At 36.1% G+C, this 70,535-nt stretch overlaps 7 protein-coding genes, 1 long non-coding RNA gene and 4 pseudogenes across 16 annotated transcripts; 2 read left to right on the forward strand and 10 right to left on the reverse strand.

Annotated features, from left to right (window-relative positions):
* Positions 1-323: 323 nt before the first annotated feature.
* Positions 324-930, reverse strand: LOC148770266 (uncharacterized). Its single transcript, XR_016031575.1, has 2 exons — positions 781-930; positions 324-684 (listed from the first exon to the last, which is right to left on the reverse strand). It is a non-coding gene; the product is annotated as an uncharacterized LOC148770266 (long non-coding RNA).
* A 1,874-nt stretch (positions 931-2,804) lies between these two features.
* On the reverse strand, positions 2,805-5,604 carry LOC148770267 (putative pentatricopeptide repeat-containing protein At5g37570 pseudogene; annotated as a pseudogene). Its single transcript, XR_016031617.1, has 2 exons — positions 5,571-5,604; positions 2,805-4,971 (listed from the first exon to the last, which is right to left on the reverse strand). The product of XR_016031617.1 is annotated as a putative pentatricopeptide repeat-containing protein At5g37570 pseudogene (transcript).
* A 108-nt stretch (positions 5,605-5,712) lies between these two features.
* On the reverse strand, positions 5,713-7,425 carry LOC148770268 (putative pentatricopeptide repeat-containing protein At5g37570 pseudogene; annotated as a pseudogene).
* Positions 7,426-8,201: 776 nt separating this feature from the next.
* On the reverse strand, positions 8,202-10,002 carry LOC148770269 (putative pentatricopeptide repeat-containing protein At5g37570 pseudogene; annotated as a pseudogene).
* Positions 10,003-10,680: 678 nt separating this feature from the next.
* LOC148770270 (putative pentatricopeptide repeat-containing protein At5g37570 pseudogene) lies at positions 10,681-12,360 on the reverse strand (annotated as a pseudogene).
* Positions 12,361-16,211: 3,851 nt separating this feature from the next.
* On the reverse strand, positions 16,212-19,168 carry LOC105958294 (FAD-linked sulfhydryl oxidase ERV1). Of its 6 annotated transcripts, none has more exons than XM_012982302.2 (7): positions 19,025-19,168; positions 17,926-18,341; positions 17,281-17,358; positions 17,126-17,173; positions 16,871-16,935; positions 16,549-16,626; positions 16,212-16,437 (listed from the first exon to the last, which is right to left on the reverse strand). In XM_012982302.2, the coding sequence occupies exons 2-7, from the start codon at positions 18,130-18,132 to the stop codon at positions 16,317-16,319; spliced, it is 597 nt and encodes a 198-aa protein (XP_012837756.2). In that variant the 5' UTR covers positions 18,133-18,341; positions 19,025-19,168; the 3' UTR covers positions 16,212-16,316. The 6 variants fall into 6 exon arrangements, with proteins under 6 accessions (XP_012837756.2, XP_088676057.1, XP_088676058.1 ...); XM_088819931.1 differs by having other exon boundaries at positions 17,926-18,186; positions 19,067-19,165; XM_088819932.1 differs by having other exon boundaries at positions 17,281-17,352; positions 17,926-18,335; positions 19,025-19,163.
* Positions 19,169-19,793: 625 nt separating this feature from the next.
* On the reverse strand, positions 19,794-20,760 carry LOC105958260 (FAD-linked sulfhydryl oxidase ERV1). Its single transcript, XM_012982266.2, has 4 exons — positions 20,688-20,760; positions 20,431-20,495; positions 20,122-20,199; positions 19,794-20,015 (listed from the first exon to the last, which is right to left on the reverse strand). The coding sequence occupies exons 2-4, from the start codon at positions 20,493-20,495 to the stop codon at positions 19,895-19,897; spliced, it is 264 nt and encodes an 87-aa protein (XP_012837720.2). The 5' UTR covers positions 20,688-20,760; the 3' UTR covers positions 19,794-19,894.
* A 742-nt stretch (positions 20,761-21,502) lies between these two features.
* LOC105958293 (small ribosomal subunit protein eS17) lies at positions 21,503-22,884 on the forward strand. The gene is made up of 2 exons (XM_012982301.2): positions 21,503-21,697; positions 22,216-22,884. The coding sequence occupies exon 2, from the start codon at positions 22,247-22,249 to the stop codon at positions 22,688-22,690; it is 444 nt and encodes a 147-aa protein (XP_012837755.1). The 5' UTR covers positions 21,503-21,697; positions 22,216-22,246; the 3' UTR covers positions 22,691-22,884.
* Positions 22,885-23,639: 755 nt separating this feature from the next.
* On the reverse strand, positions 23,640-25,871 carry LOC105958292 (Pentatricopeptide repeat (PPR) superfamily protein). 2 transcript variants are annotated; one of them, XR_016031876.1, is made up of 2 exons: positions 23,805-25,871; positions 23,640-23,705 (listed from the first exon to the last, which is right to left on the reverse strand). XR_016031876.1 is itself a non-coding variant. In XM_012982300.2 (1 exon), the coding sequence occupies exon 1, from the start codon at positions 25,749-25,751 to the stop codon at positions 23,883-23,885; it is 1,869 nt and encodes a 622-aa protein (XP_012837754.2). In that variant the 5' UTR covers positions 25,752-25,868; the 3' UTR covers positions 23,799-23,882. The 2 variants fall into 2 exon arrangements, 1 of the variants encoding a protein (XP_012837754.2); XM_012982300.2 differs by lacking the exon at positions 23,640-23,705 and having other exon boundaries at positions 23,799-25,868.
* A 965-nt stretch (positions 25,872-26,836) lies between these two features.
* Positions 26,837-31,216, forward strand: LOC105958290 (Polynucleotidyl transferase, ribonuclease H-like superfamily protein). Of its 2 annotated transcripts, none has more exons than XM_012982297.2 (9): positions 26,837-27,039; positions 27,142-27,213; positions 27,935-28,058; positions 28,154-28,241; positions 29,022-29,159; positions 29,252-29,339; positions 29,428-29,548; positions 29,768-29,944; positions 31,072-31,216. In XM_012982297.2, the coding sequence occupies exons 1-8, from the start codon at positions 26,856-26,858 to the stop codon at positions 29,940-29,942; spliced, it is 990 nt and encodes a 329-aa protein (XP_012837751.2). In that variant the 5' UTR covers positions 26,837-26,855; the 3' UTR covers positions 29,943-29,944; positions 31,072-31,216. The 2 variants fall into 2 exon arrangements, with proteins under 2 accessions (XP_012837751.2, XP_012837750.2); XM_012982296.2 differs by lacking the exon at positions 31,072-31,216 and adding an exon at positions 30,013-30,186 and having other exon boundaries at positions 29,768-29,945.
* A 9,278-nt stretch (positions 31,217-40,494) lies between these two features.
* Positions 40,495-41,057, reverse strand: LOC105958259 (SKP1-like protein 11). The gene is made up of 2 exons (XM_088819078.1): positions 40,623-41,057; positions 40,495-40,572 (listed from the first exon to the last, which is right to left on the reverse strand). Exons 1-2 carry the CDS (start codon positions 41,055-41,057, stop codon positions 40,495-40,497), a joined length of 513 nt encoding a protein of 170 aa, XP_088675204.1.
* Positions 41,058-46,873: 5,816 nt separating this feature from the next.
* LOC105958277 (SKP1-like protein 5) lies at positions 46,874-47,257 on the reverse strand. Its single transcript, XM_012982283.2, has one exon. It carries the CDS (start codon positions 47,255-47,257, stop codon positions 46,874-46,876), a length of 384 nt encoding a protein of 127 aa, XP_012837737.2.
* Positions 47,258-70,535: the final 23,278 nt, after the last annotated feature.

Raw genomic sequence — 70,535 nt, forward strand, 5'->3', positions numbered from 1 at the left:
TACAATTTTTATTTTTTATTTTTTATTTTTTATTTTTTATTTTTTTATTATTTTTTTTAATATTTTCTTACAAAAATGTTAAATAAAAAATTGAATTTTTCCCCAGACAAGTTTATTACGTTGAATATGACTATAGTTGAATATGACTATAATCTAATATGACTGTATGTGACTATATCAATTGTAGTCATATTCTTTCTTTATTTTGTCGGTTTTTGCATTTTCAACTTTAAATACCTGATTATATAGTGTATTACAGTCATGTTTACCAAATTAAAAAAACTTTAGTCTGTTTTTCGACAATTAATTCGAGAAAAAAAATATGAATTAACCATGACTGTAGTCATATTAAGTATGTATTTATTCAATAACAGTGAGTCCAATGTGACTCCAACGTGACTACAATGTGACTACAATGTGACTACAATGTGACTACACTCCTAATTGCGCTACGGGTTCCTCAAATCTCGTCGGCGTTGTTTTATTTGCATCAAACTGGTATGGGTTAGTTGTAAAGTGGCGGAGGCAAGAGTGTTTGGGGTATTTATGGGGTTGGGAGGAGGAAACGCGTAACCCTAAATGGCGGCTCTGGCCAGTGGCTTGCATCTAGAACAAATAAAATGCAATTAAGAAGAACAATGAATTACATTTGGCAATATTGTCGGGCTCTCTTGAGTACTTCACCTGAGAAACATAAACAAAGTATGAATCTTAAATCATGAGAATATATATTAAAACCAAAGGCATCAAACAAGAAATTAAAAACGACGAACAACTTACAGTTAGCGCATTTGAAGAATTTTATCAAAGGTTCTCAAATTACATGCCGCTGTTGTAACTGAATCAAAGACTAACAATTCTTCCAACAATCTTCAAAGATTCAAGAGAACACATACAATTACAAAAGAATTTTAAATTACAGAGATGAATTGTGTTTATATATATATATATATATATATATATATATATATATATATATATATATAGAGAGAGAGAGAGAGAGAGAGAGAGAGAGAGAGAGAGAGAGAGAGAGAGAGAGAGAGAGAGAGAGAGAGAGAGAGAGAGAGAGAGAGAGAGAGAGAGAGAGAGAGAGAGAGAGGAAGGAGCGTGAAAAAAAATTGTGAGAGAATAAGATGAGAGAACGAAAATTTTGTGAGAGAACGAGAGGAGAGAGATAACGAAAGAGAGAAATATGGAGATTTAAAGAGAGAATTAATGTAATCCTATAATCACGTGAGAGGTTATGGAAAATAAATATTGCAATTATTTAAAAAAAAAACCTACCTATAAGGGTAGTTTCGGCTTATCACATTTGTTGAGGGGGTTTCACTAATTAAGATTGGATTTTGGGTTTGTGCAAAAGTCTTAAAAGTCAAATGGGTTTTACTCATAATATTTTCCATTTGAGGGGGGTATTGCATATTTCCCCTAAATTTAAAGTATTTTCACCAGAATTTTTACTGCAGTAATCAATTGGAGATTGATTAGTGACATCAATTTCGATTAAATAGACGATGAACAGACGTTTAAAAGGTTAAAGCCTCGGAAGAAAACCTGAGCAGCTCGTGTGAAGAGAAGTCGATCGTAGCTCGTCGAAGATCTTGTTTTCTTGTTGGATTGACTTGCCATGTAATAATAATAATTATAGAAAAAAAAAGCAACAGAATAAATTATCAGATCCATTAATTTGATGAATCAATCTGCAATTCAACAAAATCAAATATATTCCTGTACAACTTAGTGAAGAGGGTTTTTTGCAAGGACCACCCTTGTGTAATCCTGAATTGCAGAAAAACCACCTGTGTTAAAAAAATTAGCACAAACCCCCCTATGAAAATTAATCAATTGCAATAAAGTCCCTGCGAGTCCGGCGTGGGATACAATCGCGGTTTGTGCGACTAGGCGTGTGTTTTTGGACTTGAAAAGACCCAAGTACCCTTTAAATTAGAAATTTCGGAATTCACAAATTCACCCTAAAATTTTCATATGCCCTGAATGAAGTTTTCAATTTTTTTCAATTCAGTCCCTAGTACTTTCAGAAATGCCCTCTTCAAACTCAAGATTCACCCTTTTCTTTCCGGACCCAAAACAATCGTCTTCGCCACACCATTTCAGAAGATTTGGACCGCATCTGCAGCTATACAAATATCCATATTATCAGGAATCACAATACACCGCACTAAATCTTCTCCCTCGACATTCTGTTAAATCGAGATCTCAAACGATTTTTTTTAATTAGTTTTCAAAATGAAGAAGTTTGTTTGGGGAGAGGGAAAGAGTTCGTCAAGTAAAACGAGGAAGAGGCAGCGGACGGTTGCGTGGTCGTAGGAGGGGTGGAAAGAGAAGCGATGGGAAGAGCGGTGGACGACGGCAAGGATGCGGTGGAGGCGGGCGAGGGAGCTGCGCAGCCGGCGCAGATATTTGATAAATTAAGAAACCTAGGAATGAGAAATTAAAGTGAAAGTGGGTGAATTTGTGTGTGTTAAATCGGATGAGCAGCTGGTGCGGCGGCAGAGGTCTGTGGAGGGGGGTTGCGGTGGATGGGTGGAGAAGATTGTGTGTGTTGATTTTTTTTTTATTTAGTATATTTCTGTTTGCATTTTGTTTATTTAAAATACAAATATTATTAAAAAATATTAAGGGTAGTTCGGTCATTTCATGCAAGTCAACGACCAATTTCGGAAAAAGGGACAGTGTGCTTTGTAAATCACAACACAGGGGGTTCTTTGCTAATTTTTTTAACACGAGTGTTTTTTCAGCAATTCAAAATTACACAGGGGGTTATGTGCAATTAACTCTAGTGAAGAACACGCCTTCCCGAAGCTACAAATAAGTATAAACAACAGTTCGTAAATCTATTACCACTACCTACATTTAAAAAACTTAAATGCTACAACACTTCACCGTTAATAAAACACTACGATCACAATCCCTGAGGTCAACAAAATATAGCAAACTTTTCGAGAGAAAAAAACGAAATTAGGTATTATTCACATTAGTTCCGATAATTCCACTCCACCGTAGAACGCTGCATAACCAGGATTTTGCCTTCATCTGGCTAAAATATACACAAAAAGTTCACTTGAGGTGGGGGGGGGGGGGGGGGTGGCCCCCCATTACCCTTAGCTCCACCACTGAGAGGGGAAAATGGCATTGGTTATATACTGATGTACTCTGCTCAAAATGTAGCGTTGCGGCTTCAAAAGTGGGCCCCACTAACGAAGAAGCATCGACTTTAGAACTGCATGGAACACCTTCTTTGCATATGAAGCACATGTTCGACTGTGGGGGCAAACTTCAAGAATCAGGTGGCCATAGTTGACTCTACATAAGTGCAGCCGGGTACTTTTCTAACTCCGCTCTTACTCATTTTATCCCTCACGTTAAACACGTTACTCCATCTATCAGCTTCCGCGTAAATATTCGATAACAGTACATAAATACCGGCATTATGAGGCTCGAGCTCGAAGAGTCTACTCGCCACCACCTCACCCAAGTCAACATCATAGTTGACCCTACAAGCCTCGAGTAGAGCACCCCACGCACCAGCATGTGATTCCAATGGCATTGACCGTATAAGTTCGTAAGCATATTCAAGCTTTTCCGATTTTCCAAGAAGGTTGACCATACACGCATAATGATCTGAAGTTGGATTGATCGAGTGGCTATTAATCATCAATTCGAAAAAACGGCACCCATCTTCAACGAGTCCAGCGTGAGTGCATGCTGACAAGAAAACGGTGAATGCCATGTCATCAGGCTTTATCCCTTCATTTATCATCCTATCGAAGAGGTGAACCACTTGGGAACCGAACCCGTGAATGCATAAGCCCTGGATTGTGGAGCAATACGAAATCAAATCTCGTTAAGGCATTTCTTCGAACAGTGAAGATGCACGATCCATGTTGCCACACTTTGCGTTCATGTCAACGAGAGCTGCAGCCACGTGGGCGCGCCTTAGGTCAAAGGATCCGTTTTACATGTAGGAATCGATCCATTTTGCTAGCTCGGAACACCCTAATTGAGAACAGGCAGACATCAAATTCACCATTATGAATTCATCTTGCTTCAAATTTGAATCCTGCATTTCGGAAAAAGCTTTGACTGCCTCACATGGCTTCCCGTTTTGTACATACCCCGACATTAAAGCAGACCATGAAAACAAATCCTTGTGAGTCAACTGATCGAACAAGGATCTCGCAGCTGCCATGTCACCTCCCTTGGCATACCCGTCGATTAGGGTGGTAAACGAAACCTCGTTTCTTACAGGCATTTCGTCGAACAGGTTCCTTGCGCAATTCAAATCGCCCGACCTCACCAACCCCTTGATCATCGGATTCCACGTCGCCGTATTCCTCTTAGGCATTTCATCAAACAAGGATTTCGCAGCAGCCATATCCCCAAAGCTCAGGTACCCCACCATCATGGCTGTCCTAGAAACCTCATTCCTCACAGACATTCCATCGAACACCTTACGCGCGCAGCCGATCTGCCCACACTTGCCATAAAAGTCGACCAAACTAGACCCCACGAACACATCCCCATCAGTGCCACACCTCACCGTCACCCCGTGAAGAACCCTGCCTTCCTCCAAAGCCGAAACGTTAGAACAGGCTTTAATCACGGAAGGGAAGGTGTACTTATCAGGAACCACATCTAACCCCCTCTTCATCCTTCTGAAAAACGAGAAGCATTCGTTCAGAGAAGAGTTCTGGCAGTATGATTTCATCAAAACGTTCCATACATAAATATTTGGGCGGGTAACGCAGTCGAAAACGGCGGTGGGGTATGAGAGATTGGAGGGAAGAACGGTGGCACAGATGGAAATGAAGTGGGTAATCAAGAAATGGTCTTGCTCACAACCTCCGCGAATGATTTGGGTGTGGACTTGGTTGAAATCCCGGATAGTTTTGCAACCTCTCAAGAGGGATACGAATGCTCCAATTCTGAAGAGAAGCGCATTAGAGCTTTCTGTAATTTAAATAAACCCTAACTCCAAATTGCAGCCATCTCCGGCGGACGTTACGACGGTGGGAAAACTCCGACACTCCCACTAACGGGGGAAACTGGAAGATTTATTGAGAGATTGTGTTCAAGCAGCAATTTTTCTAGGCATTTTATACTAAACCTTTTTTTTAAAAAATTATTGTTGCTATTTTTCTATAAAAATAATAATAAATGTTAAAATATTGACATTAGGTTGGATTGTAGCTCAAGCAATGGAATTTGATTTTGACTCAATGCTACTTTGCCAAAACCATGCACTAAATTTAGATAGATATATGAGGGGATGGTTTAAACGTGCACATACATACAAAATTTGTAGAGCATAAATATTTTCTAGGACACAACTTCTCTCTCAATTTGAAGAAAATCTATAAATTTAATCTTCGGAAATTTTTAATTTTATTTTAATCCGACAAAAATGGTAGACGATGCAGTGATCAATTCGCAGTATTCTCTAATCATAGTGCCTTCACTTTTCTAATCGTAAAATGTTTGGTCACATTTTAACCGACCAAACTCGAACACTTCGATTGGAGATTTTTAAATGTTTGGCCCCTCATTACCCTTAGCTCCACCACTGAGAGGGGAAAAAGGCATTGGTTATATACTGATATACTCTGCTCAAAACGTAGTGTTGCGGCTTCAAAAGTGGGCCCCACTAACGAAGAAGCATTGACTTTAGAACTCCATCGAACACCTTCTTTGCCTATGAAGCACATGTTCGACTGTGGGGGCAAACTTCAAGAATCAGGCGGCCATAGTTGACTCTACATAAGTGCAGTCGGGTACTTTTCTAACTCCGCTCTTACTCATTTTATCCCTCACGTTAAACACGTTACTCCATCTATCAGCTTCCGCGTAAATATTCGATAACAGTACATAATTACCGGCATTATGAGGCTCGAGCTCGAAGAGTCTACTCGCCACCACCTCACCCAAGTCAACATCACAGTTGACCCTACAAGCCTCGAGAAGAGCACCCCACGCACCAGCATGTGATTCTACAGGCATTGACCGTATAAGCTCGTAAGCAGATTCAAGCTTTCCCGATTTTCCAAGAAGGTTGACCATACACGCATAATGATCTGGAGTTGGATTGATCGAGTAGCTATTAATCATCAATTCGAAAAAACGGCACCCATCATCAACGAGTCCAGCGCGAGTGCATGCTGACAAGATAACAGTGAATGCCACGTCATCATGCCTTATCCCTTCATTTATCATCCTATCGAAGAGGTGAACCGCTTGGGAACCGAACCCGTGAATGCATAAGCCCTGGATTGTGGAGCAATACGAAATCAAATCTCGTTCAGGCATTTCTTCGAACAGTGAAGATGCACGATCTATGTTGCCACACTTTGCGTTCATGTCAACGAGAGCAGCAGCCACGTGGGCGCGCCTTAGGTCAAAGGATCCGTTTTTCATGTAGGAATCGATCCATTTTGCTAGCTCGGAACACCCTAATTGAGAACAGGCAGACATCAAATTCACCATTATGAATTCATCTTGCTTCAAATTTGAATCCTGCATTTCGGAAAAAGCTTTGACTGCCTCACATGGCTTCCCGTTTTGTACATACCCCGACATTAAAGCAGACCATGAAAACAAATCCTTGTGAGTCAACTGATCGAACAAGGATCTCGCAGCTGCCATATCACCTCACTTGGCATACCCGTCGATCAGGGTGGTAAACGAAACCTCATTTCTTACAGGCATTTCGTCGAACAGGTTCCTTGCGCAATTCAAATCGCCCGACCTCACCAACCCCTTGATCATCACATTCCACGTCGCCGTATTCCTCTTAGGCATTTCATCAAAGAAGCATTTCGCAGCAGCCATATCCCCAAAGCTCAGGTACCCCACCATCATGGCTGTCCAAGAAACCTCATTCCTCACAGACATTCCATCGAACACCTTACGCGCGCAGCCGATCTGCCCACACTTGTCATAAAATTCGACCAAACTAAACCCCACGAACACATCCCCATCAGTGCCACACCTCACCGTCACCCCGTGAAGAACCCTGCATTCCTCCAGAGCCGAAACGTTAGAACAGGCTTTAATCACAGAAGGGAAGGTGTACTTATCAGGAACCACATCCAACCCCCTCTTCATCCTTCTGAAAAACGAGAAGCATTCGTTCAGAGAAGAGTTCTGGCAGTATGATTTCATCAAAACGTTCCATAGATAAATATTTGGGCGGGTAACGCAGTCGAAAACGGCGGTGGGGTATGAGAGATTGGAGGGCAGAACGGCGGCACAGATGGAAATGAAGTGGGTAATCAAGAAATGGTCTTGCTCACAGCCTCCGCGAATGATTTAGGTGTGGACTTGGTTGAAATCCCGGATAGTTTTGCAACCTCTCAAGAGGGATAATATAGCTGAAGAAGAATGCTCCAATTCTGAAGAGAAGCGCATTAGAGCTTTTTGTAATTTAAATAGACCCTAACTCCAAATTGCGGCCATCTCCGGCGGACGTTGCGACGGTGGGAAAACTCCAACGCTCCCACTAACGGGGGAAACTGGAAGATTTATTGAGAGATTCTGTTCAATCAGCAATTTTTCTGGGCATTTTATACTAAACCCTTTTTTTTTTTTAAATTATTGTTGCTATTTTTCTATAAAAATAATAATAAATGTTAAAATATTGACATTAGGTTGGATTGTAGCTCAAGCAATGGAATTTGATTTTGACTCAATGCTACTTTGCCAAAATATATCATGCACTAAATTTAGATAGATATATGAGGGGATGGTTTAAACGTGCACATACATACAAAATTTATAGGGCATAAATATTTTCTAGGACACAACTTTTCTCTCAATTTCAAGAAAATCTATAAATTTAATCTTGGGAAATTTTTAATTTTATTTTAATCCGACAAAAGTCATAGACGATGCAGTGATCAATTCGCAGTATTCTCTAATCATAGTGCCTTCACTTCTCTAATCGTAAAATGTTTGGTCACATTTTAACCGACCAAATTCGAACACTTCGATTGGAGATTTTTAAATGTTTGGCCCCTCATTACCCTTAGCTCCACCACTGAGAGGGGAAAGTGGCATTGGTTATATACTGATGTACTCTGCTCAAAATATAGCGTTGTGGCTTCAAAAGTGGGCCCCACTAACGAAGAAGCATCGACTTTAGAACTGCATCGGACACCTTCTTTGCTTATGAAGCACATGTTCGACTGTGGGGGCAAACTTCAAGAATCAGGCGGCCATAGTTGACTCTACATAAGTGCAGCCGGGTACTATTCTAACTCCGCTCTTGCTCATTTTATCCCTCACGTTAAACACGTTACTCCATCTATCAGCTTCCGCGTAAATATTCGATAACAGTACATAATTGCCGGCATTATGAGGCTCGAGCTCGAAGAGTCTACTCGCCACCACCTCACCCAAGTCAACATCACAATTGACCCTACAAGCCTCAAGAAGAGCACCCCATGCACGAGCATGTGATTCCACAGGCATTGACCGTATAAGCTCGTAAGCAGATTCAAGCTTTCTCGATTTTCCAAGAAGGTTGACCATACACGCATAATGATCTGGAGTTGGATTGATCGAGTAGCTCATAATCATCAATTCGAACAAACGGCACACATCATCAACGAGTCCAGCGCGAGTGCATGCTGACAAGATAACGGTGAATGCCACGTCATCAGGCCTTATCCCTTCATTTATCATCCTATTGAAGAGGTGAACCGCTTGGGAACCGAACCCGTGAATGCATAAGCCCTGGATTGTGGAGCAATACGAAATCAAATATCGTTCAGGCATTTCTTCGAACAGTGAAGATGCACGATCCATGTTGCCACACTTTGCGTTAATGTCAACGAGAGCAGCAGCCACGTGGGCGCGCCTTAGGTCAAAGGATCCATTTTTCATGTACGAATCGATCCATTTTGCTAGCTCGGAACACCCTAATTGAGAACAGGCAGACATCAAATTCACCATTATGAATTCATCTTGCTTCAAATTTTAATCCTGCATTTCGGAAAAAGCTTTGACTGCCTCACATGGCTTCCCGTTTTGTACATACCCCGACATTAAAGCAGACCATGAAAACAAATCCTTGTGAGTCAACTGATCGAACAAGGATCTCGCAGCTTCCATGTCACCTCCCTTGGCATACCCGTCGATCAGGGTGGTAAACGAAACCTCGTTTCTTACAGGCATTTCGTCGAACAGGTTCCTTGCGCAATTCAAATCGCCCGACCTCACCAACCCCTTGATCATCGCATTCCACGTCGCCGTATTCCTCTTAGGCATTTCATCAAACAAGGATTTCGCAGCAGCCATATCCCCAAAGCTCAGGTACCCCACCATCATGGTTGTCCAAGAAACCTCATTCCTCACAGACATTCCATCGAACACCTTACGCGCGCAGCCGATCTGCCCACACTTGCCATAAAAGTCGACCAAACTAGACCCCACGAACACATCCCCATCAGTGCCACACCTCACCGTCACCCCGTGAAGAACCCTGCCTTCCTCCAGAGACGAAACGTTAGAACAGGCTTTCATCACAGAAGGGAAGGTATACTTATCAGGAACCACATCCAACCCCCTCTTCATCCTTCTGAAAAACGAGAAGCATTCGTTCAGAGAAGAGTTCTGGCAGTATGATTTCATCAAAAAGTTCCATAGATAAATATTTGGGCGGGTAACGCAGTCGAAAACGGCGGTGGGGTATGAGAGATTGGAGGGATGAACGGCGGCACAGATGGAAATGAAGTGAGTAGTCAAGAAATGGTCTTGCTCACAGCCTCCGCGAATGATTTTGGTGTTGACTTGGTTGAAATCCCGGATAGTTTTGCAACCTCTCAAGAGGGATAATATAGCTGAAGACGAATGCTCCAATTCTGAAGAGAAGCGCATTAGAGCTTTCTGTAATTTAAATAAACCCTAACTCCAAATTGCGGCCATCTCCGGCGGACGTTGCGACGGTGGGAAAACTCCGACGCTCCCACTAACGGGGGAAACTGGAAGATTTATTGAGAGATTCTGTTCAAGCAGCAATTTTTCTGGGCATTTTATACTAAACCTTTTTTTAAAAAAATTATTGTTGCTATTTTTCTATAAAAATAATAATAAATGTTAAAATATTGACATTAGGTTGGATTGTAGCTCAAGCAATGGAATTTGATTTTGACTCAATGCTACTTTGCCAAAATATATCATGCACTAAATTTAGATAGATATATGAGGGGATGGTTTAAACGTGCACATACATACAAAATTTATAGGGCATAAATATTTTCTAGGACACAACTTTTCTCTCAATTTCAAGAAAATCTATAAATTTAATCTTGGGAAATTTTTAATTTTATTTTAATCCGACAAAAATCATAGACGATGCAGTGATCAATTCGCAGTATTCTCTAATCATAGTGCCTTCACTTCTCTAATCGTAAAATGTTTGGTCACATTTTAACCGACCAAACTCGAACACTTCGATTGGAGATTTTTAAATGTTTGGCCCCTCATTACCCTTAGCTCCACCACTGAGAGGGGAAAGTGGCATTGGTTATATACTGATGTACTCTGCTCAAAATGTAGCGTTGCGGCTTCAAAAGTGGGCCCCACTAACGAAGAAGCATCGACTTTAGAACTGCATCGGACACCTTCTTTGCTTATGAAGCACATGTTCGACTGTAGGGGCAAACTTCAAGAATCAGGCGGCCATAGTTGACTCTACATAAGTGCAGCCGGGTACTTTCCTAACTCTGCTCTTACTCATTTTATCCCTCACGTTAAACACATTACTCCATCTATCAGCTTCTGCGTAAATATTCGATAACAGTACATAATTACCGGCATTATGAGGCTCGAGCTCGAAGAGTCTACTCGCCACCACCTCACCCAAGTCAACATCACAGTTGACCCTACAAGCCTCGAGAAGAGCACCCCACGCACCAGCATGTGATTCTACAGGCATTGACCGTATAAGCTCGTAAGCAGATTCAAGCTTTCCCGATTTTCCAAGAAGGTTGACCATACACGCATAATAATCTGGAGTTGGATTGATCGAGTAGCTATTAATCATCAATTCGAAAAAACGGCACCCATCATCAACGAGTCCAGCGTGAGTGCATGGTGACAAGATACGGTGAATGCCACGTCATCAGGCCTTATCCCTTCATTTATCATCCTTTCGAAGAGGTGAACCGCTTGGGAACCGAACCCGTGAATGCATAAGCCCTGGATTGTGGAGCAATACGAAAGCAAATCTCGTTCAGGCATTTCTTCGAACAGTGAAGATGCACGATCCATGTTGCCACACTTTGCGTTCATGTCAACGAGAGCAGCAGCCACGTGGGCGCGCCTTAGGTCAAAGGATCCGTTTTTCATGTAGGAATCGATCCATTTTGCTAGCTCGGAACACCCTAATTGAGAACAGGCAGACATCAAATTCACCATTATGAATTCATCTGGCTTCAAATTTGAATCCTGCATTTCGGAAAAAGCTTTGACTGCCTCACATGGCTTCCCGTTTTGTACATACCCCGACATTAAAGCAGACCATGAAAACAAATCCTTGTGAGTCAACTGATCGAACAAGGATCTCGTAGCTGCCATGTCACCTCCCTTGGCATACGTGTCGATCAGGGTGGTAAACGAAACCTCGTTTCTTACAGGCATTTCGTCGAACAGGTTCCTTGCGCAATTCAAATCGCCCGACCTCACCAACCCCTTGATCATCGCATTCCACGTCGCCGTATTCCTCTTAGGCATTTCATCAAACAAGGATTTCGCAGCAGCCATATCCCCAAAGCTCAAGTACCCCACCATCATGGCTGTCCAAGAAACCTCATTCCTCACAGACATTCCATCGAACACCTTACGCGCGCAGCTGATCTGCCCACACTTGCCATAAAAGTCGACCAAACTAGACCCCACGAACACATCCCCATCAGTGCCACACCTCACCGTCACCCCGTGAAGAACCCTGCCTTCTTCTAGAGCCGAAACGTTAGAACAGGCTTTAATCACAGAAGGGAAGGTGTACTTATCAGGAACCACATCCAAGCCCCTCTTCATCCTTCTGAAAAACGAGAAGCATTCGTTCAGAGAAGAGTTATGGCAGTATGATTTCATCAAAACGTTCCATAGATAAATATTTGGGCGGGTAACGCAGTCGAAAACGGCGGTGGGGTATGAGAGATTGGAGGGAAGAACGGCGGCACAGATGGAAATGAAGTGGGTAATCAAGAAATGGTCTTGCTCACAGCCTCCGCGAATGATTTGGGTGTGGACTTGGTTGAAATCCAGGATAGTTTTGCAACCTCTCAAGAGGGATAATATAGCTGAAGACGAATGCTCCAATTCTAAAGAGAAGCGCATTAGAGCTTTCTGTAATTTAAATAAACCCTAACTCCAAATTGCGGCCATCTCCGGCGGACGTTGCGACGGTGAGAAAACTCCGACACTCCCACTAACGGGGGAAACTGGAAGATTTATTGAGAGATTCTGTTCAAGCAGCAATTTTTCTGGGCATTTTATACTAAACATTTTTTTAAAAAATTATTGTTGCTATTTTTCTATAAAAATAATAATAAATGTTAAAATATTGACATTAGGTTGGATTGTAGCTCAAGCAATGGAATTTGAATTTTTTTTTTTTTTGATAAGTAGTGGAATTTGATTTTGACTCAATGCTACTTTGCCAAAATCATGCACTAAATTTAGATAGATATACGAGGGGATTGTTTAAACGTGCACATACATACAAAATTTATAGAGCATAAATATTTTCTAGGACACAACTTCTCTCTCAATTTGAAGAAAATCTATAAATTTAATCTTGGGAAATTTTTAATTTTATTTTAATCCGACAAAAATCGTAGACGATGCAGTGATCAATTCGCAGTATTCTCTAATCATAGTGCATTCACTTCTCTAATCGTAAAATGTTTGGTCACATTTTAACCAACCAAACTCGAACACTTCGATTGGAGATTTTTAAATGATAATTTCTTACACAGATTATGTTTCAATTTCAAAATCGATTGACATTAGAAATTCATCACATCGTATAATAATTTCTTCCCTTGTCAAGAAAACTTGAGAACGACCAAACAACCCGATTGCGATCAAAACGAGTTATCAGTTGTCGCCGATGAACTCCTCTAATCGCTAGGGTTTCAGCGAGTACTCTTTTTCGACTGTATTTATATGTAGGAGACCCAAAACCCTAAGGTTGATTTGAAATAACGAATGCTGCTTGAGGGTGTTTTGGTCTTTTCCGCTTCTGCTGCTTAATAAACAGTTCTCGTTGAATATTAGGGTATATTAAAGCCACCTCCCTGAAGTAATTTAGTATAATTACGAAACAACCCCTTATCTTTGATAAATTACATCCAACCCCTTTAGTTTATAAATTTCTTACATCCACCCCTACAAAAAGAGTGTTAATGTAATAAATCTACAAATTGGACGGGTTGGATGTAATTATGAAAAAATTAGGATTTTTTTTGTAAATAGACCTTACCACAGGTTGATTGTAATTTACCCTTTAATATATTGTTAACAAGGGTCTTTCTAGGGTGAGACCGCCTATATTCTAAACTTTTATGAGATATGCATTAATCACCATTAATTTTCTAAGATTAAATCTGGACCCTAGAAAAATAACATGGCATATGTTCTAAAAAATGAAGTACTTTACCAAATTATCCTTCGATTATTTTTTTATTAAATTAATATAAAATTGATTAACATTGAATTGTCTAATTTACCCCCTACTATATTTTAATTAAATAATTAATTTAAATTCATTATGACCGAGTTTTATTTGATAAATAGTCGAAAAAAATGCATTCATTAGGGATACAACTTGGGACATCTTAATACATTTATCAATGCTAACCATCCAAGCACATTAACTTATTATGATATATTTAACCATAATTGTATAAATACTGTTAATTAAAATATTAATTGCAACATTCATTATTATTAAATGATATTAAATAAATTATTAACAAATTTAATGTAATAAAGTTTGAAAAATATAAATAATAGCAGTTCAATACGCCAAACATCTATCATTAATTATATAATATTAGAATTATTAATAAACTCCACCATTTAACAATGTAAAGAATGCTCAATTAAATATGAAAAAAATGCATAACTTAATTCAAACTCACTTATGTTATTAAATCGATAGTGTGACAAATCCAAATAAAATATAAAATAATATGTTTATTTAGAAGAAGAAAATTTTATAACTCATCCCAATTAGTAGTTTTCTCACTTTAAAATAAAATTATATACTACAAATACTATATTGTGAATTTTCTTTTAATATTTAATTTAATCAAATAGTAAAATTTGAATCGATTAAGTTCAAATCCTTTCAATTAGTAAACATTATTCAAATATTTGAATCGGTTGCTTAACTATTGACATAATGTGTTGCATAATTGATTTAACTATTTATAAGTAATGTGTAGTATCTTTTTAATTTAATTTTGTCATAAAAAATAATAAATTTAATTCCTAACACATGTAAGAACCTAATCGTAACTGTAATATTTTATCAAAGCGTAATATATGAACCAATTAAGCTCAAGTCCTTTCAATTTGTAAACATTATTCAAATATTTGAATCGATTAATGAGCGCGCTCAACTATTGACAAGAACGTCTTAATCAAATTAACTATTATTAATTAAAGTGTAATACATTTTTAATTCAATTTTATCATAAAAAAATAATTCCTAAATTACTTAAGAATCAAATCATAAGATTAATTAAAGCTTATGATTTGAATCAATTAAGCGCAAATCCTTTTAATTTGTAAATATTATTCAAAAATTTGAATCGATTAAGTTCAACCACTGACAAGAACGTATTAATCGAGTTAACTATTTATAATTAAAGTCTACTATCCTTTTAATTCAATTTTAACAAAAAAATAATAATTTAATTCGTAAAATCGTAAGAATCAAATCGTAAATCGTACGATTTAATCTGACCATGAACCGATTAAATCTTACGATTTTTACGAATTAAATTTTATGATAAAATTCAATTAAAAAAAAAAGATACTAAACTTTAACTATACAGTTTAATTAATACGCTATTGTATATTATTGAGTTTAACCGATTCAAATATTTGAATATTGTCTACGAATTGAAATGAGTTGAGCTTAATCGATCAAATCTTTGAATGTTTTTTTTGAATTGAAAACACGTGAGTTTAATTGATTCAAATATTACGATTTAATTAAATCTTACAATTTACGATTCAATTCAAACTTCAAATTCTTTCGAAATTCATTTTTAAATTACACGAGTTGATCGGCATTTCCTTAGATTTTTAAAATATATTATATAAAGATTTGTTATTATACATATTATTAATATATAATAATAATAATTATATGAGAATTAGTAATTTATTTAACATTATTTATATAAATTTTATAACCATTATAAATTGTAGCTTTGTGATATATATCCGTATTATTAGTTTATTATCAATTATGTGATGTGTCTTAATGGTAAGTACTCTTGCATGTTTTCTTATGGTCACAAGTTCGAATTCAAGTTGATTCAATTTTGGATGGACGGTTTAATGCTTTTTATGAAATGCTTTTTATGAATAATGATATAATTGACTTTATAAATTTTAATTCAGCAATAAATATAGATTTAAAATTGCATTAAAATAGAGAGGGTAAAATTGACATTTCATTAATAATTTATAATTACCGATTTTTTTAAATAATTATTGTACAAATGATATTTGCGACAATACATAAATGAGGAAAAAAATAGGTTTTTTTGCTGGGACACGTGTCGCAATTTGAAGGGGTATCTTATAAAAGTTTAGAACACAGGATCTCACCGTGCTAACAATAGTTGTTTGTAATTTTTAATCTGTTTATCTCACCTTACGGTTAAATGTACTTTCTTCAAAATGCAGTCATTAAAATACCATTTTAAGAACCAATATCAATTTTATGTAATAAAATATATATTTTCTTTTAATATACGTAATAAAATATAACTAGATCAAAATCGAAGATTAAGCATTAAATAGGTTGAAAACGGGTCATGTTAACGGGCCGGAACAGGTTGGGCCAGTTATCGATTCGTAATTATATTAACTTATAATTATGTAACCCCTAAACCTCAACAAAGAAGTTAATAAGAGTTAATAATCAATAAACTCCCCCAAAAAAATAATAAAAAATGAATTTTTCCACTTTCCATATGTCGGTGTTTCTATAAATGTTCGAACAAGTACCGTTGATGCACTCGTCGTATTAATGTTAATACGATACAAATTCATTTCAATTCATTACTGAAATTCATTGAAGTCCCTTGTAGATCACACGCGCGCTGCTCGCACTCTAACTTACCCCATCTTGCGTCGACTCGTTCACATGGGAATACAAGCTTGCCTAGGCTGTAGAAATACGAGTAAAAATATTCGTTCATTTACAGTTTAGAAAAAATAAATAAACCAAGAGTTAATTTTACTCAAAAAATATATAAAGCAAATTATAAATACATTTACCTTCTGTTAACAACATTATGCACACGGCATACCCATTGGGAAAACTCGTGATGAGATCCAGCCTCCACCGGGTTTGATCTGTACGGAAGTTAAAATACAGAAAAAAAAGTCTATCACTTGGAAATTTGAAATAGTATGGAACTTCGGAGCCTTCGAATTGCTTTTGTAAATCCTATTTTATTTTTCGCTAAGCATCTCATAAGATTATGAAAATATGCCATAATAAATTGCCTAACTTTCCGGAAAAAGATTTTAAAAAAATAGAAAGTTAGAAAATTGGGGGTGGGGGTGGGGGTGGTTGAGAAGGAGAGTGAGTATGCACCTTATAACTTCTTTAAAGTGATCTGCACATTCTTTACAAGGATACATACGAGATAATATTGCCATCTGCACGAGAAATGAGAAACTGGCATGATTTTCGGAAACTAATGATTAAGAAAACAAAATTACTCGTACATATATGATAATCAAGAGAAATCGTACTTTGGTAACTTTAGTCGAATCGAGATTAGTGTTCATAACAACATGGCATAAGAAAATAAGAAGAAACGTCATTGACAATGTACAACAACCATACCAGTTCTTTAACGTCCCTCTTCTGTTGCCTAGTTGGCTTATCTGGATACTGAAAAAATATAGGAAACCTTTTTACAACCAGCACACAGATTAAGCAACAATGTTTCTCGTAAAAACGTACGAATAAAAAGGAATTCTGGGAAGAAAAAGACAAACCTGAGCAGCTAGCGTGTGAAGAAAAGTCCACGTAGCTCTTCCAAGATCCTCTTTAGTAGTTGGACTCGAAGACTTCCCCTGTAGAAGGAGAAAAAAAAACATGAACACCAATAGAAATTATCGTACTTGTAGCTGATTGGTTAATTAAATGTATATATTTGCGTTATAAACGAAACCCGGCATTATATCAAAAGCCGCAGATCACATATATTACGGTGGACGTCAGGGAAGAATATTTATCCGACTTGGATTCATACTAAAATGGAGTTGAACAGTTACTTGAACTATGCTGCTACATGGTTATTTTTTTCAGCCGAAAATCAATTATCGCTTGCTTACTAAATTACAGCACGATTCGCCTGTTACGATCATTGAAGCTAAGAAAGAACAAAGGTGCTGCTTCAAGTTAATCGAACAATAATGTAGAAGACACATGACACAAGTACCAAGTATATACTGTCAAAGTTTTAGCCTTTTGTATTACTAGTTAAACGAAACTACATAAAGGAAAAGTTCATTCAGGACTTTTATCAAACAGTTGTGTTGTTCATCACATAAGTTCACTCTACTTACTGCAAAGCAAAATTAGCAAACTAATGAGTATCGGCAAGTACGGGAAAAAGGGGGGGAGGGGTGGGGGGCAACCTTTTTAAGGATTTCGTCCGGTTGGAGAATATGAGCGTCGGCGGCGGAATTTGAGGAGATAGATACAGGGGGGTTCCGGTTTGTGCTTAGAGAGGGCGGCGATTTTTTTCCGGGGTGGCGTTGAGTGAGCTGTGAGAGATGTGTCTGCACACACTCCGAAACTTTGCCGAACGCTTGGAAGAGATGATGAAGCGGATTTTCCGACATTTGTTTGTTGTTGTCGGTTGGGCTTCGGAGATGGCAAACAATTACGCCAACAATCTTCACCGACAAACACCGCCGTGGGTGGCGAGTTGGAGGCCGTCGCTTAACTGCTAAAGCGGCGGTCGACAAGGTCTTCCCTTCCGGCGTGGCGGCAAGTGTGGCCGGCGTTTAACGGACCAGAATTTGATACGAAAGCGCAGAAGATCCTGTTTCTTTTTATGGAAAATTAGGTAATAGCCCATTTTATTTTTTAGTTTAAATTTAAAATCTTTTAATTCGATTAGGTAAAAGTTACCACAAATCAGTAGAGAAGAATCGTGAGATGTTGGAGCAACAAATAGTAAACCAGTGACCGTTTTGGACGATTTTATAAACTATTGAAAACATCATATGAAATGTTATTATACAGCTCATAACATCTTCGAACAACTTTATAAGATGCCTGCCTATAAGCTTCTCAAAATAAGATTCTAATTCCATAAAGGAATCTTTTTGCAAAGATAAAATTGAAAATCCAATTGTATTATCAGTTCATCAATAGCCAACATAAATCGAAACATTTTCACTGTGGTAAATGAATAAATCAAACTTTCATAACTAAATAAATCATTTTTCCTCGTCGAATTGATAAACTGTATATTAATTTCACCATATCTAAATCAAAACTAGGTTTACAAACTTCTTTTCGATTGAAAACCTCGGATGAATCAGAATATGAAAATATCACTGCAAAAACTAGGCAATCTCAATCGTCAACATTACCCGATTGTAAGAACTCAAATCAGAAAACATAAGCAGAAAGAAACTACAATATAAATTGAATTAAATTCATATACAGATACGAAATTAAAATTAAAATTTTAAAAAAAAAAAAGGATTGAATAAATTGAAGTACCAGGTGCGGGATCCAGGGCCGTAGGTTTTAGGGTGAGAGTTCCAGATGTTAGAGTGCCCCATCTTTCTGCACAATCACTTGTCGCCGATGAACTCCTCTAATCTAATCGCTAGGGTTTCAGCGAGTACTCTTTTTCGACTGTATTTATATGTAGGATGATTTGAAATAACGAATGCTGCTTGAGGGTGTTTTGGTCTTTTCCGCTTCTGCTGCTTAATAAACATCGTTTGTATTATTAGGGTAATTACAGCCACCTCCCTGAAGTAAAGTATAATTACGAAAACAACCCTTATGTTTGAATAATTACATCCAACCCCTGCTTTTTTTTTAATTTCTTGCTTCCACCCCCTAAAAAAAGGGTGTTAATGTAAGAAATCTAAAGTTTGCAAGGGGTGGATGCAAGTATGAAAAATGAGGGGTGATTGTAATTCACTTTGTATGTATGCTAACTATAGTTGTTTGTAATTTTTAATCTGTTTATCTCACCTTATGGATAAATGTATTTTCTTCAAAATGCAGTCATTAAAATACTAATTGAAGAACCCATATCAATTTCTCTGTAATAAAAAAATGTATTTTCTTTTAATATATGTAATAAAATATTACTAGATCAAAATCGGAGATTAAGCGTTCAATAGGTTGAAAACGGGTCGTAACGGGTTGGACCGGTTATCGATTTGTAATTATATAACCTCTAAACCTTATGCAACAAAAAAGAAGTTAAAATAGTTAATAATCAGTAAACTCCCCCAAAAAAATACTAATAAATGATTTTTTCACTTTCCATATATCGGTATTTCTATAAATGTTCGAACAAGTACCGTTGATGCACTCGTCATATTAATGTTAATACGATACAAATTTCAAATTTCATTTCAATTCATTACTGAAATTCATTGAAGTCCCTTGTAGATCACACGCGCGCTGCTCGCACTCTAACTTGCCCCATCTTGCTTCGACCCGTTCACATGGGAATACAAGCTTGCCTAGGCTGCAGAAATACGAGTAAAAATATTCGTTGATTTATAGTTTGGAAATAAATAAACCAGAGTTTATTTTACTCCAAAATTATATAGAGCAAATTATAAATGTGTTACCTTCTATTAACAACATTATGCACACGGCATACCCATTGTGAAAACTCGTGATGAGATCCAGCCTCCACCGGGTTTGATCTGTACGGAAATTAAAATTCAGAAAAAGTCTATCAAATGGAATATTGAAATAATACGAAATTTCGGAGCATTCGAATTGCTTTCATAAATTCTATTTTATTTTTCACTAAGCATCTCCGAAGATTATGAAAATATGCCAAAATAAATTGCCTAACTTTCCGAAAAAGATTTAAAAAAAAATAGAAAGTTAGAAAATTGAGGGTGGTTGCGAAGGAGTGAGTGAGTATGCACCTTATAACTTCTTTAAAGTGATCTGCACATTCTTTACAAGGATATATACGAGATAATATTGCCATCTGCACGACGAAATGTAAAACTGACATGATTTTCGGAAACTAGTGATTAAGAAAACAAAATTACTCTGACATATATGATTATCGAGGGAAATCGTACTTTAGTAACTTTAGTCGAATCGAGATTAGTGTTCATAGCAAACATAGCATAAGAAAATACGAAGAAGCGTCATTGACAATGTACAACAACCATACCAGTTCTTTAACGTCCCTCTTCTGTTGCCTAGTTGGCTTATCTGGATACTGAAAAAATTATAGGAAACCTTTTTACAACCAACACACAGAGTAAGCAACAATATCTCTCGTAAAAACGTACGAATAAAAAATTATCACTCAATGAGTACAATATATAACTAATGATACTAAATAATATTTAAAAATCATCCTTAGATGAAAGAACGAGTAAGAACTGAGCCAAACTTTTTTTTTGAAACGAAACAAATCATATTATTAGGCGATAGACGCCAACTGAGACGGAAGTTCAATACCCTCGAAACAAGAGTTACATGAACGGTGAGCAATAGCGCGGGCTACTTTATTAGTTGATAGTTGATAGTTGATGCATAATACGATATCGACAACTGAAAAAACAATAATCCTAATAATTAATATTAATATTGATATTGATACAATGATAATACTAATACTAATACTAATACTGATATTTAAAAGAACTTATATAAAAAATTATTATGAACATTATTATTTTAGGACTATCCTGCACAAATGAATTTTAGTTGGGAGTTTTTGGACATAATTTTTTTTTAATTAGGACTTTTTAGTATTTTGCCCTATTTATAAGGATGTTTTGGAAAAAAAAAGGTATTTTTTTTATTATGACATTTTAATATTTTTTCTTCCGTTAAAAATTAAATATGAATCCTTGTCGGATGGAACAGTTTTTCTATGTATTTTTTAAGGATAAAAGAAAGTTTTATTTATTTATTTTTAATTATATTTTTTAATAATTTTCCCGAATATATTACAACAACTAAAAGCCTCCGAAATCCAAACGGCGCGAACAAAATAAACCCTAATAGTGAAAAGCCCATTTATTTATACCATTTGATAAAAAGCCCGGCCCATTTTCAAAACCTAATCAACAAAAACCCCTAAATCCTCCATTCTCATTACTTCGTCTTTCTCCTTCCTCCCAAGAGCGCCGTCAAGAAGCAACTTCATTCGCCGGAGCTCCAGTCTTTCCGGTAATTTCGGCGTTTCTTGTTTATGTACAATCTCGAATTTATTGTTTTCTTTTATGTATTAGGGTTTTCTCTAGATTTGTAGTTTTCTTGTGCTCCAGCTTCCTGAATCTTGAAATCGTTTGTTGTATCTGGCTGTGTGTAGTTTTAATTTTTTGTATCCCGACGAATTTAATTTCGAAATAGGGTTTAGAATATTTCGATTTATCTTGTGTTTTTTGTTTATCTAATGCTTTAAAACTGTGCTTTTTGATGTTCTATGTAGAAAGAAATTTGATCCACACTGCTTATGTAGAAGTTGATTCTCGATTTAATTATTTTTTATTTTCGTTTTATTGTTTGCTTCCAGTTCTATTTGAAAAATGGGAACCCTAAATTTCATCCAAGAAATGATTTTTGTTTGTTGAAAATTTAAACTGTGATCTATTGAGAAACGTGTCGAATCGGAAATGTGTTCGTATATTTTTTTTTCGTGTTATTTTGCCATTACGGTTTGATCTTTAATTTCTTTTATTTTGAAGTGTTAAGGAAGTTCAATCCGCAGCTGCAAAGATGGGTCGTGTTCGTACCAAGACCGTGAAGAAGACCTCCCGTCATGTCATCGAGATGTACTACTCGAAGATGACTCTCGATTTCCACACGAACAAGAAGATCATGGACGAGGTCACCAACATCCCGACCAAGCGTCTCCGCAACAAGATTGCCGGATTCTCCACTCACTTGATGAAGCGTATCCAAAAGGGACCCGTTCGCGGAATCTCACTCAAGCTGCAGGAGGAGGAGAGAGAGAGGCGTATGGACTTTGTGCCCGACGAGTCGGCCATCAAGACCGACGTTATCGAGGTTGACCAGGAGACCATTGACATGCTTACTTCCCTCGGAATGGCTGACCTGCCCGGAGTTGTTAAGCAGACCGCTGAAGCTCAGGGTGTTGTGCCTGTTGCCGCTGGTTACGGCCGTGGCGGCGGTGGTGGTGGTTTCGGAAAGAGATACTGAAATGTTTTGGTTTAATTGTTTTTTTTTTTTCGGAAAGAGGGATTATTGAACTTTCTTGTTTTTTTTTTTGGCTATGATGGTTGTTTAGGGTTATGTTTTAGTTTATTTATTCGAATGGCTTTTTAATTGTGTTTTAGTCGAGACTGATCTTTTGGAAGTGACGGTTTATATAAGAACTATTTGTTTTTGCTGAATTATCTCTTCTATGTTGTCCTTGTCGATTGTCCGATGGATTTTGTTTATGTTTATGCTACGTTTATGTTATATAGGAATTTTGGCAGGATGTTATTTAGGAAGCAACTTGTGCAGATTTATCTAACCTACTAAGGCATTTCTTGATGTGGTGAATGGTGATGCTTCTGCAATATTTAACGGATGGTAGTACAAAATGAGTCTTCGATTGGAAGCAATATTTAACGGATGGTAGTACAAAATGAGTCTTCGATTGGAAGCAGCCCGATACCCTTTTTTGTTCGATTACGAAGTAGACAAAATAAGCCATCTACCGTTTTGACAGGACTCGCAAAATTAGCAATTAGGTCCGAACAAGAAGCATTTCGTATCTGTCAAGACTCAAAACCGTGACCCACAAGATAAATCCAAATTTCGTTTTAAATAAAAACTCCGAATTGCATACGCTTAAAAAAATCTTATATATTATCTCCTTTTCACTTCTAGTGGTGTTTTAATATTTTAGTAGATGTTAATTCCATACTATAATAAATTTACATGCTCCGAATGTAATTTGTGGAATTATATTAAACATTATAATATTTTTTAGAAATTATGAATGCACCCCCTATATTTTTATTATTTATGCGTTTCCCCACGTTCCCATATCCAACTTTATAGAAAACGGAGTTTCCCCGTGTCCGTTTCCCTGTTTCCCCGTGTCCGTGCTACATAGAGAACAACCAATCTAAAGCACTCTTTAACTTTCGTCGCAAAAGTAAAAACTCGGGAATATTGTTCTTCCTCAATTCTATATTGTACATAGAGAAAAAGAGACACTGAACTCTCTTGAAGATAATCAGATTTCATACATCCTATCGTATCATAACAGATAAATGTATGAAAGGACCAACAACGCTTCTTTTTTCATATTCCAAATCACCTTTAAAGATAAACGAGACCGCTAATCTCTATGCGTAAGGAGATAGTTTTTGTCTTTAATTCTTGAAACTCAGTACTATCACCAAAACTCCCGACACGAACAATATCCTTCACTAAAATGGTGAAACCGATTATTGTCACGGACAATAATTTCCCTCCCCGTGATACTCGAAGCAAGCTTCATAAACTCGTGACAATCCCCACATATCCTCAAGTTCTTCATGATTCGTATAGGCGCACGAGAAGGCAAGCACATCAACCCGAACGTAAAAGCCAGCTTCTCGCTATGGTGCTTCAGCAAATCCCTTTTGTAATCGTCGTCAACGTCATGCAAATCATGTTCGATACAGCCTTTGAAACCGATTTCCTTCATCTCCTCAAATAATTTATCCAGCCTTATATATATCTCGCCGATTCTAGGATGAGTTCTCTCGGCAACCATAAAAGAGTGAACTTTGTCTTTAATTTCGATCCAACTTTTACCTCTCTCCTTCTTAGCTTCGCTACTTTTAAGAAGCTTCCTCGCATTTGCAACATCCTCCCACATTCCATTCGCTGCGTATATATTTGAAAGTAACACATGATTCCCTGCATTATTAGGTTCGATTTCGAACAAATTTTTAGCTGCAATCTCTGCCAGCTCGACATTTCGATAAACCCTGCAAGAAGCTAATAGCGACCCCCATATCGAAGCTGTAGCTTCAAACGGCATTTTGTCGATTAAATCCTTAGCTTCGTTAATTTGTCCTGTTCTGCCAAGAATATCGACCATGCACGAGTAGTGAAACACATTGGGCGATAAGTTATGTTCTTTCTTCATCATGTCGAAATATATACGCCCCTTTTCAGCCAACCCCATATGGGCGCAAGCGGATAATATAGAAACGTAAGTTACTTCGTTTGGGTAAAACATCATCTGCTGCATTTTCTCGAACAACATCATGGCCTCTAAAGATCTGGCGTGTCTAGCAAAACCAGATATCATCGTATTCCAGAGAATGACGTTTTTGCCCTCTGCATCGGAAAACACGGCGTAAGAGTGTTTGATGCTTCCGCACTTCGCATACACGTCGACAAGAGAAGATGCAATGTGTTCGTTTGCACCAAAACCGGTTTTGTACACTAAAGCGTGCACTTGTGTTCCTTCTATTAAAGCAGACATAGCAGCACAAGCACTAAGAAACGAAGAAATACTGAACATATTAATTTCGACATCATTCCTTAGTCCCCACAGAAACAAACCCATAGCCTCCTCGTAAAGCTCGTTTTGTACAAATCCAGCCATCATCGAACTCCAAGTGACATCACTCTTCTCCGGCATGGTTTCAAACACCCGATAAGCATCTTCAACAAAACAACACTTTGCGTAAACATCTAGCAATGCAGTGCCCACAAACGCGTTCGACTCCATTGATGTCTTGATAGCAAAAGCATGCAACTGTTTGCTCTCAAATGCTAAAACCTTCGATGCGCAAGCACACAACACACTCGACAATGCAAACTCGCTGAACTCGGACCCTTCTCTCAGCATCCTAACAAAAATCTTCAGAGCCCCTTCTCCATTCCCGTTCTGAGTGTACGCACTAATCACAGTGTTCCAAGAAACCACGCTTCTCACACGCATTTCATCGAACACCTTGCGGGCGTACTCCACAGCGCCGCATTTCGAGTACAAATTGATCAGCATGTTTGAAGTCAAAGTGTCTGCTTGCAAACCGAAGTGGATGATCTGTGAATGGCAGGACTTCCCTTGCGCAATCGCTCCCTTTTTCGCACATTTTTTAATGATGGTTTGCTGAATTTGCAAAAAAGTTGATCTTGTGCATACCCAAACACGGTCTTCTTCTTGGATTAGCGGCTCGTATTTAGCAGTGCATGTTGATGAAATGCTTCTGCAATTTAAAGTAAATCCAATGCGATTTCTACTGCTCCTAAACAAGACTATCATTTAAAGGTTTTAATCAAGACAATTTGATTACGAAGTATAGGAGAAGTATGAAATATTTGCATTTGCTGACAGGCTTTGGTGAAATTAAAAATCAAAGGGGGGATTTTTATTTCATGTTTTCTTTAATACAAATTTTATTTGTCACAATTTGTAGATTGCTTCTTAAGTTAATGGAACCTAATTGTTTGGGAAGGGATTAAAGAGAGTATAAGGTTTATTTAAATATTTTAGGAGTAATAGTAACAAGGGCAAATTGCACTTCGCCCCTTAGAAAAATTTCATTTTGAACTTTCCCCCCCTAAATTGAAAAATGAGACTTTTCCCCCTTCGAAATATATAATTCAGTGTACTTTGCTCCAAATGTGTATTTTCGAGCTAATTCTTGCCGAATTAAGGGTGTGCATGTCATTTTACTTTTTCCGCTTTAAAATCCCACTTTCACTTACTTAGGTTTCTAAAGTATGTTTAAAATAAGTTTTGCCGAACGGGCCTTAGGTGGTGTTTGCAAATGATTATTTAAAAGCAGAAGTTAGTGATTGTAATTTAAGTTAGTTTTAAATGCTTATTTCTAAAAATTGGGGATGTTTGCAAATATTTCGGAAAATGAACTAAAATTGAAAAAGCAGGGTTAGGGATGCTTTTAAAAGAATAGCTTAAAGCAGATTATTTTAAGAGAAGCAAAAACAAAAGTTAATTTTGCAAACACCTAAAAACAGATTATGAGAAAAAAAAACCGCATAAACACTTTCGAAAAGCATTTGCAAACACCACCTTAATCTCGTTCCATTATGAAAGCAAAGGAAAAATAAGCTACAAAGCACAACAGTTAAGGTCTAAAATAGATTTAAGTTATTTTTTTTAGTATAACATTCTTAAAATATTTATGCTACTTTATGCCAAAACATTAGAAGTTTGAGGCATTTTGTTGTAAAAATAAAATAAAATAATAGTTAACAACAAATAAAAGAAGAATCACACCATAAAGATATTCAGATTAAATTTATTTAAATCTATTCAGATTAAGTTGTATTGAATTTTTTGTTTTACAAAAAAATAAATAAATAAGTGTATTTAAACTTGGGGAAACTAGCAGCCCCAAATCATATGTCCAATTGCTCTCTCTATATAAACAGGCAAGAACCCTCATTTTTTTGGCGGGAAAGAGATTTAGCGGAAGAATCAAAGCCGCCAAAAGAAATGGGATCGGAAGCGCCGCCGCCGCCGCCGCAATGGGCGTCGACGCCGTGTATAATGGGCATTGACGAAGCTGGGCGAGGCCCTGTTTTAGGTAGCCTTACCAATTCGATGAACTCAGTAATTCGTCGTTTCAATTTGTTTAATCTCAACTTCAAAATCGAAAAACATTTTTATTTAATCTTTTATTTGTCAGGGCCTATGGTGTATGGATGCTTGTATTGTGCACGCTCCTATCAGAAAACCCTCTCCACACTGAGTTTTGCAGGTTTTTCTATTTACCAATTTTAACATTTGCTAAATCTTTTATTTTCTCTTTTGCCCCCTTTCTGAAAGCTGGGTTTTTTATTTATTTAATTTTATTCTGTAGTTAATTTTCCCGAGGAGTTTCGTTATTCGGTAACTTATGCTTAGAGATTGCAACATTTTTGCTGTTAATATTTGGAGCCATTACATTTTGAACACATTGCAAGTGAACAAGAAGGTAAGAGAAAAAAATAAATAAATTAAATGTTAACTGGGGGATCTTGAAAATGATCTACATTATTGTCTCGAGAGTTTCGTTTATTAATTTTTCTAAGAAACAATGAAATCATGTCGAATACCGGGAGGCGGGAGCATCATTACCTTTTACTTCCCCCGTTTTTGTCTCTTCGATAATACTATTATATTCACGAATTGGAAACTTGCGGTTGTTTTTCTCGGGAGAATTTTAGGATATTTATTACCTCGACTGTGCGTTGCTTGTACTAATAAGTTTTTGTTTGTCGATTCCGCACAACTGAAAAACCTATAGTTTAGTGAATTTGCATTATTTGGCATTTGAACTTGAAAAACGGAGAAAGAAAAACATTTTCTTACACGCTAGGAGACTGGAGTTTCGTCTCTTTCTTTCATTTAAAAGATTCACATTTTTTTATGGCAACTAGTTTCTCTCTCTGCCAATTTTTTTTTTCACTCGGCTGAATTCTCGACCTTTCTCAATGCAGACTCGAAGACTTTAAAAGAAGAGAAGAGGGAAGAGTTATTTGAAAGTTTGAAAACTGATGAATCAATCGGATGGGATGTCGATGTTATAGATCCAAGAGAGCTGTCAGCCAAAATGTTAAAGAAGTAACTTTCAAACCCTTCTTTAAAGAAATATCTATCTAACAAATTTCATAAATCTTAACACTCTTCTTTCTCTCTCTCTCTCTCTCTCTCTGCAGAAATAAGATAAATCTTAACGAAATATCACACAATTCCGCAATTGGGCTCATTCAAAAGGCGCTGAACTTAGGTGTTCTTCTAACTGAGGTAAAATTCTTTCAAAAAGTTTATCTCTGAACAAGATAAACTTATCTCTTCACCCATCTATATTTTTTTGGGTAAATTACAAAAACCCCCCTGAACTTAGGCTAAATTACGAAAAACTCATCAGTAATTACCAAACTCCCCTGATGTTTGTTTGTGTCTTACACCGACACCCTTACTATGTGTGTTTTCACAGAATCTTTTTGATTCCATGGAATATTTTCCAAAAAATATCAATTCTACCATCGCAGACGTGGCATTTCTTTATGCTACTTTTTGAAGACAAAAATTACCCTCAGAGGGGTAATGCTAATACCGAAAAGTTGCTAATGTGTTATTTAAGAAGAATAAAAATTCCATGTAACGGCCCCATTAGGGTATTTGTTTTCTTTAAAAAGTAGCATAAAGAAATGCCACACCTGGAGGGGTAGAATCGGCATTTTTGGGGAATATTCCCTCGAATCAAAAAGATTTCGTGAAAAATCACACCTTAACTGGGTTGGTGTAATACGAAAACAAACGTCGGGGGGATTTTAGTTATGACGGATAGGTGAGGGTGTTTTTCATAATTTAGCCTAAGTTCATGGGGTTTTTTCGTAATTTACCCTTATTTTTTTTGTCATTTTCCGTTTCATATCATTTACTTGCTTGCTTTCGCAGTTATTTTAATCCCATGAGTTGCATATGGCTTTACATTTCCAAATTTAGAGCACAAAAAATCCGATAGGCCATTAACTAGTCTAATGTATGTTATTGTTGTTTAAAATGCATGTTCTGATCTAGGTTTATTTGGATACTGTTGGAGATCCCGAAAAGTACAGAGTAAAACTTTCCGAAAGATTCCCCAATATCAAATTTGTTGTTGCGAAGAAAGCTGACAGTCTTTATCCTGTTGTTAGTGGTGCAAGTATTGTTGCAAAGGTAACTCTCTCTGTCTTTTCTTTCTTTCCGTCTCAGAGAAAATCTCTCTCTCTCTCTCTCTCTCTCTCTCATAAAATAGTCGTTTCTTTCAGGTGACAAGAGATAGAGCTTTGAGAAATTGGGTGCTAGAAGAAACTGCAGAGGGCCTGCATAAGAATTTCGGGTCTGGTTATCCCGGAGGTAATTTTTTCCTTCACGTCTTCTTTATTTCAATCATCATTTATTTGCTTCATTTTTTAAGACATTTAAAAACATCATCGTACAACAGATCCACAGACAAAATCCTGGCTGGAAGATCACAAACACTCAATATTCGGATTCCCGTCATTGGTCCGCTTCAGTTGGGGAACATGCACAGCATATTCCAAAGACTTAGTCGAAGTCTTATGGTTAGTCTATTTACGTAATAACCGGAAAAGAAAAAAAAAACATGTCCATGAATAGTTATTTTCTTACATTTTCTTGAATCACTAAATTATTATACTCGTTGCTATTTTTCTGCCAATTTTTCATTTGCTTTATTTTCTTACGTTTTTTTGGATCACTTAAATTATTATACTTAAATTTTGTTTCAAAAAATTAACGTTGTCTTCTTTATACTGTGATAGGGAATCGGATGCTAATGATGAAGACGGAAATGGAAGGAGTAGCAAACGGCAAAAGAAACTGACAAGTGTCGGTTTCACAACGCTTAAGACAAAAAGTGAAGACATTGAATCGAGTGGTAAAGGCCGTTGCAAATTTTTTCAAGCTCGTAAGCTTGAGCTACTTCCCCAGTTCTAAAGGTAGGCTGATTAATTAATTAATTATGTGCAAGTAACTTTAATTTGTGTTTAAACGATTTTTTTCCTGCAGTTGATACAGTACTAAAACATTTCATTATTTGAAAACTAATTCACATGAAATAGTATCATTTAACGATGCCTCGATTTGTGTGGGGTTTTGTTCTAAATCGTAAGTATTGCAGTTGTACTTGAAAAATCGAATTGTTCCTACACTTTCAAGACTTTTAGTCGATTATTGTGCATAAGTTGTTCATCGCATAAATCATCACTTGTATGTTTGATCTTCCATTGTTTTGGGTTGGCTTGGCTTTGGTTAAAACTAGGGGTGAAATTGGAATGGAATTTCCGAATTCCGCCAATTCCGATTCGAAAGTATCCGAATTTAGAACCGTATTTCCCATTCCAATTTCCAAAGTTCTGATTTTTTTATTTTTCCTGAATTTATTTGGAATAAAATCGAAATGGTTTATATTGGTATTGGAAATTCCGATTTCCGATCGGATTTTAGTTCCAAATATTTCTATGGTTTTTCGAAATATATAATATAGTTTTATGATATATTTTGTAATTTCATAATATGACTTATGTTGCATTTTATATAAAAAAAAACATAAGTACCGAAGGAATAGTAAATTAAAACCTTAAAAAAGATTAATTGGTATCAGAAACTTGAAGTTGCATTTTTCCTTATGAGAAAATCTATGTTTCAAATTGTTGTTCCTACATGCGTTTTTATTTATTGTATTTTGTCGAACTATCTCTTTGGATTTTCTTGCATTTTCAAGCAAAATTTCGAAAAAAGATAGAAAAATATTGTGAAAATTCTCACTATATCCGAATTTGGAACAAGAGATTATATACTAATGTAATTTTTGAAATTCCGTCGATTCCATGGCATTCTAAAGTTGGAATGAATTTTTGCATCCCGATTTTTTTGGAAGGGAAATTAGAACCCATTTTTTGTATTAAATATATTTTTATAATATAATGTAGCTTTTAATGTTAATTTTAACAAATTAAAATATTTGAAATATATAAATTCTTAACCAAAATTATTTGCTATTTTGTATATATATATATACTCTTTAAAAACTATACATTATTCATACCTTGTTCTATTAATTTAGATGTCTCAAAGCAGAAGGCATACCAAAATAATAAAGGCAAAATGAACAAGTTCGAGACGATTGTGACTGCACATGCTCGGGTTGCGACTCACATGATTGTTATGGTGGTTATTAGCTGCACCGGCGGCTACATACAAGGGTACAACACCCGAACCTCGTTGCATATCGGGTGAGTGAGAGTGAGATCCACCTCTGCCGCCACTAGCGTGGCCAAATTTGATCGGATGAGCTGTTGAAAGAATACATAAATTAATTATATTTGCATAATTCATAGAAAATGATAGAATAATTAACCTAAAGGCAAGATTTCTCCAGGATTATTACTCGAGGATATATGGAATAACACGAACGCATAGGAATGCCATAATTAGAATTAATATCCCCCCTTTGATTCCCATGCTTGATTCTTCGACTCTATTTTGCTCGTATAAAGGACTCGTTTTTATTCAACGGATAAAAATGACTCCAGAGCTTATATCTCTACGTAAATGGTTTTATTTATTTATTTATTTATTTATTCGTAAATGTTCTAGGAAATTAGATAATTATAGAGACATATATATTTTGGAGGTGATCTCATCATTTACAAAAGGTTAATATGTTTATATAAGAATATTTAACTTGCCTTTGGTGAGAAGAAAGGAATACATGAGTGTAAGTATCTAGGTAATTGCTTCATCTATGCCAAAATTTAAAGTTATGTGCTAAAGTAAAATATGCATTCAATTATTCAAGAAGACACCCAATTTCAGTATGAATTTTAATTTATTTATGGGACTTGATCACATGTAATTAAATTAATCCTAGCTATAAATTGCGCAATCATCGTTAGAGGTAAATTCATTCACACGTTAGTCACTTAAATTAACATATTTTTAATATTTTCTATGCAATCTCGAACATGAAAGCTGACTTGAACTTCTGAGGATTTTCACCAGATCAAACGACGGAATCAAGACATCACACCTTTAAGTGAGTATACCTCATCGATTAGGGTTTCTTAGCTAGCATTTGAAGGCATACTAAGGTGATCGCGCGAGTTCAATTATTCTTGACCATATCAATTTCTTTTAATTTATTTATTTTTGCTAAATGTCGAAATTGATTATGCTTGCAATTGTGCCAGAATTACCTTAGTCATATGAAAGGTTCATCCTCCTTACATATTTAAATTTCATTAGAAAATTAAAAAGAGAAAAGAAAAATAAAGAAATTAATTAAGGATTTTGCATATCTTTAAATAATATATCTAGGTTAATTAATTAATTTATTTTTCAGACAAGAAAGTGTTACGATTGGAGAACAATTGTATTAATTACAATTCTTGTAACAAATGCATTCTAACAAGAAGCCTTGACATTTCCCTACTTCAAAGCCTTCTTTCACACAAGCTGCACCGCATTCGTTCTCGAATCCATAGCAATTGTTCGTGTACGTGCTACTCGGCGTTGCGCATTGCTTCTCGTCGGCATGCACCCCATCAATTATGACTAATTAACAAAAATATCAAAATATTTAAAATAATATATTTGTACAATTTTAATATAATTTAAAAGAGTTTGTAAAAAAATATATATAATTTAAAAGAGGGAGATAAATATGTGGTAGAGATTGCTTACATGAAATGTAGAGAAGAAAGAACAAAATAGTGGCTCCCAAGAACTTCTTCCCCATTGGTGTATAACTCCAACTTTTCTACTATTTTTTTTTGTGGTAAATTAAAATATAGACAATTGATGTAGTAATGATTTATCTCACATGGAGACAATTTATAGGCTAAGACTGAAATAAAATAAAATTTCTGTATCTCTATATTTACATATCTAAATCTCAACAAATTGAAAACCAATTAATGTATTACACGCGGTTTGGGATCACACTATAATAGCACTTAAAGCTCTCAAATAGTAATCAAATATATTTCAATTATGTATGTACTATATAGTGTGGGATGCATACAATTGAATTAATTTGTTTGCACGCCATTTGTGTTTTCCCATTCAAAAATTGGACCCAAAACAATAGATTGCATCTTCATTTGATATGCCAACAATAGCAGTACATATGTGCATAAGTCAGAAATTCACGACATTAATGAAGGAATGATCGTAAAATCAAGAAATACTGTTTTCTTTGAAGAAATCTTCCCTTCTAAGGAAAAAAAAAAAGAGACAAATTCCAAAAAGAGGAATTATGAAACTATAAATGATTCATCTCAAATGGAGGAAAAACCAAGACGTAGTAAAAGAGCCAAAGTGGCTAAGTCATTTAGTCCCGACTTTCTAACTTATATGTTGGAAAACGAACCTAGGACTATTCAAGAAGCACTGTCTAGTTCCGAGGCTCCGTTGTGGAAATAAGCTATTCATAGTGAAATTGAATCCATGCATCATGCAAAACCACACTTGGAAGTTAGGTGATCCCCCTCCGGGAAGCAAACCATTTGGATGTAAATGAATCCTAAAAAGGAAGTACAAAGTCGATGGATCAATTGACAAATATAAAGCTAGATTAGTAGCTAAATGGTTCAAACAAAAAGGACGTGGCTTCTTTGATACCTACTCGCCTATAACAAGAATCACTTTCATTCGTACGTGAACTCGTTGCTATTGTTGCATTGCATAGCCTTGAGATACATCAAATTAAATGGACGTGAAAACGACCTTCTTAAATGACGAACTTGACTAGGAATTTATATGGAACAACGTCAAGGGTTCATTGTTCCTGGATAAGAGAAGAAAGTTTGTAGATTTGAGTCTACGCTTGGCTAAAAATCGAGGATACCCAAGTACTTCAAATGGAATATGTAAGGATCATTGGAGCTTTGATGTACTTAACAAGTTGTACACGTCCGGATATTGCCTATACGGTGAACACATTACGTAGGTTCATAAGTTATCCAAATAATGATCATTGGAATGCATTGACAAGGGTATTTAGATACTTAAAGTATACGTTGAATCATGGATTAAACTATACAAAGATATTCTGCCGTATTAGAAGGATATTGTGATGCAAATTGGATATCGGACACAAAAGACTCCAATCCACAAGTGGTTATGTGCTTACCACGGGTTGTGGTGCAATGTCATGGAAATCTTCTAAGCAAACGTGTATTGCAAGATTCACGGTGTAATATGAGTTTATTGCTTTAGCTAAAGTCGATGAAGAAGCCGAATAACTTTTTAACTTTTTAGAAGATATTCCTTGTTTGAATAATGATACATTGTGATAACATGACTGTTATATGAAGAGCACAATGAAGCATGTTCAATGACAAATCTCGGCACACATTTGTCGAAGACATAATACGTAATTGATATGAAATGGAATAATTTCCATAGATTATTTGAAGTTAATGGAAAATATTGCAAATCCGCTTACGAAAGACATAAACAGATCAAATGTACAAAATAAATATATCGTCCATACTGATCATTTGATGGATCAGACATGCATGCATAAATAAAAGCAATATATATATATATATATATATATATATATATATTACAGTTTGAATGAGTTGTAATCAAACCAAAATTCTGTTAAATAGTACTTCAAATAAAATCACAACAGTCGAAGAGTAGCCCCTTTCTTAATGAGAACCAAATTGAAAGAAGTTAATACATCTTATAAAATCTAAAGTCTTAACATTAATTCAACGATGCAACAATTCGAATAAAACCTTAATTTTGAATATCAATCTATATAAACAAAAAAGGGCAAATTACAACTCCGGTGGTATGGTCAATTTATGAAAAAACCCCTCTTGTATGGATAATTACATCTATCCCTCAATTATAGTTTATTCTTATACCTCCACCCTTACGGTTTCAAATTCAACATAATCATCTAGATTTTGTTGAATATACTCTAATTTATATTCGTTTTGTATAAAAATACAGTTTCTGATGCACCACAATCTGTTATATACAAGCCAAGAAACACAGTTTATGATGATCATCTTGTTTCAAAATGTGGAGTTCGAATGAGATAAAAAGACAAAGTGATAATATTCCATATAGTCTCGAAGATTCCACTAAATTTGAAACCGCAATGGTGCACGTGTAAGAAGATTTATAGTTGATGTGGTTGTAATTACCCAAACAAGAGGGGAGTTTTCGTAATTTGACCATACCTCATAGGTGGTTATATATGTCGTTGGCAAAATGAATATAATTTGTTGACTTGTTTATATTTTTCGTTGCCTATACATTGAGAATGCACAATGAATATAATTTGTTGCCAATTATATATCGTTGCCAATGGTATTTTGTATGAACAACGAATTTATTTTTGTCACCAATATATTTAGTATACACCGTCGAGCCGCTTTGAATCGGAATAGTTGGGTCGAACTCACGACCGGCCGAACGGGCTAGCTCGTTTGAAATATGTTAAATATATATATTTTTCGTTGCCTATACATTGAGAATGCACAATGAATATAATTTGTTGCCAATTATATATCGTTGCCAATGGTATTTTGTATGCACAACGAATTTATTTTCGTCACCAATATATTTAGTATACACCGTCGAGCCGCTTTGAATCGGAATAGTTGGGTCGAACTCACGATCGGCCGAACGGGCTAGCTCGTTTGAAATATGTTAAATATATGGAGATATGACGTTTGATATATGTCAAATATATGGAGATACGAGAATGACAGGAATTGAACCTAGGTTGATTTGAAGTTAGAGCGACTTTAAACCGCTGGGGCAAACACTACAATTCTGCAAATTGACTGAAAATAAATTTATAAAAACTAAATAGACAAGGTAAAATACTTAAAATAGTTATATAAATAAATAATATATCAAAAAAATAATTTACAATAAAATTCAATTATAAATTAAACATCTTGTCATTAATTCTCCACTATTTATAAATGTATATTTAGTAAATTTGTAAAACCATATAAACAATTGGACTTATACTATGCTTCACCGGGTGAAATACACCGGGTAGATCTTTACCATTCATATGCACACAAACACACACACCTACATTGGTGTGTGTAGATCAACGGTAAAAAATTCACCCGGTGTAACTTTCACCAGGTGTAGCATAAAAATAACCAAACAATTGACTTAACAAAAAATGCATGAGTTACTGCTAGTTAATATAAAGAAATGAGATTTTTCTTATCATATTTTATTATATATAATATGTATATATATAGTTAATGAACACTTTTAAATTTGCGATTGATAAAATTCTACAAAATTGGTGAATACTAATGAGTTAATAATTCAATATTATTTATATATAGATATATATATATATATATATATATAATAACAATAATAATAATAATATATACATTAAATTAAAATCAAGAAAAAAAATAGTTGGTTTGTAAATTGGCAACGATTATATTTTGTTGCCAAATAACTAGGAGCATTTACAACAAAAAATTTCGTTGTCTTTACAAAATAAATTTGTTGTCGTTGTATATGTATTTACTACAATTTTATATCGTATAAAAAAGAAACACTCTTTTGCAACAAATAAAGTTGTTGTCTTACATTAAATTCGTTGCGATATTGATCCTATTCACAACAATATTTTTCGTTGCCTATAAGATTCAAAGACAACAAAAATATATGTTACAAAAAGGATATTCTTTAGCCACAAATACTATATTTCGTTGCTAAAATATAATTATTGGTAACAAAATTAATTTCGTCCATAAAGAAATTGTTGCCTATTTTACATTTTCTTGTAGTGTATCTTCCACCATGATCTTGATTGTGTATGATAATACAACGGCAGATCCGAGGATCTCAAATACTTCTCCGTCGTAACTTTTTAGGGATATTGTCGTTTCGGGTTTTTCGTCGTCTTTTAAGGTTATTGTAGTTTCGGATTTTTTGTCGTCGTTTTGTAGAGCAGACGCCATGAATAAGATTTTAGATATTTTCTTCGAAATAAGGAAAAGAAAAAAAAACTAGGGTGGAATTTTGTTTGGTTGAATTATTAGAGCGATGAAAGAATTAATGTGTTATATATAGGGGTACTGGCTATGGTTAGAATACATTGAGTTGGAATACTTTTTAAATAGTATTCTAGTATCATAATTACATATAACTCTATACGAATACTATGGAAATTATTAAATAATAATGATTAAAAAAAAAATGGAAATTACTTGCTTAGTAATTTAGCTATTACTTGCTTAGGTAATGGCAAATAGGCCCATGACAAGGGCACTTACTTAAAAGAGGGACATTCAAGTTTTTTGTCTTCAAATAAATCCAACTCATTCAAATTTATTTGCAAATAAGGAAAATCCCTTTATATATACCAAAATTACCTCCAATTCATTGAAACCCAATTTAACTCCAATTTCATGATTTACAACCCAATTTAGCCCAATTTCATCAATTAACCAATTTTAACCCTAATTTCAATTTCGACCCGAATTTTGACCCGCCACCACCGGAGACCGCCGGTTGCCGCCGTTGACCGGCGTTGATTTTTTTTTTTTTTGAATTTTTTTTTTCCTAAAATTTTTTTCCGGCCGGTCAACTGTCGTTGACCGCCGGGTCTCCGGTGTTGACTTTTTTTTTTTTTTAATAATTTTGTTTTTTCTTAAAAAAAATATTTTAATTAATATTACTGTCTTGGCTGCTAAATTACTGTCTCCGGCAGTTATTTAACTGTCGGAGACAGTAATACTGTTAATTGACTCTTTTGTTTTTTTTTCTTCAAAAATATTTTAATTAATATTACTGTATTCGTTGCTAAATTACTGTCTCCAGCAGTTATTTAACTGTCGGAGACACTAATTTAACTGTTAATTGACTTTTTTATTCTTCAAAAAAGTATTTTTAATTAATATTACTGTATTTGTTGCTAAATTACTGTCTCCGGCAGTTATTTAACTGTCGGAGACAGTAATTTAACTGTTACTTGACTTTTTTTTTCCTTAAAAATAATTATTTTAATTAATATTACTGTCTTGGATGTTAAATTACTATCTCCAACAGTAATTTAACTGTCTTAGACAATAATATTAATAATATTACTGTTCGGAAAAAATAATATTCATAATATTACTGTCCCAAACAGTAATATTACTGTCTGAGACAGTAATTTAGTAGTCAAGACAGTAATATTAATTAAAATATTTTTTTTCTAAGAAAAACAATTCGAAAAAAAAAAAAGTCAACGCCGGAGACCGGCGGTCAACGGTGGTTGACCGGCCGGAAAAAAATTTCAGGAAAAAAAAAAGTAAAAAAAAAAAAAAAAGTCAACGCCGGAATCTGGCCGGAAAAAAAACATTTCGGAAAAAGAATTATTTTCTGAAAAAAATAAAGTTTTGGGGGTTAGATATATTTGTTTCAATTTGGGGTCAATGTGTAATATTAAGGAAGTTAGAGTATAATGGGTGGAATTGATAATAATTATATTATTGAGGGTAGTTTTGACTAAAGACATGGGGATGGGCTTAATTGAAAGACTGTTTTTTTGGTGGACCCAAATGCATTTAAGTCCCATGTGATGGGCCTTTTTGCCATTTGTCCTAATTTTAAATTACGTTGTTGGAGTTGGGAATTTTTGAGATTTGTGGTTTAATACTTACCATTTTTTTTTTAAATTTATTTAATAAGAAACACAAAAAAGTATTGGGACAATTAAGCCCAACTTTTATATTAATATTAATCATTAAAATAGTTGAAAAAAACATTCATACAGTAGAACATTGATAAATTAATAATAAATAAATTAATAACTTCGTTTCAATAATAATTTCTTGTTGTTTCGGCTATGTGAAAATGTGCTAAATTATTAATTCGATAACTTAATATTTTGTTAAATTAATAGAATTTCTTTAATTATAACTGTATTAATTTATAGGGGTTTAACTGTATTAATCATTTCATGTCTCCCTCGAATTTCGACATTCATGTAATAGGATTTGTGCATAAACTAACTTCTTGATGCACAATAAGTTAATAACAAAATTAATTCCAATTTCATTCTAAAAATATTTAGAAAAACTGAAAAGGAATCTCGGAAAGTGTAAAAAGAATTGTTTAAAATTGGAAAATTTTGGATCAAACTCGTCAAAATTCATAATATTTCAGAATTTTAGTTCTCGAAAATATAAAATTACGGTGCGATGCGGTATTACCATGGTTTTTAAAATACAATGCCGTTACTGTACTTCAATCGTTAACATATATATATATATATATATATATATATATATATATATATATATATATATATATATATATATATATATATATATATATATATATATATATATATATATATAAAGGATTTCAAATGTTTCAAGTTCAGTGTTTTGCCAATTATTCGTAAGCATTTCAATTCTCTATTTCTTTACTTTATTTGTTTATAATCAAGAGTAAATTTTCAGTTTCATTTATCAACATTATAATAACTCTATATACATGTATGTAAGTTGGTGCAAGGTCGTATGATCGAATCCTGGCAGCCGCAGTGTGGGAATTTCAATTCCAATGAGGGTTGGTTCCTTGTGGGCACAGGTCCGGGTCCGCTACCTTAACGGGCCGTTGAGTTACCATGATTTACATTCCTCCATCAATCCTTGTCGGACCAAGGGATGGGGGCCCTGGAGCGAGGGATTTCGCCTTTTGGTGCATGTATCCATACTTTTTAGTTTTTAACTATGTTGTACGGACACTTCTAGAAGGTGAAGAGTCCCCGTATCCGATACTTGGACACTCGGACATACCGGACACTTCTCGGACACCAGTGTCGGGCCGTGTCGTAATTTCGCTAAAAGTAGGACACCCGTGTCGGCAGTGTCCACAATTTTAAAAAAGTTGGGACACTTCTCTTACGTTTTAAGAGAGAAGAACCCTAATAAAAAAAATGCGCATTTTCTTTTCTCTCTAATACACATTATTTCCTCTGTTTTCTTTGTTAGTCCACCCAAAACTCCAAAAGTCTAGCATGCGACGTCGACCAAGAACACGAGCAACAAGGGCAAGCGGTATTGTTAAGCGAAGACGACTTATACATATTTTTTACAATTTATAAATGTACCCCTGTATTTTTATTATTGATAAATATACCCCTATATTTTTTATATTTACGTGTATCTCCGTGTGTCCGTATCCTAGTTTTTTGGAAATGCCGTATCACCGTTTCCGTATCCGCTTATCGCCGTGTCCACGTATCCGTGTCTGTGCAACATAGGTTTTTAAAGAGGTGTATAGATTTTCTTCGCTAAGAGATTTCAACTCATCGACTTTCCATGTTAAATTATCACTAATTAACCAGTTGGAAAATAAATAATACAACCTAAATGCTTAACAGTAATTCAACCATTCAACAATTCGAATAAAACCTAAATCTTGAATACCAATCTATAAATTAAAAAAAAGAAAGAAAGAAAAAACCTGATCAGTACTAATTAAATCAATCCTCATCAGATTCAACATCTTCTTCGTGGGCCCACAGGTACTCCGGCCGCCTAGTCTCCGCTTCCTCCTCCGGCTTAAAAGTCGAGTTCACGCCAAAGGTTTTCACCAAAAAATTCTCCCAACCATGGCACGGTTCCATCGGATCGCCAATAAGTCAGCAATCTTTCTGGTGGACGTATGTAGTAATTCCTTAATATTGAGGTAATTGGCTGCATTAATAATGTCGACGACGGAAGTAAATTCTTTATCGGAAAAAAATTCCGTGTCGAACTCGTCTTTGTCTTTTTCAGAGAAAGGATCAACTGCGTGTTTTTTGAGGTACGTAATAACCCAAGATAGGGTTTTTCCGTCGACTTGTTCGAGTGAGATGACGTCACCTGCACGACAATCTTCCACCATGATCTTGATTGTGTATGATAATAAGGCGGCAGATTCGGGGACCTCAAATACTTCCCCGTCGGAACTTTTTAGGGTTATTGTCGTTTCGGGTTTTTCGTCGTCTTTTAGGGTTATTGTAGTTTCCGGTTTTTTGACGTCGTTTTCTTGAGAAGACGCCATGAATAAGATTTTAAGATTTTAGGTATTTTCTTCGAAATAAGAAAAAGAGAAAAAAACTAGGGTGGGATTTGGTGGTGTTGAATTATTTGAGCGATGAAAGAATTAATGTCTTATATATAGGAGGTATTGGCTGTGGTTAAAAACTTAGAATACATTGAGTTAGAATTTTTTTTAAATTGTATTCTAGTATATGTAATTACATATAACTCTATATGAATATTATGGAAATTATTAAATAATAATGATTTAAAAAAAACGGAATTTCAAAGTTTTGTATTCCATCGACTTATTCTAATTATTATATCGAAGATAACTATCTTAGTTAATTTCTATATAAATATTGTTTTTCTTCCAAAAAGGTAAAAAATATCAATTTCAACTTTGAAAGTTTAATGTAATTAAACAATTTCTTAAATTATAATTTTGGTTTTTTTTTTTACAAGTTCACATGCAAATTAATTAGGGAAGCCAATAATTTGGCAATTACTTGCTTAATTATAGATTACGTTGTTGGAGTTGGGAATTTTGAGATGGTCATTAGCAATAACCCCCTTCTATAGGTAAAAAACAGTGATATGTCATACTATAATTTTTTTTTGTGATAAACCCCTAAAATATTTATTTTCAATATTGCCAATTATCACAATTTTAACGCCTACCCATTATCTTCGAAATCCCTAATAATATGGGCGCCTAAATCTCTATTAATTTCGAAATTCCTAATAATATGGGGGCCTAAATCCCTATTAAATAGCATTAATATCTGCTTTCCTATCAAAGTTGCTTCCAAATTGAAAAAAAGAAATTCAAATTACATAAAATTCGCTGAAGGAGACTCACGAAAGTGAAAATTCCCCTAAATTGAAACTCACCCAATTAATCGAAAATTCTTTGCTTCGAAACTGCAGTCACATACCAAAAAATCGAAAACATTTGGTAAAATGTCATACATCCATAACCCCTACTAGTCACATTCAAGTCTACGGTTTTGATTGAAATAGTCACATTCGAATCTCTAGATAGCCATTAACAGAACAGTGAGAATATGACTATTATATGACTACGCTGTGTATAACAGTGCAATTAACATATTGTTGAAGCATAATTATTAAGATAACATTAAGAATATGACTATTATGTGAATGTGATTGTGCTTTATAAAACATTGTAATTAACATACCGTAGAAGCATAATTCTTAGCAAAACAGTGAGAATATGATTATTATGTGACTACGGTTTTATAACAGTGACTGAGCAGGACAGTAGAAATATGAATATTATGTGACTAGGTCCTGCGTAATGTGACTACACGTAATCAACACTTGAAAAAGCTTGCAATATTAATAGCAAATACATTGTAAATAGAAAAAAAATGACTATAAAAAAACAAAAATAACTAATGTGATCCTCCAACAATGGCCATCGAACATGTTTTTTTGTTGCGGTAGCCAACTCGGTTGCACCGACTGCATTTAATCTTCCGTTTGATCTTCTCTGTCAAATATAACTACACAGAAAATATGTTGCACTACCAAAAAAAAAAGGACAAATATAACTAAGCTATTAAACATGACTATTCTGTCAAATATGACTACTCTGTAATACACTGCACTACAACCGACTAATCTTGTAATTCAATGAGTTTTACAAATCTAAACATTCAGAATATATACAGAATAACACAAAATCAATAAAATTCAGAATAATTGAAAATCAATGTATTCGTTCATAACAAACAAATAATAGAACTCAAACAGATCCATAACATATTCTATTGTTCGTTGGACAATTAATTCGAGAGGTGTAAAAAAAAATACCAATTAATATAATACATTGGTATTCCGTGTTGAGAGAAGAGGAGTCACCTTGTAGAAATCACGCACCCGACGGAGGCGGCGACAAGGTGGGGAGACGCCGCCGCCAATTGTACCATGCGTCGATGTAGTGGTGTTGGACGAGGGGGAAGACGATCTCCAACATTGGCGGATGAGGGCCTCCTGCAACGGATTTCAACCGGCGGCGTTTGAAGGGTATTATTTGCTCCGACGGCGGCGGTTTCAGATTCGAAGAAGAAGGGAAAAAAAAAGACGAAGAAATAAACTGCGAACAAGAGAGAGAGAGAGAGCGATAGAATGAAAGAGAGAGAAATAAAAAATTGTATTACGTTAAAACCTAACACATAGGGGCACTTTAGTCCTATCATGACTGGTAAAGGGGGTCTCACTAATTTAGATTGAAATTTAAGTTATGAAAAAAGTCTTTAAAGTCAATTGGGTTTAATTCAAAATATTTTCTAAATGAGGGGTGTATTGCATATTTCCCCTTTTGAGATTAGTAGTTTAATACTTACCATTTTTTTCTCTCCACATAAATAGCTTGATTTGCCCAACTCTCACTAAAATCTATACAATAAGAAACACAAAAAACGTGTTGGGGCAAACAAGCCCAACTTTTATATTAATATTAATCATCAAAGGCCGAATGACAAAAAAACCTCATTATGTGGACTTAAATTCATTTTGGTCCAAAAAAAAAACAGTTTCTCAATTAAATCTATCCTCATGTCTTTAGTCTAAAATACTCTTCATAATATAATTCTTATCAATTTCACCCATTATGCTCTAACGTCCTTAATATTACACATTGACCCAGATTTAAACAAATATATCACATAAACCCCCAATTTTGTTTTTTTCAGAAAATATTTTTTTTTTCTGAAATATTTTTTTTCCGGCCAGATTCCGGCGTTGACTTTCTTTTATTTTTTTTTTGAAAATTTTTTTTTTCCTGAAATTTTTTTCCGGCCGGTCAACCACTGTTGACTGCCGGTCTCCGGCGTTGACTTTTTTTTTATTTTTTTTTATTTTTTTGTTCTTAGAAAAAAAATATTTTACTTAATATTACTATCTTGGCTACTAAATTACTGTCTCAGACAGTAATATTACTGTTTGGGACAGTCATATTATGAATATTATTTTCCCGAACAGTAATATTATTAATATTATTGTCTAAGACAATTAAATTACTGTTGGAGACAGTAATTTAGCAGCAAAGACAATAATATCAATTAAAATACTTTTTTTTAAGAAAAAAAAAGTCAATTAACAGTTAAATTAATGTCTCCGACAGTTAAATAACTGATGGAGACAGTAATTTAGCAACAAATACAGTAATATTAATTAAAAATATTTTTTTAAGAATAAAAAAGTCAATTAACAGTTAAATTACTGTCTCCGACAGTTAAATAACTGCTGAAGACAGTAATTTAACAACGAATACAATAATATTAATTAAAAATATTTTTTTTAAGAATAAAAAAGTCAATTAACAGTTAAATTACTGTCTCCGGCAGTTAAATAACTGCTGGAGACAGTAATTTAGCAACGAATACAGTAATATTAATTAAAATATTTTTGAAGAAAAAAAAAATTCAAATAACAGTTAAATTACTGTCTCCGACAGTTAAATAACTGCCGGAGACAGTAAGCAGTCAAGACAGTAATATTAATTAAAATATTTTTTTATGAAAAAAAAATTATAAAAAAAAAATAAAAATAAAAATCAACGCTGGAGACTCGGCAGTCAACGACAGTTGACCGGCCGGAAAAAAAATTCAGGAAAAAAAAAATTTCATAAAAAAAAAAAGAACAAAAAAAGTCAACGCCTGTCAACGACGGCGACCGGCGGTCTCCGGTGGTGGCGGGTCAAAATTGGGGTCAAAATTGAAATTATGGTGAAAATTGGTTATCTGATGTAATTGGGCTAAATTGGGGTGTAAATCATGAAATTGAAGTTAAATTGAGTTTCAATGAATTGGTGGTAATATTGGTATATATAAAAGGATTTTCCTTATTTGCAAATAAGTTTGAATGAGCTGGATTTATTTGAAAGACAAAAAAGTTGGATATCCCTCTTTCAACTAAGTGCCTTTGTCATAGGCCTATTTACCATTTACCCATCATTAAAATGGTAGAAAAAAACATTCCTACATACAGTAAAACATTGATAAATTAATATTTAATAAATTAATAACTTTTCTTAAATAATAGTTTCTTCTTGTTTCGACTATGTATTAATTTATAGGGATTTAACTATATTAATCATTGCATATATTAATCATTGCATGTCTCCCTCGAAATTTGACATTCATGTAATAGGATTTGTGCATACACTAACTTCTTGATGCACAGTAACAAAATTAATTATAATTTCATTTTTAAAATATTAAGAAAAGTTGAAAAGGAATCTCGGAAAATTGGAATATTTTGGATCAAAATCGTTAGAATTCAGAATATTTCAAAATTTTAGCAATCGAAAATATAAAGTTACGGTACGATGCTGTATTACCATGATTTTTAAAATATATATATATATATATATATATATATATATATATATATATATATATATATATATATATATATATATATTAAATTACAACCACACCCCTGGGGTATGTTTAAATAATTTTAAGGTCCCTATAGTATCAATAATTGCACTTACCCCCTGAAACGTAGTTATAAACTCTAATGAGATAATGCATTGGATACATTATTGCACTACATGTATGTATCCATACTTTTTAGAGGTATCGTGATTTTCTTCGCTAAGAGATTTCAACTCATCGACTTTCCATGTTAGGCACTAAGAAAGATTTTCTCGTATTAAATTAGCACAAATCATTGCTGATTAAGCTTGTTACGACTTTCGGGCGGTGTTTACAAATACTTTTCCAAAGTCATTATGAGATTTTTAATGTTTAAAAAAAACGGATTTAGAACCTAAAAAAGTTCATGGAAAAACGTTTGCAAACACCACCTTAGTCTTTAATAGGCTTGACTTCAGGGGAAAAAGATTTTCTCGAAAAAAAAATTCTTCTTCTTTCTTGATGAGCCTGTTACGGAGTTATTAATTTTCCTTATTCACAGATGAAAAGGGAAAATTCGATGAATTGGTCGAGGACAAAGGTGTGAAGATTTTGATCGACCCAAATGCCCTAATGCATGTCTTAGGAACTAAGATGGATTTTACCATTCATATACACACAAACATACCGACCCATACAGGTGTGTGTAGATCAACGATAAAAAATCAGCCAATGTAATCTTCAGAGAGTGTAGCATAAAAATAATCGACCTATAGGAATGTAACTTATATATTATCCACGGTAATTAGTTCGATTGTTTAGAAAATTGGAGCTTGAATGAACATTCTAATCAAACCAAAATTCAGTTAATTAATACTTAAAATAAAATCATAAGATTCGAAGAGTCCTTTTCTTAATGAGAACCAAATTGAAAGAAGCTAATACTTACTTATAAACCCTAGCTAATTAGGGATCTGTCGTGTCTAATGATCTTTTCAACCAAAAGCTTATCATATCTCCAAATCAAATCAAATATGTAGAGTATATATAGTACTCAAAGAGTCAAATTAAAGTTCAAACCTATATCAAACACAAACATCCAAAACTAGGGTTTTAACAGATTCTAGCTAATTATCAAAACCAATAAGTAACACAAATCACCATAACTACTACCAAACTATGGTTTTGATGGATTATAAATGCTAATTTAAATTAATTAATACTAAAAGGTAAAAAAGAACAATCATGCGAAAATTCGAATAAAATCTAAATCTTGAATACCAATCTATAAAAAAAGAATTAAAATATAAAATTGAGTAGTCAGATTCAACATCTTCTTCGTGGGCCCACAGGTGCTCCGGCCGCCTAGTCTCCGCTTCCTCCTCCGGCTTAAAAGTCGATTCAAGCCAAAAGTTTTCATCAAACCTTTCCCCCACCCATGGCACGCGGGTTACATTCGTCTTAAATTAACAATCCTTGTGATGGACATGTCTAGTAATTCCTTAATATTGAGGTAATTGGCTGCATTACCAATGTCGAAGAGGGAATTAACGTCTTTGTCGGAAAAAAATTCCGTGTCGAACTCGTCTTTGTCTTTTTCGGAGAAAGGATCAACTGCGCGTTTCTTGAGGTATGTAACAACCCAAGATAGGGTTTTTCCGTCGACTTGTTCGAGTGAGATGACGTCACCTGCATGACCATCTTCCACCATGTTCTTGATTGTGAATGATAATTCGGCGGCAGATTCGGGGACCTGAAATACTTCTCCGTCGGAGCTTTTTAGGGTGATTGTTGTTTCGGGTTTTTCGTCGTCATTTTCTTGAGTAGACGCCATGAATTATAAGATCTTAGGTATTTTCTATGAAAAAAGAAAAAAGAAAAAAAAAAAATTGGATGAGATTTTGTGTGGTTGAATTATTAGAGCGACGAAAGAATTCAATGTGTAATATATTGTTTGGTGAATTAGTTTTTAGGTTTGGATTATGAAATCAGAAAACTCCAACGTGTATTATTGTAAGAAGCAGGGATGAAGTTCTGTAACAAGGTAAAACCAGAATATTGGAGGAAATTATTTTCTCTCTAATTATCTAATTCATTAAAGGAATTACATAGAATGTGAATAAATAAAAAGTGGAGCAGTAACCAACTCCAAAATTCACTCTAACAAATTGCAAATAAATCTGCCACTAAGAATTTTTTTTATTTTTTATTTAAAAAATACCACTAAGAATATTAATCTAACTACTAACCAATAATTTATTTGACCAGGTGAAACAAGAAATAGGAAATTACTTCACTAAAATGCACTAATTTTCAACACTCTGTTGAGAAAATTGGTTAAAAATTGAGTCATGAACAAATTTTTATCAATGTTATTGTACGGTCTAATTAAGTGTGAATGAAAAATTACTAGTCCAAATATAAGGAAAGTGGGATTTTGAGTTATCCCACATTGGAAAAGTAGAGAAGTACTGAGCTGTATATATATCAAAAACATTAGGTCATGGGCTTTTAACCCATTGGGCCCTTATTACTCGAAGCCCATCTCGATTGATCTGACTGGTCTGAATTGGTGCGGCCGAACCAATGCAAACCATTCGGCTCAACTCGAAATGGTGCAACCACTCCCAATTGGCTCAACTCGAAATGGTGCAACCATTCAAACAAAAGGTACCTTTGAAATGGTGCAACCATTCAAACAAAGGTACATTTTTGCTCCAAAGGACACTACTTTTCGAACCTTATAAATAGACCATAACTTTCCCACAATTCCTCACTTCAATCCAAAAATAAGCCTACTGCATATTAAGCCTACCCTTCACAGATTCTCTCGAAAAGTTCTACACAAAGTACAGTTCGTCGTACTTGGGATTTGGAGTGCTCCTATTCCAAGCCTTGCCGTTGTAACTTGGGAGACGATTTCCATTTAATCCGTTAGCCCGTTGCGGGGAAATTTCGTCTTAAGGACAAAGTCAACTCGCCTCGGCAAATTTACGTTCATTGCAGATAATCTTTTCGTATTTTCACTAATTAATTTGTTCAACCAATTTACTAAATTCACTACCCGTTTTATGTATCGGGAACAACAATCTTAAGACGAAATGTTGTGATTTAGTAAATTGTGTTTTCTGCACACGTTGGTAAACGGGATGGAGAAGAAGATAGTCTGTCAAAAATCAAGAAGTTACAAAATACAATTGGAGAAAGTTCATTTTCGGACAGAACATGAAGTCCACAGTCCTGCCCCATTCCGAAGGTGTTAAAGTCCGAATATGGAAAATTAACATTTCACAAAAGTTGTAGATAATCAAGTTAGCTTTCCAGAACATGTTAAATCATCACAATCGGAGCTCGTACGAAGAAGTTATGACGAAAATACGAAAGGATGGCAGAACTGCCGATGCACCTTTTCATATACAACCGTTCGTGACCAATGCGACTTGTCGCATATTAAATGCCTCACAAATGTCCAATGCACGAAATTTTGTTGAAAGAAGACTGATTCGAAGAATAATGATCAGGTTTTATATTATTTTCGATCCATGAATATTTTTTAATATTTTTTTTTGTGGTTCCATTGTAGGTGCATTTTTACAGCACACCTATTCCGACTTCGAGGCTTATTTTGATCATGATCTAATCCGAATCTCAGAAAACATAAAACATAAAAGTTGTAGATAATTTTGTTGGATATTCGGATCATATTGAATCAAGATAATCGGACTTCAGACGGAAGAGATATGAATAAATCATTCAGCACAGCCATAATATTGACACGATTTGGTGCTACCCACAAAATCTTGAATTGACGATCATATAATTTATCGGGTACGCTTTTTAATTATAAGATATCTATTTGTGAAATGCTATATGATATAATGGTGGATTATTGCATGATAGTTTAATTTTCTATGTGGAAGCATGGTAAACCATATACAATATATATGCTTAATGGATGTTCATTATGTTTGTGTATGTACATTAATAATAGAAATATTTTTATCCCAAATAAAATAAAGTGATAGCATATGTGCTAATTATTTGAATAAGTTTATTATAAACCGCATGATAAGTGTTATACTAATGACATTTCTCATGAAAATGCAATATTTATCTGCATAAATTGCTTATAGTTTGATATGGGATTAACTTTCTCCCAATTTTCATTTGATATGGAACTGTCCGGTTGATTGATTTTCGAATATGTGAGTACGTGATCTTATTAACGTTTTTATTATTGTCATGATCGATTAGACTTGTCTCTGAAACACGTTGTTATTTTATACAAAAGTGTTTTTAACTCTCTTTCTTTCAAACTAAATTTTAGTTATTACTTAGTGGGCTAAGTGTTATGACTTAGTGGACTAAGTAGTGATTAAGTGGGTGTAATTGTGGATTTTATTCTAACCTCCTAACTAACCCACTAACCCATTTTCTTGAGTGCTTTTGTGGTTGGTTTTCTTGCAGATCATGGGCTGAGGAGTGGAGGCTTGGCAAGTCTATAAATACCAAACTCAAGACTCAAGAAATGTACAGATTTCGAAGAAACAAAAAGAGAGCTGAAGTTTTAATCTCGAGAATTTTAGAGTGTTTCTAGGATCTGTTGTACGTACTCTTTATGAGTACATTCTTTGAAATCTAGAATTTTTAATATTTTTCTTTTAGTATCTAGATTTGATTGTAAGAATGATCATGAGAATGATTCATTCATAAGGAAGAAGTTTTCGCACCTCTTCTGTTTGTATTCTTGGAATACTGATTTGTAATATATTTTTCCGTCCTGTAAAGGGCAAGTTCACAAGTCTTTACTTGTGAACATTTTTTCTTCTGAGTGTTGTCTTTTAATCTTTATATTTCCGCTGCATGCTGTCTCAAGTGTCACAACACTTCAGATAACATCTCTGTATAATACGAATTCGGGACCATAAATTCTTTCAATTGGCATCAAGAGCCAACACTTGACGTATACTAAGTGTTTGTTCCTATTTTCTTTACAGAAACGAATTCGTGATGGATACTCAGATGACTGCTTCTATGCGACCTCCTGTACTTGATGGCACAAACTACACCTACTGGAAAGTCAAGATGAGGGCGTACATCAAAGCCATTGATGAGAGAGCCTGGAGATCTATTCTCACTGGATGGAAGCCACCAACTATCACAGATGTGGATGGGGATGTGTTTCCAACACCAGAATTGCGATGGACACCAGATGATCTAGCAAATGCCAACCAAAATTCAAAAGCGTTAAATGCAATTTTTAATTCAGTAGATTTAACTATGTTTAAATTGATCGCAGTATGCACTTCTGCAAAGGATGCTTGAGAAGTTCTTCAGCTACATTGTGAGGGATCAGATAGTGTCAGAAGAACCAAGCTCAGACTACTCTCTTCCAAATTCGAGAGACTGAGAATGGAGGAAACTGAAACAATTTCTCAGTACAATGAGAAATTGATTGATTTAGCTAATGAATTTCAATCATTAGGTGGCCCCTTGAGCAACGAGACACTGGTGAATAAGGTATTGAGAACTCTTCCAGAAAGGTTCAGCATGACGGTTACTGCTATTGAGGAGGCTAAAGATACATCATCTCTACGGCTGGACGAATTAATTGGTAGTCTAAAGTCTAGAGAGATGAACTTTGAAGATCAAAGAAAGGAGAAAGGAAAGGCCGTCTCAAATGCACTCCAGGCAGAATTAGAGAAGGAAGACGTTGCTCCGGAATATGATGATGATGCAGAAGAATGTCTCAACAATGTGGCATTTCAGATTCAGAAATTCAATAGGGCGTACAGACGAAGTGGAATCAAGCCCAGACAGTTATTTCCAGAAGGCTCTCCACAAAATCGACAAACTCAGCCCCGGAACAGATCTATTCCACAGAGAACATTTCCTCAAACACCTTCTCAAAACAATTTAAAAAATTCTTCATTTATTCGTTCAAATTTTGAACCACCTAACTTGGATCATATTAAATGCAGGGCCTGTTCAGGATTTGGACATTATGCTAATGAATGTGCAAATACCTTGAGAAGAAGAGGAATGAGTTTGATTTGTGCTGTCAGTGATGAGGAGGAAGAACAATCTGAACAGGCAGAGGAACAACAATCCTCCAAACAAGCTCTTTCTGTCAGATATCTCACTGGAAGTGCCTCTGAAACAGAATCACAAGGAGTCTCTCTGGATGCTGCAACACTTTCTGAAACACTTTCAGTAACTGAAATTTCTGAGTTAAGTACTGATCATTATACTTGTTTAAACTCTATTTCTCTGAATGCCGCAGAATCCAGTAATGAAGCAGTTAGTGATGAGGAAGAAAGGTGTAAAAAGCTGATCAGCAACTTGGAGAAGAAGACTCAAGCTCTAGATGCAACCAACAAGGAGAATTCTTCTCTTAAAGAAACAATCACACATTTGGAGGTTGGTATCACCAAGAAGGATCTTTAACTGGCAAAGGTGAAAGATGAACTCAAGGAAGCAACTCTAGCAATTAAAAGGATGAATACCGGCACAACTAAACTCGAAGAGATTGTGTCACTGGAAAAGTAAAACAAAAAGGAAGGTCTAGGGTTCAAGAAACAAGTGAAGAAACACAAGCCAGTAAAGAAGAAAGAAATTGTCTTTGTCAAAGAGAAGGGTCCAAATGGCAAGGAATCCAGGAATTTCACTGTCACCACTTCAGAGTCCAGAATAAGGGGATACATTTGTCATTACTGTTTCTCACCAGGACATATTCGTCCATTTTGTGAAAAACTCAGCAGTGACAAAATGTTGTACAAACTGAGCCACATCACTCCAGGAACACCTCAAAGAAAAATGTAGAATTTTCCAAAAAGGAGTGTAAAATATGGACTCCCAAAGGTAAACTTTTGTGCAAGGCAGTATACACCTCTTTAAATGCTAACATTTCAGGTTCATGGTACTTTGATAGTGGATGTTCTAGGCACATGACTGGAACAAAGGAATTTCTATCAAACTACCACACACTAAATGGAGGACGTGTAACCTATGGAAAAGGAGCTAAAGGCAAAGTGGTTGGACGTGGAACACTCAGTATTGAGGGACTTACAAAACTTTCAAATGTCCTACATGTTGAAGGATTGGGGTCAAACCTCATCAGTATCAGTCAATTGTGTGATGATGATCTACGTGTAGAATTTGATAAATACTGTTGTTCTGTGTTTGATAATCAAAATCATTGTGTACTTACAGGTTCCAGATCAATGGATAATTGCTATCAAACAGGTGACACCATCTAATGCAAGAGCTCAAGAGTAAGTGAAGTAGAACTGTGGCACCAGAAACTAGGACACACAAACTTCAAAAATCTAAAGCTGCTCAACAAGTACAATGCCATAAGAGGAGTACCAGATCTCAAGATCAAGGATATTCCTATATGTGGAATGTGCCAGAAAGGAAAGCAAACTAGAGTACCACACAAAGTGTTGCAACACGTTGGTACCACTATTTGTTTTGAACTTGTACATATGGATCTTATGGGTCCTATAGAGGTAGAAAGTCTAGGTGGTAAAAAATATGTCTTTGTATGTGTTGATGATTTTTCAAGATATACTTGGGTGTATTTTTTAAGAGAAAAGTCAGACACTTTTGAAGTTTTCAAAAATTTGTACAGGTTTGTTAGAACTCAATTCCAAGTTTCTGTTCGTAGAATAAGATCTGATCATGGAAAAGAATTTGAGAATGCTCTATTTCTTACTTTTTGTAATAAAAAGGGTATAAAGCATGAATTTTCTGCTCCAAAAACTCCTCAGCAAAATGGCATTGCTGAAAGAAAAAACAGAACCATCCAGGAAATGGCTAGGGTGATGAAGAGTGCAAAAAATCTGTCTAAAAGGTTTTGGGCTGAGGCTGTCAATACAGCCTGTCACATCTCAAATCGTGTGTATCTAAGATTAGGATCTATGATGACTTCATATGAAATTCTTTATGGTAAGAAACCTAATCTAGAATACATGCATGTGTTTGGATGTGTCTGCTATGTTTTAAATGATCGAGATCATCTAGCTAAATTTGATTCAAAAAGTGATTTGACTTTGTTCATGGGATACTCTAATAACAGTCATGCTTATAGAGTATATAATCTCAGAACTCGAACCATTATTGAATCTATAAATGTGGTATTTGATGACTTTGCTGATCTCCGCAGTAAAACAGCTGAAGATGAAGTTGATGACTTAATTGCTGAAGGAGAAACAACTGAAGAAGACAATGCTACCACAGATGATCCAGATACAAACAGTCCAGTTTCAAGAGAAGAAGGTGTTGAGCCAAGTGTTACCACATCTGACTCAATACATCCTACAGAGGACACAGAAGCTGAATTGCAGCCAACAAATGATGCCTGCAGAAAGGAACCATCAAGTAGAATCCAGAAAAATCACCCATCTACTCAAGTAGTGGGAGATATCTTTGATGGAATGAGAACCAGAAGAAAAGAGAGAGTGAATTACAGAGATATGGTAAGATTTGCAAATCTGTCTTCTAAATGTGCACTAACTGGAACCACTTGTTTTGTGTCTTCAGTGGAACCAATGAATATTGCAGAAGCTCTGAAGGATGAATTCTGGATCAATGCAATGCATGAAGAGTTGAATCAGTTCATCAGAAATGATGTTTGGTACTTAGTTCCCAGACCAAGCCATGTAAATGTGATAGGAACTAAGTGGATCTTCAAAAAACAAAACTGATGAAAAAGGTACAGTGGTTAGAAATAAGGCTAGGTTAGTAGCACAAGGTTATACTCAAATTGAGGGTATAGACTTTGATGAGACTTTTGCTCCAGTAGCTAGAATTGAATCTATTAGGTTACTTCTTGCTTTAGCCTGCTTTCTTAAAATCAAACTGTATCAGATGCATATCAAAAGTGCATTTCTGAATGGGGTTTTAAATGAGGAAGCATATGTAGAACAACCCAAGGGTTTTGAAGATTCTGCCAAGCCCAATCATGTTTTCAAGCTTAAGAAGGCACTGTATGGTCTTAAACAAGCTCCCAGAGCTTGGTATCAAAGACTCACTGAATTCTTACTTGAAATACAGTTCAACAGAGGAGAGGCAGACAGAACCCTATTTGTTAGAAGAACTAATAATCATATCATTATTGTTCAGATATATGTTGATGATATTGTTTTTGGCTCTACTTGTGCTAACCTGTTACAGTCTTTTGTAGATTCTATGTCTCACACTTTTGAAATGAGCATGGTAGGGGAATTGAATTACTTCTTAGGACTTCAAATCAAACAGACAAGTGAAGGAATCTTTGTAAATCAAAAGAAGTATGCTCTCAATCTGGTCAAAAGATTTGAATTGGAGTCAGCCAAGCACATGAAAACTCCAATGGGTTCAAGTCAAAAGCTGTCCAAGGATGATGTTGCTGAAGATGTTGACAGCACTCTTTACAGAAGCATGATTGGAAGCCTTCTGTATCTAACAGCAAGCAGACCTGACATTATGTTTAGTGTTTGTGTGTGTGCCAGGTATCAAGCTAATCCAAAAGTCACTCATCTTAAAGCTGTGAAGAGGATTATTAGGTATGTTGCAGGTACAATATATTTAGGGATTCAGTTTTTCAAAGACACTAATACAAACTTGATAGGTTTTAGTGATTCTGATTGGGCTGGAGATATTAGTGACAGAAAAAGCACCTCAGGTGCATGTTTCTTTTTGGGGAATAATCTGGTTTCTTGGTTTAGTAGAAAGCAAAACTGTGTATCTCTTTCAACAGCTGAATCAGAATATGTAGCTGCTGGAGGATGTTGTGGTCAACTAATTTGGATGAAACAAATGTTGGGAGATTATGGGTTGACCAGTGATACCCTGACCATATATTGTGATAATTCAAGTGCTATTGACATTTCAAAAAATCCTGTTCAACACTCACGAACTAAACACATAGATATTAAACATCATTTTATTCGTGATATAGTTGAGAAAAATATAGTGTGCTTAAAGTACATTGCTACAGAAGATCAGCTGGCTGACATCTTTACAAAGGCATTAGATTATGAGAGGTTTTCTAAACTCAGAAAATCTCTCGGGATGTGTACTCAATAAACATGTCCTGAAATATGTTGCAGCACCTCATCCAATATCTTAAGCTGCAACATAATTTACTGAAGCTTAGCTTCTTTAAATAATGACTTCACTGTGATGGATTACTTTCTAAATAAGTAACTGGAAGTCTTTCACCTTGAAACGTGATCATGCTTCATGTAAACATTTAGGGAATAATCATACTCACATAAGTCAAACTCCTCTATTTTGATAGTCATATCTTAGTAACTGAGGAACCTTCAAACTGAACACTTGATCATGTTCCATGTGAATTGTTTGACTTGAAAATAAGAGTTCAAAAAAAAAAAAAATTTTTTTTAGATATACATATAATAAAATCTATGCCTGTTAGCCAATTCATTTTTCTCACACTATTATTCATTAATAAATATGTTTTTATTTTTGTGAATATTTCATGAGTGTTACGGATTTATTTTTTATTTTTGAATTATCCCTATTTATATGGGTCATGGGTACATGGGTTAGTCTTTTTATTTTCCACTAAGTCCACTCCTTATTGTGCCATGTGTCACGGTGTGCTTTAAACTGCCAAAGAAAGTTTTATTCTCCTTAATCACACTTTCTCCAAGAAAAACGCACCCCACTTCTTCATCTTCTCCACTTCGATTTTTCTCAGCAAAAATTAGGGCTTATAAATTTCGTGCTTAATCTTTCAAAAATTCACACTTTCAAATCAAAATCACAAAGAAGAAATTTTTATCTACTGTATCATGGCATTTCCACCTAGAAATCCCCTTCCAGCCGAAGATGATGTCCACAACGATGCTGCAGCACCTGAACCAGCAGACCCAAATCTGGCCATAATCGTTCATCCGGTCAACCTTGACGCTGTACCAATCAGCTACATTGAGCCCGGCGACGAGCTGAATCCGATTGACCCAGACAACTTCGAGTTCGTGGGTCCCTCTTCCACTGCCGGAAGATTTCCAACTCGCCTGTCCAAGCGCATGAACCCCTTCCCAGATCTGAATACTGCTGGGCCACAACGCCGGAGGGGAGAAAACTCTCCCAGAAGAGGAGGCAGAGGTGGAATAAGAGGAGGCAGAGGTGGCCGCACTCCAGTTCGGCCAAATCCACGAAGAGGCCTTCATTTGGTAGATGAAGAAAATGATGATGAAGCAGGGGATCCTACCTTTGCAGCACCAGAGGCTCAAGCTTTGTCCTCCAGCTCCTCCGAGTCATCATCCAACGACTCACCTCCCCTAGCATCAACTCAGGGGGAGACATCTCAGCCCAACATGGCAACAGCAGCCTCTCAACATCCTGTTCCTGAAGGTGTTGCTGCACATGTTCCAGAAGATGCTGCTGCACCCACTGTTCCAGCAAATGTTCCTCAGAATGCTGCTGAGGATGCTGCTCCTTATCAGGATGAAGAAATGCCTGATTTTTCTGGGATGTCTTCTGCAGAGCATGTTGACATTCCCACTGTTGATGCTCAGGATTTCACCACTACTGAAGAAACTCCATCAGGACCTCATGCAGATCCTCTGGAAACCTTGGCAGAAGCAGCAGTTCAAGCAGATGCATCTCCTCCTCAGGCTGAAGAACCAGAGAAAAGTGATGACAGCTGGGAGATTCCTCTAGCTGCTTTTCGCAAAAAATTGCCCTCCTCAGATTCAGACAGTGAATCTTCTGAAGACTCTTCTCAGCAGGAAGAAGATGTTGTCCCACCTGTTGCATCACCTGAACCAGCATACATTCCAGATGAACTGGAAGATTCAGAAGATGAGGACTCCTAAGAAGAAGAAGAACCAGACTTGGATGGGAAGAATTTGTCAACCCCTTTTGAGGTAAACAATGCCTTCAGTCCTAATTTTTATTTTGAATCTGATTCCATTTTGAGTCCTCAAGTCATGAATTGTCAATTCATTGAGGAAAAGAAAATTTCCAAGGAAGAGTTTAATAGGCATAGGATCACTGCTTTTCTTGATCAAAGAAAAATTCTTAGCCTAGTTGAGATTGCCTGCTCCTATGATCCCACAGTGGTGAAGGAATTTTATGCAAATTTGCAAACCTCTTTTTTAAAGAAAAATTCTCCAAACTTTGGCAAAGTTTTTGTGAGAAATTCCATCTTCTCCTTTTCTTCCAAAATTATCAACTCTCATTTACAAACTCCTACTGTGATTGATGAGGATAATTATGGTGATTTTACTGAGGTTTGTAAAGTTATTTCTGGAAACCGTTTGAAAAGTTGGCCTGCACACCCCAGAAAATTTAAGGTTTCTCAACTCACTGCTTTCTACTCTGTCCTGTTTAGACTCATAGTGATGAATTGGATTCCATCCAAAAATGTCTCTGTGGTAACTAAACCTCATGCAGTACTCATGTACAAATTGGGGATGGGATTACTAGTTGATTTTGGCAAACTTTTCTTCAATACTATAGGTCATCTTGCCCAGAAAATTTCACCCTCAACTCATCTTCCTTATCCTTCTCTCATCTATTCCATTTTACTCTCCCAAAACTTGGGCCAAGATGACTCAGAATATCTTCATACTCCACAAGGCATGATCACTGTATCTCAAAATTTTCTAAGAGCTCCTCATGTCCAAGATCTTCCCTGGAATGGAGATAATTTTCTCTCAACTGAATCAGGTCAAAATAATCTGGGTACTGAAGGTGTTGCTCCTAATGTTGACAACACTTCTAACATTCTTGTGTCTGTTCCTAGAGATCTTCTGTTACAGCAGCTTACTCACTCTCTAGCTCAGATTACCTATCACCAGACCATGGTGGACATGCTCCAAAAGGCTCTTTCTGATCAAAAAGAGGGAGAAAAAGGTCATGAAGCTGAAGCAGGAACTTCCCACCCTTTGGATGCCAGAGGCAGAGGGCAAGGAGTTAATGAAGAAGGAGCAAAGAATGGGGCTGAATAGGAGAGCAGTGGATCCAGTGCAAGTGATGGAGGAGCCGCAGCTGACACTGAGGAGACTTTGGAGATTCTACTTTAAATGTTTTCATGAACAATATTTTGATTTTGTTCTGTTTTGATGATGCTAAAATGTAGCTCACCTAGGGTGGTGTAGAAAATGAACTGGGAGAGCAAAGCAGACCAGTAGCTTGACAACTTGATGATCCTGAGGTACCTGCGATCATAGAACACATGAACTAAGCCGGGGGTTGATCCGGCGAAAACCCCTCCGACGCTCAAGTCAGACGTGCTGATCATAGAAATAGTCCAGAGAATACAGTTGATAGTATTGCTCAGTTAATAGGACGTACCTTAATAAAATGAGGAAAACCTCTATTTATATGTCGTTTATTGGGTTGGGTTTGCTTTGTTGGGCCCAAGCCTTACTTGAAGGTGTTTGGGCCTCGGTGATATTAGTCTTCGATATTGGGCTCGTAGCCCAGTAGGTAAAGTAATTGTAGGCCCATTGGGTTGGCCCAATTAGGCATATCATTAAGCCCCCCACTCTCGAGTCGATGTGGGGGCCATGTTGTGATGGGTCTCAAATCGTGTCGAGAGTAAAAATTGTAGAAGTCGATCATTGGCGTATGGCCTAATAGTATGCGAAAACGCGTTGGAGCGTATGTCGGAGGGGCGTGAATGCGCGTTGGCGCATAACGCGACAAGGTTGTCGCGATGTAAGTTAATTGAGTCGTCGGTTTTGTCCCGCGACGATGTAGTAGAGAATTATCTCCTCGTGGGAGTTGTCTTGTCGCGGGGTAATAGTGTTGATCGAGTTATCTCCTCGTGGGAGTTGTCTCGCGATAATGTAGTAGCACGGATCATGTAATCTCCTCGTGGGAGTTGTCTTTTGGGTAATCGAGTTGATCGAGTTACGTCCTCGTGGATGTTGTCTCACGATAATGTAGTAGCACGGAGCTAGTATTCTCCTCATGGGAGTTGTTATTTTTCGACATTGTCAATGTTTTGACGCGTTGCTTATATGTGTTTACATATAGCCTTGTGCGTGATGTACTTGAGGAGGGGATCAGACTCTCAAGATTTTTTTTTTTTTTATGGGGGTCGTGCCCCTTGTTAGACCTCGTGGGTCTTAAGTATGTTTGGACCGTGGCCACGTTTTAATGAATGACCCATCGAAAACAAGTAGATATTTTTGAGTAATCAAGCTGGCCAGGCTATATAGATTCTCATAATGTCTCTAAGTGCTTCTAGAGTTGTAATCGTGCTAACTTGAGCTTGTGATTATATAGTGAATTTCGGGCGAGTTGTCTCCTCATGGGAGTTGTCTCGCGGTGAGTAATATTTATCGAGTGAGGTGGTTGCACGTGGGAGTTGTCACGCTGTGGTGTTGAGATCCGAGGGAGTTGGCTCCTCGTGGGAGTTGTCTCGCAACGGGTTGTAGGATTGAGCGAGTGGACTCCTCGTAGGAGTTATCTCGCTGTGGGTTCGTAGGACCGAGCGAGTTGGCTCCTCGTGGGAGTTTCCTCGCTGTGGGTCGTAGGATGGAGCGAGTGGTCTCCTCGTAGGAGTTATCTCGCTGTTCGTAGGACCGAGCGAGTTGGCTCCTCGTGGGAGTTTCCTCGCTGCGGGTCGTAGGATGGAGCGAGTGGTCTCCTCGTAGGAGTTATCTCGCTGTGGGTTCGTGGACCCGAGGGAGTTGACTCCTCGTGGGAGTTGCCTCAGAAAGGGTGATAGGATGGAGCGAGTGGTCTCCTCGTGGGAGTTATCTCGCTATGGTTTCGTAGACCCGAGGGAGTTGGCTCCTCGTGGGAGTTATCTCGCAACGGGTGGTAGTACTGAGCGAGTTGGCTCCTCTTGGAAGTTGTCTCGCAAGCCCCCCACTCTCGAGACGATGTGGGAGCCAAGTTGAAAGGGGTACCGGATCGTATTGAGAGTAGATCGGTGTTGTAGTCTTGCGTTAATCGTTGGCATGGCGTGGAGAAATAATTTTTTTTTTTTTTTTTTTCCATTTGATAGCGAACGCCATTTGGTAGGTGCGTTAAAGAGCGCGCGGAATGTGGTGGAGCGCGTTGAAATTCTCGTGCGATTTGGAGAAGCGAGTCAAAATCTACGCGCAATTTGGTAGAGAGTAGACAAAGTTGCGCGCGATCTGATAGGAGCGCGCAGTCCAAGGGTGTCTTGGAAAGCGCGCGCACGTGCTCGCGCGCGCTCCAAGTATTTTTTTTTTTTTTTTCTTCCTGCTGACGCGCGCGCGCGTCAGCGCGTGTACTCCACGCGCGCGTGCGGTGCACGCGCGCCTCCACCTGTTTTTTTTTTTTTTTTTTTTTTTTTTTGCTGTCGCGCGTGCTGTGCACGCTCGCGCGTCCGGTGCGTGTTAGCCACGCGCGCGTGCTGTGCACGCGCGCCTCCAGTTTTTTTTTTTTTTTTTTTTTTTTTTTTTTTTTTTCTTGTATTTTTCCTTCTTTCTTCTTCTCTTTTTTCATCTTCTTCTTTTTTCTTCTATTTTTTCATCTTTTTTTTTCTTCTTCTTTCTTCTTTTCTTTTTTCTTTTTTCTTCTTCTTTCTTCTTCTCTTTTCTTTTCTTTTTTCTTCGTCTTCTTTCTTCTTCTTCTTTCTTCTTCTCATTTTTCATTCTCTTTTTTTTTTCTTCTATTTGCTTTTATTTGGTTGATATTCACCCCCTTGGGGATGTTTTATTTTTTGAATAGGGATATTACCCTCGTTCCTTGAGATGGAATGTGCACCCCCTTGGGGATGTTCTATTTTTTTAGTAGGGAGATTATCCTCGTTCCTTGAGATCGGATGTGCGCCCCCTTGGGGATGTTCTATTTTTTGAGTAGGGAGATTATCCTCGTTCCTTGAGATGGGATGTGCACCCCCTTGGGGATGTTCTATTTTTTGAGTAGGGAGATTATCCTCGTTCCTTGAGATGGGATGTGCACCCCCTTGGGGATGTTCTATTTTTTGAGTAGGGAGTTTATACTCGTCTCTTGAGATGTGATGTGAACCCACTTAGGGTTGAAAGGTAAGGGTGATGCCCAACCTTAGGATGGGGATAACTGCCCACTGTAGGATGAGGCGTTCGAGACCTATGGTCTGAGGTGGATGCGCATGGTTGTGCCATTGGTTCGCGCGTGCGCGTCATACCATTTTTTCTGTTTTTGAACTAGGGACGTGAAACACTTGATGGGATGTGAAACCCCTTGGGGTTGAAAGGTAAGTGGATGTACCACCCTTGAGATGTGATGCCCAACTTTAGGATGGGATAGCCCCCCATTTAGGATGAGGCGATCACGAACCACTGGGGTGAGATGCCCCACCTTGGCGATATATGGTGCCACTGATTCAGTGGCAGCACGAGTTGGATCTTCCGTGATCATACGCTGAAGGTCTTCTTCGGTTATCTGAACCGTTCGAGAATTAAGTAGAAATTGATCATGTTGAGGACCCAGTGGGGCCTCACGAGGAGGAGCGTTGGCTCCTGCTATGACGAATGAAATGTTTTGGGGGCGATGTGACCCCCAGGGAGTCGATAACCCTTGGCGAACGAAATATTTTGGGGGCAGATGTAAGCCCCCAGGGAGTCGATAACCCTTGGCGAACGAAATATTTTGGGGGCGATGTAAGCCCCCAGGGAGTTGATAACCCTTGGCGAGCGAAATATTTTGGGGGCAGATGTAAGCCCCCAGGGAGTCGATAACCCTTGGCGAGCGAAATATTTTGGGGGCGATGTAAGTCCCCAGGGAGTCGATAACCCTTGGCGAGCGCAATATTTTGGGGGCATATGTAAGCCCCCAGGGGGTCGACGGCGGTGGTGCCATAGATGGCTCCACATGTGGAGCAGGTGCTGATATCGCGTTGGGAGCATTTGCTCCCATCGTGGCGATATATTGGGTCACGGCCTCTATGGCAGCGCGAGTTGAAGTTTCTGCTATCATGCGTTGAAGCGCATCCTCGGTTATTTGAACCATTCGAGGAGCAGGGAGCGGTGGATCGGCGAGTGGTTGGTCCCCAAGGGGGATCACCTGAACCTCGCGAGGCGGATCCATGGGATGTGGAGGAGGTGGCAAGCCAGAGCCTCCACGAGGTGGGAGGTCGTTTGCTGTGTCCTTCTCTCTCCGAGCAGACACCTCAGGAGGATCTTGTTGGCTACGTGATCTGGTTTGCATCGTTCCCACAGACGGCGCCAAAATGATGATGCTAAAATGTAGCTCACCTAGGGTGGTGTAGAAAATGAACTGGGAGAGCAAAGCAGACCAGTAGCTTGACAACTTGATGATCCTGAGGTACCTGCGATCATAGAACACATGAACTAAGCCGGGGGTTGATCCGGCGAAAACCCCTCCGACGCTCAAGTCAGACGTGCTGATCATAGAAATAGTCCAGAGAATACAGTTGATAGTATTGCTCAGTTAATAGGACGTACCTTAATAAAATGAGGAAAACCTCTATTTATATGTCGTTTATTGGGTTGGGTTTGCTTTGTTGGGCCCAAGCCTTACTTGAAGGTGTTTGGGCCTCGGTGATATTAGTCTTCGATATTGGGCTCGTAGCACAGTAGGTAAAGTAATTGTAGGCCCATTGGGTTGGCCCAATTAGACATATCATGTTTTTTATTATCCCCTGAACTTTTTATTAGGACTGCACTTTGATTATTTCTTGTTTAAAGTTTTTGTTGGACTATCTTGCTGAATTTGTTTTGAATTGATCTTTCTACATTATTTTTGGTATTCTCAAATTCAGGGGGAGTTCAAGCAATATCTCAGGGGGAGTTCTAGCTAAAATTTAGTTTTTGATCAGAAAGTTAAAAAGGGGGAGTTTGAAACACGTTGTTATTTTATACAAAAGTGTTTTTAACTCTCTTTCTTTCAAACTAAATTTTAGTTATTACTTAGTGGGCTAAGTGTTATGACTTAGTGGGCTAAGTAGTGATTAAGTGGGTTTAATTGTGGATTTTATTCTAACCTCCTAACTAACCCACTAACCCATTTTCTTGAGTGCTTTTGTGGTTGGTTTTCTTGCAGATCATGGGCTGAGGAGTGGAGGCTCGGCAAGTCTATAAATACCAAACTCAAGACTCAAGAAATGTACAGATTTCGAAGAAACAAAAAGAGAGCTGAAGTTTTAATCTCGAGAATTTTAGTGTGTTTCTAGGATCTGTTGTACGTACTCTTTATGAGTACATTCTTTGAAATCTAGAATTTTTAATATTTTTCTTTTAGTATCTAGATTTGATTGTAAGAATGATCATGAGAATGATTCATTCATAAGGAAGAAGTTTTCGCACCTCTTCTGTTTGTATTCTTGGAATACTGATTTGTAATATATTTTTCCGTCCTGTAAAGGGCAAGTTCACAAGTCTTTACTTGTGAACATTTTTTCTTCTGAGTGTTGTCTTTTAATCTTCATATTTCCGATGCATGTTGTCTCAAGTGTCACAACACTTCAGATACCATCTCTGTATAATACGAATTCGGGACCATAAATTCTTTCAGTCTCGTATATTAAGTATGAGTCTCTTGTTTATTGACAAGATTTAAGTATCTTGACGAATTTTCTCTTTTGAGGAAAAGGAAGAAATCTTACTATCTCATTTGTTGACAAGATTTAAGTATCTTGAGAAGATTTCTCTTTTTGTGATTTCTTGAAATACAATTTCTTTTGTAATTAAATCATATTGGTGATCCAATATATTTCTCTAACTAAAGAAGAAATGTATTTTGTTACATTGTGTATCCTTATTGATAAATAAAAATAAGGATTTCAAAGCATTTAAATGCTATCTGAATGAAAGTTGGAAAATGCAACTTTGACAAATGAATTAAAAAATGAGTATTGAAACTCTTGTAAAAAAAAAATATGGATATCATAATGATAAATTCTAGAATACATACTCTAGAATTTGTGGGGAAAATTAGATATTCCGAGCTAACCACATTAATATTTAGAAATGTGGGGGTCTTTAGGCCCTAAACACATAAATTAGATACCCCGAGCTAACCACATTAATATTTAAAAAAAATGTGGGGGTCTTTAGGCCCTAACCAGTAATCACATTAATATTTAGAAATGTGGGGGTGTAAGGCCTAATATAATTAAGTGGATAAATAATGATTGTGCACAAGATAGTCACTCTTGATGCAAATTGATTATATTGTGTTTTCTTGTAAAATAAGAAAATAAATAAGTTCGTAATAAAAGAACTTATAAATGTGTAAGTGGTAAATCATCAAAGTGATGAACAACCAAGTTAATATATGTGTGAGTGGTAAATCATCAAAGTGATGAACAACCAAGTTAATATATGTGTGAGTGGTAAATCATCAAAGTGATGAACAATCAAGATACAACAAGATGGCAAAGAAAATCAATACGTTTGATTTTGATTTGATTTTATTAACTTATGAGTTATAAAATGAACGATGGACAATTGTCTTCTTTCAAGTAGTAAACCATTAAGGTTTAGATGGACTATTCAAAAGAAGAATTAAAATGGTGGTCCAATTAAGCTAAATTAAATAGCTATGGAAAATCTTGACTATTTATAACAAGATATTGAAACTCGTTAAGTGATTCTAAAGTAATATTTGATAAAATTGTGTTATCAAATAGTTCTCGTAATAACGAGTGTGACCAGTGTGTTTATATTAAAAGCACATGGAAGTGTATGTCCATAGACGACATTATAATCATGAGATAATGATCATGATATTATTTTGAACGTTGAGAAAATATTGAAAATAAAAATAAAATTATGTTTGATGTCAAAAGACGAGGGTTTAGACGATGTAATCTTATAGATTAAAGTCACTAAAACAAAGATAGTCTTATTGAAAGTCTCATGTTGAGACACTACTAGAAAATTGATCTAGTTGTCCAAAAAAAAAAAAAAAAAAAACTAAGTGTTTACCTTGCCAAAAATAATGATGAACAATGGTTCAATTACAAATATTTTTGGATAGCTTGGCAGCATAATGAATTGCAAACTAGTAAATATGTAATTCCAAAATAAATAATCATTCAATGATATTATAAGGGTTCTTAGGTAATCTAAGTATCGCATTTAAATGGATTACATTAAAGAAAATATCTTATTGTATTAGGAAAGTACATTGGATATTTGAGTCCACTAAGATTATGTATCTTGGAAATCCTCAAACAAAATTGAATAGCTCAATTCATGGACGAATTCGAATGTATAACTTGAGATAAGGTTAGAAAAGAAGTTGAATAAATTTCATAAAATTATTGGAGGATGTTCCGTGTTGGACTTAGTCGGTGTCTACAATTATGAATAAATTGTGATAACCAATCGGTTACGTTAAGGGTACAAACGACATGTATAATGGCAAGTATCGATACACTCGTACACATAAGACCATTAGGCAATTGTTCTCAAAAGAAATAATATTGATTATGAAAATCAATGGTTAATAGCGGATCCGCGACTAAAAGTCAATCAAAGAGATCAAACATATTGCCTATCTAGGGGAATGGGATTAAAACCCATAAATTAAGGACAATCTTGGTGGTAACCCAACCATGCTGACTGGAGATCCCAAGAACTGGTTCAAAAGGGACAACTAAGCTAAGAAAGTTCAGTTGAGCACTAAGGAACTCATTCCTAACTCATTCCCGCGAAAGATAATAGTGCTACCTGCAGAAAGGGTAAAGGATAAGCTAACGCTTTTAATGATTCCAAAACCTTATAACAAAAGGTGAGGTATTGGCAGGATACCTTTAATAGGAGATCACCTATGTAAGTGTATGAAGTGAGGGCCGCTTCAAAAGAATTGACAAACACTTATGAATCCAAGATGTGTGTCCATGGCCAAAACGGACACAATCATGAGAACTAAGGAAATGTGAGAATAGTATTGTGTGGGTTGCATTGTCTTGGTTTACACGAACGGCTGACAGTTCAAGACATCGCGTTCACTACTCAGCCTAGTAAATCCGATGTAACTCCACTACGGAAGGTTCAAAGCTATATGCTACCTATCCCGATGCAATACTATTCGTGGGAACTCTAGAGAGAATCGACGCCCTCGTTTTCATTCATGTGGGGGATTGTTGGGAAAATTGGTTAAAAATTGAGTCATGAACAATTTTTTATCAATGTTATTGTACGGTCTAATTAAGTATATAAATGAATTTTGGATTAGAACCAATTTTGTGGTGAATGAAAAATTACTAGTCCAAATATAAGGAAAGTGGGATTTTGAGTTATCCCACATTGGAAAAGTAGAGAAGTACTGAGCTGTATATATATCAAAAACATTAGGTCATGGGCTTTTAACCCATTGGGCCCTTATTACTCGAAGCCCATCTCGATTGATCTGACTGGTCTGAATTGGTGCGGCCGAACCAATGCAAACCATTTGGCTCAACTCGAAATGGTGCAACCACTCCCAATTGGCTCAACTCGAAATGGTGCAACCATTCAAACAAAAGGTACCTTTGAAATGGTGCAACCATTCAAACAAAGGTACATTTTTGCTCCAAAGGACACTATTTTTCGAACCTTATAAATAGACCCTAACTTTCCCACAATTCCTCACTTCAATCCAAAAATAAGCCTACTGCATATTAAGCCTACCCTTCACAGATTCTCTCGAAAAGTTCTACACAAAGTACAGTTCCTCGTACTTGGGATTTGGAGTGCTCCTATTCCAAGCCTTGCCGTTGTATCTTGGGAGACGATTTCCATTTAATCCGTTAGCACCGTTGCGGGGAAATTTCGTCTTAAGGACAAAGTCAACTCGCCTCGGCAAATTTACGTTCATTGCAGATAATCTTTTTGTATTTTCACTAATTAATTTGTTCAACCAATTTACTAAATTCACTACCCGTTTTATGTATCGGGAACAACACACTCCCCCTTAGTGCATGCTTAAGATTGAAATATTCAAACTTAGGCTTTGCTATAGCTTTTGTAAAAATATTTGCAACTTGTTCACTCTGTAGCAACTTCCTCTAACTCGATTTCTTGATTCAACACATTCTCTTGAATGTAGTCATGACGAGTTTCGATATGTTTTGTTCTTCGATGAAACACTGGATTTGAACTAAGCTTCATAACACTTACGTTATCACATTTAATTTTCACTGCATATTCAACTTTGCAAAACAAATCTCCCAACAAACTCTTTAACCAAATACATTCTTGAGCTGCCATTGTTGCGGCTACATATTCCCGCTTCAGTTAGAAGATCGATTGCTTTTTGTTGTACCACGAGACCATTGTCGAGCCAGTGTTGAAACAGTAACCTGAAGTGGAATGACGATCATTTACATCTCCAGCCCAATTCGCATCCGTAAAACCGCTTAATCGAAAAGTGTCTGACCTCTTGTGCGTGAGCCCGTGATCAAGAGATTCTTTTACTTAACGTAGAATCCTTCTAGCTGGATCTAAATAGGGACTTCTTGGAGATTGCATAAACTTGAAAATAACTCCCACATAATAAGAAATTTCGGGCCTCGTGATAGTTAAATAAATTAAACTACCAACGAGTTGTCGAAATTTTCTCAAACCTGTCAATAACTTTCCTTCATCTTTCCTTCATTTGAGATGTGGTTTCATTGGAGTGACTTTTTCCTTTGACTCCCCCATACTGAAACGACACAAGAGATTGTTTGCGTATCTCCTTTGAGAAATAAATTGACGAGAGTATGATTTCTCAACTTCCAGGCCAAGGAAAATAGCTTACCGCCCCTAAACTTTTCATCTCTAATCGAATGGACAGATCTTTTCTTAACAAATAAATTTCCTTTTTATTATCCCCGTAATTATTATATCGTTGGCATATAATAACACCAACACATGCATCTTTGATTCAGATTTTATAACAAACTCGAATCTGCATCACAAACTCTAAAACCACAAAAGACAAAGTATTGTGTGATTTTACCTTACCAGGCTCGAGGGGCTTGTTTTAGGCCGTACAACGCTTTCTTAAGTCGACATACATGGTTAGGAGAATGTTGAGAAATATATCCTTGAGGCTGCTCCATGAATACTTCTCTATCTAACTCCCCGTAAAGAAAGACGTGTTTTTACATCAAGCTGCCATAACTTCCAACCTTTAAGAGCGAGAAGAGAAAATATTGATTGAACAGTCACCATTTTCGCCACCGGGTTGAACGTCTTTTCATAATCCAGTCCATAGCTTTGAGAAAATCCACGCGCAAACTAATCAGTTTTTTTGCGCGCTGCTGAACATTCACTACAACAAAATGTAGTTTTGATAGCGTTCTTTTATAGCGTTTTCTGAAGAAGTGCTATAATTGTTACTTTGATATATTTAATAATTAATAATAACACAAACAAAACGCTATGACCTTATTGCACAAAGTTTTATTTGGCGGACCGAGTTGGCAAAAAGAAGCCCAGTTCTCACACTCGCCCTTCAGCGAACTATTTTGTAATCCCCAAATTACACAGCACCACATCGAAGCAGAAATTCAGAACATCGTTTCTCCGTGTCTCTCCAAAATCACTTGTTGTCGACTCTCTCTCTCTCTCTCTCTCTCTCTCTCTCTCTCTGGCCAACTGGTGTGTCTTGCCTAAAGCACAGTCTCGCTATCGTCGCGGCCAGAAAACTATCTATTTCTAGACAATCGTCTCTCTCGCTCTAGGGACAACATTTCCAACAACATCTTGCCATTCTCTCCCCTTTCCGACGATAGACGGTAAATCTTAGTCTTCGGTTCCACATTTTTTTCATTTTTTTTTTCGAAAATCCCTAATTTCACTCAATTGAAACACCCGGGTTAAGGGCCCACTTGAATCTTGTAGACTTCACATATTTGGGTTCTTTAGATTGAGCGCAGCCGCTATTGTGTTATTAATTTGACGTCAATTTTGGATTATAGTAGAGATAATCAATTTTTAGAATATATTGGTTTAATGGAGATTTGTATGGGTTTGTTTTCTTAATTTGGAATTGTGCTAATCCTAAGGTGGGATGTTTTAGTGTTTAAATCTCCTTCGAGGAGAGATATTTGTTTCTTTGACATGCAGAAACATGTTTTGGAGGGGAATGACAAGGGGAATTGTAACGAGAACAAAGAGATAATGTGGGATTCATTGTGGGCATATCAGAGTGCTAATTGTTGGAGAGTTAGGTATATCAATGTTGTTATTTTTTATTTGTTGATTTTATTTCAATGTTTGTTTATAATTTCTTTTCATTTCATTGTTAGTGGGTGTTCGTAAGTTAGCTAATTTTCTTAATTGTTGTTATATTGTAATTTTTGTTATAATTTGATGGATTTCAATGAATGCGTTCTACTCATGTACTGAGATCTTTGGGTATAAAGGTAGTTAGAGGTCCGTAATGTTACTTGAGTCTTGAAATATGGCAATTTCCATGTTTTAATTCTTTTATCTAGAATATATTTTAATTTAGGATTTAAGATTTTGTATTTACTTGTTTAAATTACTTACCTTACATTCTTTATAAGCAAAGCTTTGATGCTATCATGCCCTACAATTGAGTTTAACAAAGAATAAAAATGGTGTAGACTGGGTAAATGAAGTGTATAACAAACTGAAGGCTTTTGATCATGTAATATATTTCAAGGATGTTCGATTCAGATTGAAACTTACAAGAAGTGTACTAAACTTATTATTATTTAAAGGTCACTTGTTGTTTAATGAAAATAAATACTCTACACTTTTACATGAATATATGCAGTTGTAAGTATTATTGTTTGTTGCAATCGTCCTTCAGTCTTTGCAGTAGTTTCGAGAAAATAGATAATGACCAATATCTCTAAGCTCAAATATTATTGTGGAGCGTATACTCCAAAACTTGAAGTACATGATTTTATTTCACAATTTCCCTGTTTTCAAGCGATTTTCCATTTCTTTTATGCACACTATTATGAGTTATTTTTCAAATAGATGTACAGTTTATTGAATAGTGTTCATGTTGATCAAAGTAAGAGGTTGGTCAAGGTAAGAGTTGTCGGATCAAATTTGTAGCCATCAACTAAATTCGAAATTTGAATTTGGTGATATGATGTTAGTTCCTTGTATTCTTTCACAAATTATTGAGAAATACAAAAAGGTATGTGCTAGATATTTATAATGGCATTTTTTGTATTTCAGGTTTAGTCATTTTGCTAATGACGTGCTACAATC

Source organism: Erythranthe guttata, chromosome 6 (assembly GCF_056151865.1).
Source record: "Erythranthe guttata isolate IM_541 chromosome 6, IM_541, whole genome shotgun sequence".
In the NCBI taxonomy this organism is placed as follows: Eukaryota; Viridiplantae; Streptophyta; class Magnoliopsida; order Lamiales; family Phrymaceae; genus Erythranthe; species Erythranthe guttata.

Coding starts and splice junctions, on each gene's coding strand:
- LOC105958294 (XM_012982302.2), bottom strand. CDS start 18,132: ATGTCGGAAAATCCGCTTCATCATCTCTTCCAAGCGTTCGGCAAAGTT. Junction 17,174..17,280: donor TTCACACGCTAGCTGCTCAG/GTTTGTCTTTTT, acceptor ATATTTTTTCAG/TATCCAGATAAGCCAACTAG. Junction 16,627..16,870: donor CACTTTAAAGAAGTTATAAG/GTGCATACTCAC, acceptor ACTTCCGTACAG/ATCAAACCCGGTGGAGGCTG.
- LOC105958260 (XM_012982266.2), bottom strand. CDS start 20,495: ATGGCAATATTATCTCGTATATATCCTTGTAAAGAATGTGCAGATCAC. Junction 20,200..20,430: donor CACTTTAAAGAAGTTATAAG/GTGCATACTCAC, acceptor ATTTCCGTACAG/ATCAAACCCGGTGGAGGCTG. Junction 20,016..20,121: donor CATAATGTTGTTAATAGAAG/GTAACACATTTA, acceptor GTATTTCTGCAG/CCTAGGCAAGCTTGTATTCC.
- LOC105958293 (XM_012982301.2), top strand. CDS start 22,247: ATGGGTCGTGTTCGTACCAAGACCGTGAAGAAGACCTCCCGTCATGTC.
- LOC105958292 (XM_012982300.2), bottom strand. CDS start 25,751: ATGATAGTCTTGTTTAGGAGCAGTAGAAATCGCATTGGATTTACTTTA.
- LOC105958290 (XM_012982297.2), top strand. CDS start 26,856: ATGTCCAATTGCTCTCTCTATATAAACAGGCAAGAACCCTCATTTTTT. Junction 27,040..27,141: donor TGGGCGAGGCCCTGTTTTAG/GTAGCCTTACCA, acceptor TTTATTTGTCAG/GGCCTATGGTGTATGGATGC. Junction 29,549..29,767: donor GACTTAGTCGAAGTCTTATG/GTTAGTCTATTT, acceptor ATACTGTGATAG/GGAATCGGATGCTAATGATG.
- LOC105958259 (XM_088819078.1), bottom strand. CDS start 41,057: ATGGCGTCTTCTCAAGAAAACGACGTCAAAAAACCGGAAACTACAATA. Junction 40,573..40,622: donor TCCGATGGAACCGTGCCATG/GTTGGGAGAATT, acceptor TCGACTTTTAAG/CCGGAGGAGGAAGCGGAGAC.
- LOC105958277 (XM_012982283.2), bottom strand. CDS start 47,257: ATGGCGTCTACTCAAGAAAATGACGACGAAAAACCCGAAACAACAATC.